General features: G+C 38.3%; 1 protein-coding gene across 1 annotated transcript; it reads right to left on the reverse strand.

The window, feature by feature from the left end:
- Window positions 1-34,420: 34,420 nt before the first annotated feature.
- On the reverse strand, window positions 34,421-46,934 carry LOC137239117 (uncharacterized). Its single transcript, XM_067764067.1, has 4 exons — window positions 46,706-46,934; window positions 43,746-44,202; window positions 36,338-36,396; window positions 34,421-36,258 (listed from the first exon to the last, which is right to left on the reverse strand). Exons 1-4 carry the CDS (start codon window positions 46,932-46,934, stop codon window positions 34,421-34,423), a joined length of 2,583 nt encoding a protein of 860 aa, XP_067620168.1.
- Window positions 46,935-72,089: the final 25,155 nt, after the last annotated feature.

Here is a 72,089-nt window from a genome sequence, read left to right on the forward strand (position 1 = left end):
CGCACTCTCCCTAGGGAAACATGCGTCACTCTAGCTCAACTTCGATCTGGGGACTGTAACAGCTTAAACTCTTACCTATCCATTCTGCACATTCCATCTGTAGACCTGGTAGCAAAGAACATAGCGTTAACAACTGCAACCAGGCTCGGTACGGGGCAGCTTGAGCGACGACCATACGGCCATATTAGTATAACGTCATCAATCACAAGATGAACAGACTACCTGATTCCCTATCTGCGATTCTAGGGAGATCTTAAGGCCACAATAGAGGTGGACGGTTGGCGCAAGGGTGCTAAAATGGCGGATGAGGCGATACATGTGTATACAGGTGGTTCCAAAGTAGTGGAAGGAGCAGGGTCTGCGTTATACTGTGCTGATCCGGAAAACAACAGATCTTACAGGCTGCCATATTACTGTAGCGTTTTTCAAGCGGAAAAATTAGCCAGTAGAAACCCTGCAAGAGAATATCTTAAGCTGCAACCGTTTTAACTTTTATATTGACATTCAAGCAGCAATCAAGTCAATAATCACGCATAGCACGGCATCTAAATGCGTGTTAGAGTGTAAGCAGTCTTTTGAGAGAATGTGGCCAGGGAGAAACATACATCTATATTGGGTCTCAGGGCATATGGGAACAGATGGTAAAGAAAAAGCGGATGAATTAGCTAAAAAGGAGACGTCGCAGTTAGACTGGGCGAGATTAAACGAAGCCGAGAGGAGGTGCACATGATCGATCAAGCGGGAAAGGCGTGGGTTCAAGCGCGGGCTGTAAAGTGTCTTAGATTATGTGTAGATCTTGCAACCTTAGACTAACCAAGTTGCTTCTATAATTAAAAAGAGATGACTATATACTCATGACGGGTATTCTGACTGGACACTGCCTTCTATGTTAGGTCCTCATGGAACGGCCAGTTCAACCTAACCTAACCTACCTTACCTATCCAGAATCAACACCGACATATGTATGCCCTGCTGGCAATATGTCTCCAACCATCTCTTCAATTGCAATGTGGATCCAAGGCCTCCATACACCTCTTGCCATTGTCGAGTTCTGTTGAAACTCCAAGTTTCCTTTGACTCCTGTTAGAGATTATTGATGACAATTTGTGATCGGTCGCGCCTATTGGATGGGTCGAAACACTGCTACAACAGCTACAAGTACACCCAGAGAAAAACCGTTTTGGAAAATTAAATACGTTCCTATTCATTTTAACTTTGCTTTATTTAAATATGAGAAGCTGGAAGTTTGAATAAAAAAGACCTTAAATTAAAGAAATATATAATTATTCTGCTAAAATAATATGAAAATACCTAGAACTAAAACGTAAATATTTAATAATGGCAGAGTTATACTTTGGTTAAATATAAGAACAGTTTAAGTCAAATATGTTGTCTAATTTGGTTCAAGTATTTTATCCTTGAAAACACAATATTGGTGATCAAAAGATATTTTAAGTGCATACATAGTTAGACTGACGAAATTATAATTTAACGCAAAACCATTGGTAAAAACAGTTAAATCTAAGTGAAAATATTTAGAATTTCATGCTCTTTTTTCTCTGGGTGTAGTTATTCGCAGAGAAACTGACATTTTAATTAGGATGTATCGGCAAGGTTTTTATTACAGTCCCTTAATTGTGATGCAGGTTTATTATTATTCCTGATGCTCAGAATAGGTTGTTCACATCCCTTAATATTTGTGTTAAAATTGTGGAGTTGTATCATGCAGCGAATTATTTGTGCTTGGAACAGAAGAGTAATGGAATTCAAGTTGGAGTTTCCTTGAAACCGGATGCCATTATCTTTAAAATATCAGGTTAAACCTTGTGATTGAAACAACCGATTACAAATTAAATTGGTATCAATGATTCCGCTACGATGAGTTGAGGTTGGCAACATGGAGCCGATATTTAAGCCATTGCTCATGCAATCTCCTCCTTTACGATCTTTTCTGTGGACATTATAACCGGAACAGATCTTGAATACAGAATTTGCAGTGAGCTTAATCTCTGGGATATCACCTATGCGGATGTTATGCCACTTCATGAAGTCGAATAACTCCTTAACCTTGCCAGTTAACCCTTTACAATTTAACTGCAGTATTCTAAAGTGCAGCGCGGCGGTTATCGTAAACGTAACTATATATTCTGTACAGCCTGGATCGTCTGTTAATTACTTAAATTATTATAGCGGTCGTCACCACATAAGCGCTTTCATGCAATTGTTTTTGTAAAACGCTTAGGCAAGCGCACCGCATAGGTGGGCGCACCATACATCCCGGCGCGCACGCATTCTATCCTCACGCCTACAACCGAAATTATTCTGCTGTGCCCATTAGGAACTTAACTGCTATAATTTCGTGTAAAATGACTTTTGAAGTAATATTTTTGGGTATATTTTTGGTTCGTCTTTACGTAAACAATGAAGCTTTGTTTGATTAATTTAATTTAACGCATGTGGAAGTATTTTAAATGCATTCAAGAAAACAATGCGATACGTTAATTTTGAAAGCTACAAAGTCCGACTGGGTTTGTGTACGTTCCAGCGCCATTTCTGCTCGCTGATTGGTTGTCGCTATTTTTTTTATAAAACAAAATGAAGAATAGATATGCGCTGACAGACATTTAATTCCTCTCACTTGGATTTAAAAATTGAATATGGAATATATATGTATATTAGTGAAAGGTTTGAAATAAGAATATAATTTAAGATTATCACTCATTTATCTAATAGAATATAAAAAATAATAGCCGTGTTTTTTAAATGGGTTTATTTAGCTTAACTCTGTGTAGGAAACAGAATTTTGTAATCGAAATTTAAGAAACTTCCCGATAAGCCACAAGCTTGAAACTTGGAATAATATTCAGAACCCGATGAAAATGCAATAATAAGAAACTAAATTCCGATAGTTGGCGCATGGATCGAAATATTTAAAAAAATCGTATTTGTGCTCCGATTAGGCGCATGGATCGAAAAATTTAAAAAAATCGTATTTGTGCTCCGATTAGGCTAATATTTGGAACACATAATAAATACATGAATAGAAAGAAACATATGAAAAAAATTGCGACCAGGTGGCGCAAGGATCGAGATATTAAAAAAAATCTTATTTTATGAATTTTCGAAGTTTTTGCAGTGTACATTTTACTAGCTTCGTCGCAATTTTCTTTATTTTTGGATTTCAGAGTAGGTGTGGTGACGATTCCATAAGAAGCTTTTGGCGATCCCTGCATTAGATCATTACTTTGATCAGTGTTTTTCAAACATTTTTTTAACGGCCTGTATATTGCATTATTTTTGTATATTTTAAAACGTTTGCTTAACTGGTTGTCTTTTCTCTTTTTACTAAATTTTAAAAATGAATATTAATATATAGTCTGTTTATCTGTTGACACATTTATAAGAAAAGTTGGGTTGAAAGACGAATGGAAAATTCGTGGCAATTTAATTTATTTCCCTCGAACAACAAACCTCTTCCTTTCGTTTCCATCCACGACAATCACTCTCCCTTAAAGAAATATTCTTAACTTGTGAGAATCAATGTGTATAGCGGTTTGTTTTGTGACATCTCCGCCGGTGTTCTCACTTTAGACAGCTTGATTTTTCTATTTAAAAAAATAATATTAAGGTTTTGTTTGTATGTATTAAAGGAAATCAACGTTTTGGCCATTTCGGAAAGATCCGGGGTTTTTGCCTCAAAGGCTCGCCGATCCTTCAAAAAATTTCAGGGGCAGCTCCTTGCGGAGGGAGGCATTCACTTACTTCAGGGAGGCTTCAAACCTAACCGTGGTCTAAGAGACTGGTACAGCTGCGTATGCCAAAATAAATTTAAGTACTTTAAATGGCCACACTTTTGTCTGTATGTCTGCTACAAAGCGTAGTTTCACCGAAGGAGATGTTCTGGTGTAACTCTTAATACCCGTTGTTGACACGATTTCTTTAAATTGTAACGTAAGCGTTACAATAATATAACCCCCCTGTACCTCTTTTTTACTTGCGCCTGAAACTATGCCTAAATAGCATAGCCAAAAGCCACCAGCTGATGGCAGGCGGCAACAGTACAACCATCATATGGTAAATGGCCATATGCAACCAACGGCTGATGGTTGTCTTTTTAAAGATATACCACTCCGACTAGTTAGCTGAGCGGAAGGCCTGCACTACCCCTCCGCCCAATGATCGATCCACAGTGTCTCGGCTGGCAAAGTGCCGCCCCCCTTGCGCACCTTCTACCTAGCGTGCAAGTAGGGAGGCGGCGGTGTCCAGCGATGGAGCCAGCACTAACCGAGTACTCGCAGTCTCTTGCAGGTCTCCCGCCATCCCGCCCATCACCGATCCCGCCGACGACCGATCCGCCCAATACTACCGATGACTACCCCTACCGGAGCAACCCGCCGCTGTACAGGTCAACCCCTTTACCGCCCTGGTGCGCGCCCCGTAGCCTACAGCCGCTGTTGTTGCATCGTCGCCCATCTGGTGCCGCCGTTGCTTCCATTCCGCTGCTACTACGACGACCGTTGGCCGTCCGCTATCCTACCGCCGTTCAGCCACCGTGATGATCCCACCGCTGCTACGACAACCGTAGACCGTCCGCTATCCTACCGCCGTTCAGCCTCCGTGCTGATCCCACCGCTGCTACGAGGCACGTTGGCCGTCCGCTATCCTACCGCCCTTAAGCTGCCGTGCTGATCCCGCCACCGCTTCCATACCGCCGTTCCAATCTGTCCGCTACTACACCGCCGTCCAGCCGCCGTGCTAATCCCGCCGAACAATCCGTCCCCTACTACACCGCTGCTGAGCCGCCTTGTTGATCCCGCCAGTACTTCCTTACCGCGGTACTAATCCGTCCGTTACCCAATCACCGTTCAACCGCCCTACCGATCCCTCCTCTTGAACCCCCAGGGGGTGTGCCACTGGCATCGGTGGGACGGGCCTCCAAAGTTTGTGGGGGTCGGTCATACATTTGGACTCGATTGGAGCACTCTAAATGGGTCAAAGTGGGATTTTTCAAAATTTGCTCCTACCCAAAAGTTCGACCCAAATTGGGGGACATCAGAATTCGTTTTAGAGGTATGGTTCCTTCGGCAAAGTTTCTTATTTTGATCCCTATATGATTTTCACAGAGCAATGGGCGATTTTTTTGCCTCCCCACAAATCGCCCCGGCCTAATATATATATATATATATATATATAGCACATCACCAGGGCCGGCGATAGGGGTCCTTGGGTTTCTGAGGGGCCGGCGATTTGAGGTACTAAGACATTTTTTTTAATTCAGGAGAGTCTTTTGTTGTTCCATGTGCAATTTTTAAGCCGGATTTCAAAAGCAACGAATATCTACATTTCGTTTCAATATTAGAGTGAAGTGTGAAAAATAAAAATCTATATATATTAAAAGAAAGGCTAAAATGTGTGTTATATGGTCGCCGGTGTTTGAAGAGATGCGTCGGTTGATTTTGTTCAAACATACCTATTTACATACGTCCTATTCGATTTGCCTGAAATTTGGTATATAAATTTGCATATATTAGTAATATTAGTATTAAGTGGAACCAGACACGGACCTGGACTGAGACTAGGAGTGGGACTGGGACAGAGACTCGAAATGGTACTGGAACAAATTACATACCACCCTCTGGGACAGACAATAAGGGATGAAGAAGAATGAGAAGAACTTGAGAGAAGAGAAAAGAAAGAAGGAGAAGGAGACTGAGAAAGAGATAGAATGAGACGACGATGGAGATAGATGAAGCGAAAAAGACGGAGGGGGGAATGAATAAATGGATTAGGAAAAAATGAAGAGGGCGGGAGGGCAGATTTAGACGGAAAAAGCGCATTAAAATGTATGCAGATAGGCAAAATTTAGGGCAGAACACCGTCTGCCGGGTCTTCTAGTATCATTAATAAATATCAAGAACAGAATTGTGGGACACCAGAGGGATCATAGATGACATTTGAAAGAGTATTTTTAATAATAACTTTTTGCATTGGACCACAGAGATACGACGAGATCCACTGGGTGAGACCAGGTTGAAAGCCAAGCCGATCCAGCTTTTAGAAAAGTAAGGAGTGGGATACTTTGTTAAATGCTTTACTAAAATCAGTATAAATAACATCGGGATGAAGATTTTCTCTAAATCCATTAGAAACTTGAGTTGTGAATTCAAGTAGATTTGTAATGGTAGATTTACCTTTACAGAATCCGTGTTGCGGTTCTGCAATCAAAGAGGAAATGGAAAATGTTAGCTCATTGGTAACGATAGCTTCAAACAACTTTGGGATGACCGACAACTTTGCTATTCCTCGATAGTTTTCTACACACGACCTTCTACCACTTTTGTGGAGGCGTATGAGAAAAGATTCCTTCCAAGCAGAAGGAAAAACTCCACGTTTTAGGGACAGATTTAGTAAACCATTTAGAGGTTGGTAAATGTGTTCAGAGCATTTTTTAAGAAACCAAGTGGGAATTAAATCAGGACCGTACTTGTAAGATTCCTTCAAAGACGTTAAATATGAAAAAACTTGATCAGGAGATATTGCTGGAATATTAATTGTGTTAAGTGAGTTAAGTTGAAATGGATATTCATTTGAAAAAGAATTAAATTCAGTGGAATAGTTGGACTTGAAAAATTGTGCGAAGAAGTTAGCAATATCTTGATCGTCGCTAGACAAGTCATCCTGGTATTTTGAAGCAGAAGGAAACCCTTTAACCCTACGTTTAGAGTTCACGAAATCATAGAACGCTTTCGGATTCCATGTTATTTTCCTTTTCATCTTACAGATGTACATATTATAGCACTTTTTTTTAATTCAAAATATTTATGACGCAAAATAGAGTACTGCAAATAATCGGAGTGAGAGCCCGACCTTTTGAATAATTTGAAGAAGCGCGATTTTCTTTTTTTTTTTTTTGAGACATGAGCTTTTTAGTGAACCATATTTGGACTGGTTCGGTAGATACACGTTTTCGCTTAGGTACATGTTTTGCCAAAATACCGTAAATGGTGGTATAAAAGTCAGAAACTATTGGGCCAAGCCACTGTAGATAAAGTTTGATTAAGTTTACTAAAATTTGCCTTCGCAAAGTCAAATCTGAAACTAGAGTCGTATTTAGTAGCAATTCTACTCGGAGAATTTCTTTCGAATTCGTATGCTATTTCAAGGGAAGGATGGTAAGGGCCTTCAGGTACAGAAAGAGGTTAACCCCGGCTTAGAGTACATTTTGATGTATCGTCAAAAAATACCAAATCAAGGGTCCTCCCGAAAATGTTAGGAATTATATTTATCCCTTTAAGGCAAAGTTCAGTTATTTCAGCTAAAAACTCGTTGTTGGACAGTTTTGAAGAAATAGGTATCATATCATAGTCAGATATGGTCCATAATATATGCGGGAGATTAAAGTCACCTAATACTGTCATCGAATCAATGGGCTTCACATTGAATTAACAATTTTTAGCAGGGAAATATGATCCATATATACCGAAGGATCAGAAGATGATGGGATATATCAGACGGCGATATAGACACAACCCATTCCGAGCTTGGTTCTAATGCATTTGAATTCTATAGAATCAATAATGGGTAAATTAACCTCAGCTGAAGGTACAGAAGAATGTACCGCAAGCAAAACTCCACCTCCAATTCTGTTTAAGCGGTCATTTCTGTATATTTGACAATCTTGGCAAAGAATCTCGGAGTTAAATATAAGAGGTTTTAGCCCAGTTTCAGTTAAAGCGATAATGTTGTAATTGCAGTTAAACGATTTCAAATACAATTCATTTAGTTTAGTGTTTAAACCTGTAACATTTTCATAAAACAAGTTTAGGGCCGATTTAACATTCAGTTTTTTGATGCAGTACTGTTATGCGGAAGTGTAGCAAGATTTGAAATATTAGTATTAGTATTACAGAAGAGTAATGGAATTCAAGTTGGAGTTTCCTTGAAACCGGATGCCATTACCTTTAAAATATCAGGTTAAACCTTGTGATTGAAACAAACGATTACAAATTAAATTGGTACCAATGATTCCGCTACGATGAGTTGAGGTTGGCAACATGGAGCCGATATTTAAGCCATTGCTCATGCAATCTCCTCCTTTACGATCTTTTCTGTGGACATTATAACCGGAACAGATCTTGAATACAGAATTTGCAGTGAGCTTAATTTCTGGGATCGCACCTATGCGGATGTTATGCCACTTCATGAAGTCGAATAACTCCTTAACCTTGCCAGTTATCCCTTTAGAATTTAACTGCAGTATTCTAAAAAGCAGCGCGGCGGTTATCGTAAACGTAAGTATATATTCTGTACAGCCTGCATCTTTTGTTAATTACTTAAATTATTACATTTAATCAGTGGTCGTCACCACATAAGCGCTTTCATGCAATTGGGTTTGTAAAACGCTTAGGCATAGGCGGGCGCACCATACATCCCGGCGCGCACGCATTCTATCCTCACGCCAACAACCGAAATTATTCTGGTGTGCCCATTAGGAACTTAACTGCTATAATTTCGTGTAAAATGACTTTTGAAGTAATATTTATGGGTATATTTTTGGGTCGTCTTTACGTAAACAATGAAGCTTTGTTTGATTAATTTAATTTAACGCATGTCGAAGTATTTTTAAATGCATTCAAGAAAACAATGCGACACGTGAATTTTGAAAGCTACAAAGTCCGACTTTTGAGGGTTTGTGTACGTTCCAGCGCCATTTCTGCTCGCTGACTGGTTGTCGCTAATTTTTTAGAAAACAAAATGAAGAATAGATATGCACTGACAAACATTTATTTCGTCTCACTTGGATTTAAAAATTGAATATGGAATATATATATTAGTGAAAGGTTTGAAGTAAGAATATAATTTAAGATTATCACTCATTTATCTAATAGAATATAATAAATAATAGCCGTGTTTTTTAAACGGGTTTATTTAGCTTAACTCTGTGTAGGGAACAGAATTTTGCAATCGAAATTTAAGAAACTTCCCGATAAGCCACAAGCTTGAAACTTGGAATAATATTCAGAACCCGATGAAAATGCAATAATAAGAAACTAAATTCCGATAGTTGGCGCATGGATCGAAATATTTAAAAAAATCGCATTTGTGCTCCGATTAGGCGCATGGATCGAAAAATTTAAAAATATCGTATTTGTGCTCCGATTAGGCTAATATTTGGAGCACATAATACATACATGAATAGAAAGAAACATATGAAAAAAATTGCGACCAGGTGGCGCAAGGATCGAGATATTAAAAAAAATCTTATTTTATGAATTTTCGAAGTTTTTGCAGTGTACATTTTACTAGCTTCGTCGCCATTTTTTTTATTTTTGGATTTCAGAGTAGGTGTGGTCACGCTTCCATAAGAAGCTTTTAGCGATCCCTGCATTAAATCATTACTTTGATCTGTATTTTTCAAACATTTTTTTAAACGGCCTGTATATTGCATTATTTATATATTTTAAAACGTTTGCTTAACTGGTTGTCTTTTCTCTTTTTACTAAATTTTAAAAATGAATATTAATATATAGTCTGTTTATCTGTTGACACATTTATAAGAAAAGTTGGGTTGAAAGACGAATGGAAAATTCGTGGCAATTTAATTTATTTCCCTCGAACAACAAACCTCTTCCTTTCGCTTTCCATTCACAACAATCACTCTCCCTTAAAGAAATATTCTTAACTTGTGAGAATCAATGTGTATAGCGGTTTGTTTTGTGACATCTCCGCCGGTGTTCTCACTTTAGACAGCTTGATTTTTCTATTTAAAAAAATAATATTAAGGTTTTGTTTGTATGTAAGTTAACACAAGCTAATGCTTCTCAATAATTCTGTCCGCGCATGGCCTGTGTCAACGAATATCCATTCTCACGCTGACGGATAAGCCACAACGATTGCGTAACATGAGCAGTGCTATGAAACAACAATTTGCGCGCATGGCCTGTATCAGCGAATATCAGTTAACACAAGCGAATGCTTCTCAATAATTCTGTCCGCGCATGGCCTGTGTCAGCGAATATCCATTCTCACGCTGACGGATAAGCCACAACGATTGCATAACATGAGCAGTGCTATGAAACAACAATTTGGCCTGTGTCAGCGAATATCCATTCTCACGCTAGCAGGTGCAGCTCAACGCTGGGAGCGATTAAGAACGCAAGCGTCTGTGTCGCTTTGGCTGCCTTCAAGACTAAGGTGCAGGGTTTTTAAGTAGGCACTTTAGAATGTAAGTTCAGTTAGTTTTTGGCATGACAATGAATAAAACGTATTATTGTAATAAACTCTAAACTGCAAATGACTTTTAATGGATTACCATGAAACAGTAAAACTTGTATTAAAGGAAATCAACGTTATGGCAATTTCGGAAATATTCGGGGTTTTTGTGTCACAGTCTCGCGGATCTTTCAAAAAATTTCAGGGGCAGCTCCTTGCGGAGGGAGGCATTCACTTCAGGGAGGCTTCGAACCTAATCGTGGTCTAAGAGACTGGTACTGCTGCGTATGCCAAAATAAATTTAAGTACTTTAAATGGCCACACTTTTGTCTGTATGTCTGCTACAAAGCGTAGTTTCACCGAAGGAGATGTTCTGGTGTAACTCTTAATACCCGTTGTTGACACGATTTCTTTAAATTGTAACGTAAGCGTTACAATAATATAACCCCCTGTACCTCTTTTTTACTTGCGCCTGAAACTATGCCTAAATAGCATAGCCAAAAGCCACCAGCTGATGGCAGGCGGCAACAGTACAACCATCATATGGTAAATAGACATATGCAACCAACAGCTGATGGCAGACCAGTGGTGTATTTTACAATTCAGTCCTCGCAGGTGAGCCAACGGGAGTGGTTGTCTTTTTAAAGACATAATTACCACTCCGGCTAGTAAGCTGAGCGGAAGGCCTGCACTACCCCTCCGCCCAATGATCGATTCACAGTGTCTCGGCTGGCAAAGTGCCGCCCCCTCGGGCACCTTCTACCTAGCGTGCAAGTAGGAAGGCGGCGGTGTCCAGCGGTGGAGCCAGCATTAACCGAGTCCTCGCAGTCTCTTGCAGGTCTCCCGCCATCCCGCCCATCACCGATCCCGCCGACGACCGATCCGCCCAATACCACCGATGACTACCCCTACCGGAGCAACCCGCCGCTGTACAGGTCAACCCCTTTACCGCCCTGGTTCGCGCCCCGTAGCCTACAGCCGCTGTTGTTGCATCGTCGCCCATCTGGTGCCGCCGTTGCTTCCATTCCGCTGCTACTACGACGACCGTTGGCCGTCCGCTATCCTACCGCCGTTCAGCCGCCGTGCTGATCCCACCGCTGCTACGAGGCACGTTGGCCGTCCGCTATACTACCGCCCTTAAGCTGCCGTGCTGATCCCGCCACCGCTTCCATACAGCCGTCCCAATCCGTCCGCTACTACACCGCCGTCCAGCCGCCGTGCTAATCCCGCCGAACAATCCGTCCGCTACTACACCGCTGCTGAGCCGCCTTGTTGATCCCGCCAGTACTTCCTTACCGCGGTACTAATCCGTCCGTTACCCTATCACCGTTCAACCGCCCTACCGATCCCTCCTCTTGAACCCCAGGGGGTTCCAGAGGGTGTGCCACTGGCATCGGTGGGTCGGGCCTCCAAAGCTAGTGGGGATCGGTCATACATTTGGACTCGATTGGAGCACTCTAAATGGGTAAAAGTGGGATTTTTCAAAATTTGCCCCTACCCAAAAGTTCGACCAAATTGGGGGACATCAGAATTCGTTTTAGAGGTATGGTTCCTTCGGCAAAGTTTCTTGTTTTGATCCCTATATGATTTTCACAGAGCAATGGGCGATTTTTTTGCCTCCCCACAAATCGCCCCGGCCTAATATATATATATATATATATAGCAAATCACCAGGGCCGACGAGAGGGGTCCTTGGGTTTCTGAGGGGCCGGCGATTTGAGGTACGAAGACATTTTTTTAATTCAAGAGAGTCTTTTGTTGTTCCATGTGCAATTTTTAGCCGGATTTCAAAAGCAACGAATATCTGCATTTCGTTTTAATATTATAGTGAAGTGCGACAAATAAAAATCTATATATATTAAAAGAAAGGCTAAAATGTGTGTTATATGGTCGCCGGTGTTTGAAGAGATGCGTCGGTCGATTTTGTTCAAACATACCTATTTACATACGTCCTATTCGATTTGCCTGAAATTTGGTATATACATTTGCGTAGTAATATTAGTATTTACGATCCTTTTTTCCGGGAAGTGGACCAGACACGGACTGGGACTGAGACAGGAGTGGGACTGGGACTGGGGCTCAAAATGGTACTAAAAAATTACATACCACCCTCTGGGACAGACAATAAGGGATGAAGAAGAATGAGAAGAACTTGAGAGAAGAGAAAAGAAAGAAGGAGACTGAGAAAGAGATAGAATGAGACGACGATGGAGATAGATGAAGGAAAAAGACGGAGGGGGGAGTGAATAAAAGGATTAGGAAAAAGTGAGGAGGGCGGGAGGGCAGAGTTAGACGGAAAAAGAGCATTAAAATGTATACAGATAGGCCAAATTTAGGGCAGAACAACGTCTGCCGGGTCTTCTAGTATCATTAATATATATCAAGAACAGAATTGGACCAAGGTGACTGCCCTGTGGGACGCCAGAGGGATCATAGATGACATTTAAAAGAGTATTTTTAATAATAACTTTTTGCATTCGACCACAGAGATACGACGAGATCCACTGGGTGAGACCATGTTGGAAGCCAAGCCGATCCAGCTTGTAGAAAAGTAAGGAGTGGGATACTTTGTCAAATGCTTTACTGAAATCAGTATAAATAACATCGGGGTGAAGATTATCTCTAAATCCATTAGAAACTTGAGTTATGAAGTAGATTTGTAATGGTAGATTTACCTTTACAGAATCCGTGTTGCGGTTCTGCAATCAAAGTGGAAATGGAAAATGTTAGCTCATTGGTAACGATAGCTTCAAACAACTTTGGGATGACCGACAACTTTGCTATTCCTCGATAGTTTTCTACACACGACCTTCTACCACTTTTATGCAGGGGTATGAGAAAAGATTCCTTCCAAGCAGAAGGAAAAACTCCACATTTTGGGGACAGATTTCATAAACCATTTAGAGATTGATAAATGTGTTCAGAGTATTTTTTAAGAAACCAAGTGGGAATTAAATCAGGACCGTACTTGTAAGATTTCTTCAAAGACGTTAAATATGAAAAAACTTGATCAGGAGATATTGCTGGAATATTAGTTGTGTTAAGTGAGTTAAGTTGAAATGGATATTCATTTGAAAAAGAATTAAATTCAGTGGAATAGTTGGACTTGAAAAATTGTGCGAAGAAGTTAGCAATATCTTGATCGTCGCTGGACAAGTCATCCTGGTATTTTGAAGCAGAAGGAAACCCTTTAACCATACGTTTAGAGTTCATGAAATCATAGAACGCTTTCGGATTCCATGTTATTTTCCTTTTCATCTTACAGATGTACATATTATAGCACTTTTTGTTCAAAATATTTATGACGCAAAATATAGTACTGCAAATAATCGGAGTGAGAGCCCGACCTTTTGAATAATTTGAAGAAGCGCGATTTTCTTTTTTTTTAAGACATCAGCTTTTTAGTGAACCATATTTGGACTGGTTCGGTAGATACACGTTTTCGCTTAGGTACATGCTCTTCCAAAATACCGTAAATGGTGGTACAAAAGTCAGAAACGGGTGGCGGCCACCGTGGTGTAATGCTAGCATGCTCCGGCTATCACACCGTATGCCCTGGGTTCACACCCCGGGCAAAGCAACATCAAAAGTTTAGAAATAAGGTTTTTCAATTTCTAAGCGGGGTCGCCCCTCGGCAGTGTTTGGCAAGTGCTCCGGGTGTATTTCTGCCATGAAAAGCTCTCAGTGAAAACTCATCTGCATTGCAGATGCCGTTCGGAGTCGGCATAAAACATGTAGGTCCCGTCCGGCCAATTTGTAGGGAAAATCAAGAGGAGCACGACGAAAATTGGAAGAGAAGCTCGGCCTTAGATCTCTTCGGAGGTTATCGCGCCTTATATTTTTTTTTTTATTTAAAAGTCAGAGACTATTGGGCCAAGCCTCTGTAGATAAAGTTTGATTAAGTTTACTAAAATTTGCCTTCGCAAAGTCAAATCTGAAACTAGAGTCGTATTTAGTAGCAATGCTACTCGGAGAATTTCTTTCGAATTCGTACGCTATTTCAAGGGAAGGATGGTAAGGTTCTTCACCTCGGCTTAGAGTACATTTTGATGTATCGTCAACAAATACCAAATCAAGGGTCCTCCCGAAAATGTTAGGAATTATATTTATCTCTTTAAGGCAAAGTTCAGTTATTTCAGCTAAAAATTCGTTGTTGGACAGTTTTGAAGAAATAGGTATCATATCATAGTCAGATATGGTCCATAATATATGCGGGAGATTAAAGTCACCCAAGACTGTCATCGAATCAATGGGCTTCAACATTGAATTAACAATTTTTAGCAGGGAAATATGGTCCATATATACCGAAGGATCAGAAGATGATGGGATATATCAGACGGCGATATAGACACAACCCAATCCGAGCTTGGTTCTAATGCATTTGAATTCTATAGAATCAATAATGGGTAAATTAACCTCAGCTGAAGGTACAGAAGAATGTACCGCAAGCAAAACTCCACCTCCAATTCTGTTTAAGCTGTCATTTCTGTATATTTGACAATCTTGGCAAAGAATCTCGGAGTTAAATATAAGAGGTTTTAGCCCAGTTTCAGTTAAAGCGATAATGTTGTAATTGCAGTTAAACGATTTCAAATACAATTCAGTTAGTTTATTGTTTAAACCTGTAACATTTTCATAAAACAAGTTTAGGGCCGGTTTAACATTCAGTTTTTTGATGCAGTACCTACTGTTATGCGGAAGTGTAGCAAGATTTGAAATATTAGTATTACGCCCATGGTACAGTAACCAGGTAAAAGCATCAGAGTTGCATTTTACATGTTTTTTCATTCGAAGGTGGTCATAAAATGTCAAACTTTGTTTAAGTTTATTTAGTTTTGATGTGTTTTTTGTTTATTTAGTTTTGATGTGAAAATTTATTAGGTAATTCTTTACTTTAGCTCACAACTACTAAAACTCGTCCAAAAATATCGGGAGAGGTGTCAAAAGACGCGCTTTGGACCCAGGACCACGAATCCGAAAATGGAAATTGAATATTTTATTTCTTTCCAGATATATTTACAAAGTTGAAAATTTTCATGTGGCTGTTGTAATTTTGATGGTGTTGTGTACCCACAAAAAAAACTGTGGGTAAAAGTGTTTTGCGCGGATATAGATTTGGTCTCCCATGGTAATTTTTTACAAGCGCGGCCGAAGACCGCCAACGCAGAAAGGTGTTCTGCGCAAAATTACCATGGATACCACCCCCGGTTTCGGAGGCACCCGCGGGTCTTTTTTCGGTTTTTCGTTAATATCTTTTGAACGAATTAAAATTTTTATTTTCCGCCTTCGGATTATTAATACTGATGTCGTTTGACACCTCTCTCGATATTTTTGGTAGCGTATTAGCAGTCGACCCCTCAACTAGACTATTACCTGCGCAAAAATACTATGGATTCCACCCCCGGTTTCGGAGCGCTCCGGTGCCATTTTTCAGTTTTTTGGGAACATTTTTTGACAGAAATAAAAATTTTAATTTTCGCTTTCGGATTCGTCGTCCTGAGTCCAAAACGCATTTTTTTGACATCTCTCCCGATATTTTTGCACGAGTTTTTGCAGTTGTGAGCTAAAGTAAAGAATTACCCCGCAAGATCAAGGAAGAGGAAAAATTGGGAAAAAGCTTGTGGCGTTAGCTTCCCTAAAATGGCTTAATGTTTTCGCTCCATTTTCAGGCCTGTGACCTTATTGTGGGAGCTCAGAGAGTAAATTTGATGCCCAACTCCACTCCATCGCTATATTTACCGTCTTTGATGTAAATATTTTTTCCCGAATGTTGTAAGATAAAAAATATAATATAATTTTATGTATGACTTAGCAGTGCTAATCAAGAGTTTGTAAAAACGGAAGTTGTCTCATCGTCCCCAACGGTTATTCCTACAGTTATCTACCAAAATATCGGACAATACTTTCGCCGCTACAACGTGAAGGAAGGACGAAGGATAAATAATAAAGTCCCTTCTACATGTTCGATTTTTTTTAAGTGACACCGTTGGAGCGAAAGGTCAATACTTCGCACGGAACAGCTGCAGCACACAAACGGATATGCATGATGTACCACGAATAAGTCGTGAAACTCAGACGCAGTAATCTCCCCTAGTTTCAGGGCCACCATTAGTTTACAAAGAGCGAAAATATACTATACAAGTATACGCAAAACGGCCCTTATCAGGGCCACCACTAGTCAACAAAGAGAAAAAAAAGCTAAACAATTATACCTACGAAAAGGGACCCTTATCAGGGCCACAAACAGTTTGCGAAGAGAAAATATTGCTAGACAATTATATTTTACATGCTATAGATTTACTTTTGGATTATTTATTTCATCCATATGATGACAAGAAAAAAACTGGAGTATAACCGATACTGGAGTTGAAAACGGAAATATTCCAAGCCGAACTTTTACCGTAGCAGGTACCGATACCAGATGCAACCTAAAGCCGAAATTGCTACAAAAGCCTCCTGGATAGAGCCAGAAGGAAACCCGGAACCGTAATTGAAGTCTGTACTTCAACCGAACTAGTATCCAAAAATTAAACCGAAAGCAAAATCGGTTCCGAACAGAGGAGCCAAAAGAAAAATTGGATCAAAACAACCATGCAATGGCGCTGAACCCGAAAGTTCTGTGGCATAGCGACTCGTTTGAAATTTTCAACACACCCGTGCTTTTTATACCTTTCATGAAAATGAAATGGTATATTAATTTCGTCACGAAACCGAAAATTGTAAGTCCTTAAAGGAAAATAGATAGACCCACCATTAAGTATACCGAAATAATCAGGTTGAAGAGCTGAGTTGTTTTAGCCATGTCCGTCTGTCCGTCTGTCCGTCTGTCTGTTTGTATGCAAACTAGTCCCTCAATTTTTGAGATATCTTGATAAAATTTGGTGAGCAGGTGTATTTGGGTGTCCGATTAGACATTTGTCGGAACCGACCGGATCGGACCACTATAGCATATATCCTCCATACGACCGATTTTTCAGAAAAAGAGGATTTTTGTAATATCTTACCCAATTTAACAGGTTGAAGCTTCAAACTTCACCATATACTTTCGTATATTGAACATATTGTTGCCTGAAAAAATTTATGAGATCGGTCGTATATATAGTATATATCCCCCACAACCGATTGTTCAGATAAGGAACTTTTCGTAATTACTGCCCTATTTTAAGAGCTAGAGGCTTCAAATTTCAGCGAATGCTTACGTATATAGCATATATTGTTGTCTGAAAAAATCCTAAAGATCGGTGGTATATATAGTATATATATGGTGGTATATATATATAGTATATATATATATATTTTCGCAAATTTTAGCCCCATTTTAATAGCTAGAAGCTTCAAATTTCACCGAATATTTACTTATATAGCATATATTGTTGTCTGAAAAAATCATAGAGATCGGTTGTATATATAGTATATATCTCATACAACCGATTGTTCAGATAAGAAACTTTTCGCAATTTCTACCCCATTTTAACAGCTATAAGCTTCAAATTTCACCGATTGCTTACGTATATAGCATATATTGTTGTCTGAAAAAATCATAGAGATCGGTTCTATATATAGTATATATCTCATACAACCGATTGTTCAGATAAGAAACTTTTCGCAATTTCTACCCCATTTTAACAGCTAGAAGCTTCAAATTTCACCAACTGTTTACGTGTATAGCATATATTGATGTCTGAAAAAATCATTGAGATCGGTGATATACATAGTATATATCTCATACAACCGATTGTTCAGATAAGAAACTTTGCGCAATTTCTGCTCCGTTTTAACAGTTAGAAGCTTCAAATTTCACAAAATGCTTTCGTATATAGCATATATTGTTGTCGGAAAAAATCATAGAGATCGGTGGTATATATATTATATACTTCATATAAACTGTCATATTGACCCCTTTTTTACGGCTAGAAGCTTCAAGATTCATCAAATTTCATCAAATAGTTACGTTTACGTCATATATTTTTGAAATACGTGATTCGTAGCCATAGTTTTTACATGCAGACCACAAAAAACGTGAAGCTTTGCATCCTCACACAGATTACCTACCTATTTTTTATTTTATATTTATCTTAAAAATCGTTTAGATATGTTCAAATTTCACCAAATGCTTACGTGTATAGCATATATTGTTGTCTGAGAAAATCATAGATACCGGTGGTATATATAGTATATATCCCATACAACCGATTGTTCAGATAAGAAACTTTGCGCAATTTCTTCCCCATTTTAACAGTTATAAGCTTCAAATTTCACCGATTGCTTACGTATATAGTATGTATTGTTGTGTCAAAAAATCATAGAGATCGGTGATATATATAATATATATATGATGGTATATATAGTATATATATATAGTATATATATATTTTTTTTACGATTTCGGCCCCATTTTAACAGCTAGAAGCTTCAAATTTCACCAACTGCTTACGTGTATAGCATATATTGATGTCTGAAAAAATCATTGAGAGCGGTGGTACACATAGTATATATCTCATACAACCGATTGTTCAGATAAGAAACTTTGCGCAATTTTTGCCCCATTTTAACAGTTAGAAGCTTCAAATTTCACAAAATGCTTACGTATATAGCATATATTGTTGTCTGAAAAAATCATAGAGATCGGTCGTATATATATTATATACTTCATATAAACTGTCATTTTGACCCCTTTTTTACGGCTAGAATCTTCAAAATTCATCAAATTTCATCAAATAGTTACGTTTTCGTCATATATTTTTGAAATACGTGATTCGTAGTCATAGTTTTTACACGCAGACCACAAAAAACCTGAAACTTTGCATCCTCACACAAAGTACCTACCCGTTTTTTATTTTATATTTATCTTAAAAATCGTTAAGGTATGTAGATCTGTTCACTATATATTGCTTATCTTATACATCCGATTATTCGGAGCTTACGAACGGGATAAGATTATTGTTCAGCCCCATTCATGAAAGGTATGAAGTCTTCGGCACAGCCGAAGACAGTCCCGTTCTTACTTGTTGTAATTAAAAAAGATTACATCTAAAGACATGGAGTACATATCCTTCAAAGAAATCTGCACCTCAAATACCGACACGACGAGTTTCCAACGTTAAACGTTATTATGTATATATGTATCTTCGATCATGGTTTAATTATACAAGGTTACCCATGTAGAACAATGTCACCCTGTACTTTTGACCTTCCAAACTCCCACATTGCTCCTAAAAACTTAAGGTGTTATTTCTTTTTAAACTCCTTTCAGAATATTGAAGTTTTACTTTTAGGAAAAAAGTACAAGTTGGGTACACTTATATACTTTTGATAGTTTATTTTGTTCTCATCCGTTAAAAAATAAGATATTTTTCTTGCATTGTCAAAATTTGTTTATATTTTTGTTTTATTTTTTGTATTTTTGTATTACATTTATTTCATTTTGTATTAGCATTTGGTTTTTTTTTTTTTCAAATCCAAATTTTGCGCCCCCTCAATAACACATTACTTCAATGAATTTGGTGAATAACCACTAGGCTATCCTGCTTGTAGTTGTTTCCTTGCTTAATTCAGTTTATCTCAACAACTGCAGTTTTACCGTGTGATTCGCGGTTCGAACCTCGGTGAAACCTTTGATAACATTACGAAAAACCCTGATGATGATTACGTGGCGGTCTTCGAAATGGTACCATCGCAATATGCCAGTAAATGTTTCTTTCTTTCCTTTCAGTTTATCTTAGAAAAACATAATAATTGAATATTCAATTATTATAAGCCGGTGTTAAGCTCATTAATTCTTAAATAATAAGTATAAATTGAACACACCATTAAACCAACAAACATAACTATTTATATTAAGTGTACAGTACAGAGCACCCAATAGACTGAACTGGTATTGATAATCTCATGTCTCCATATAACTTTACGCGTTTATGCCAATCACGTATATAGAACGGTTTGTTTTGCTTCTTCATAGTATATTTTACGGAAACGAGAAAATAAACCAAAACGTTCATAATAATCGGTTAAAGAGTTGCATAAATGACCAAGTTGGTCGGTGTAGTGTAAATTCAATTATTGTGTTTAAATACAAAACAATTGTATTTTTGAGTTATAAAAGGAGTTGACAAACGCAATTCAACACATTGCGATCGAGCAATTTCTCGGCTTTATTGCGTTGGTCCATAAAGAAGTTGGTGTTATGAATAAACATATTCATGTTCGTATCTTTATTAAGTCAATGGCAAAATACCTTACTGAAAATATTTACAATGATATTGTAAATTAACTTAAAACCAATTAACAATGAGTTCAAGGAACAGTTTTATTTGCTCGGTAATAAGACTAAATCAGTAACTCAAACAAAGGCATTGACATCGTAGAGTCAAGATCCAGACTTCTAGAGATCCGATTAAACTCTTCAAGTCCTCTAACGAGAGGTGCAAAATTAAGATAACTAGATCTCCGAACTTCAATGTAAAATATGTTATAAGAACGGAGAGTTCTATTGGAATATTGAAACAAATTTGGCCAAGAAGGGCCAGCGATAATGTCGAAGATAAACATTGAATTTTGAACAGAACGTCTGGCTTCGAGCGGCAAAATGTTTATAGCTAACTCAACTGTGCCTCCAGGCTAGTTTTGCAAATAAGATGCTTAGGCCGGATTTTTCAGTGCGAGTTTAAACTCCAGTTAAAGTTGACTAGAATTTAACCTTTCCTTTTTGTTCAATAACATAAAGTTTTGAGGTTCATCTTTTCTTAGCGGCTGAATTGGTAAGGTAAACTCTAGTCAACTTTAACTGGAATTTAAATTCGCGCGGAAAAACCCGTCATTAAATTCATAACCTTCGTCAGATTCTATATGCTATTTTAAAACAATATTAGTAACTTCAATCTATACCGTTTTATAAAATTGTATTACCTTTTTGAAAACGGAATTAAATTCTTCCCCTTTATCCTCTCCTTCCTAAAAACAACCATGCGTGCGGAGTGTCACATTTTAAAAAAAGCTACATCCGGAACCTTTTATAATTGAGCCATGTCTTCGATATTTATTAGGTTACTAAATTACTTAATTTTTACTTTACAAAATACATAAAATTTTAAAATAAATCAGTACTTATTCATGAGCATACTATTAACTCAGCATTTTATATACAATCTCATCCCAACATCTCTCGGAGACAGTAACGTTAGTATTCATATATACATGTATTGAAAATAAGGTCCACTACAAAAAACATTTAGCAATAGCATTTCCCAATATAATTTTGATACTACAAAATAACGACCTTAGGCAGATAAAGTAGGAACAATATAATTCCTAAAAAGTTGTATCTCACTTTACATTAAACTGCTTTGGAATATAAATACATACACTAAAAATGCATACAATACAAAACGGTCCCTTATTTATATATCATAAACAAAATTAATGTTGCGACCATTGGATATTTTTCAAATCAATTGGTTCTAGAACCATCCCCATAATGGAGACATTTCACGTAAACGTTCGACATGTTTGATGCAGGTATCGGTAATATAATCAACCTCTTCAATGGTGGTAAAACAACCAATACCAAATCTATAAAAATTTAACAATATATTACTTTAAAATTAACTAAACAATTCAGTACAGTAAACTCGTATACCTTATTGAACTATGTGCCAAATCCTCATCAGTTCCAATTGCACGTAGGTTCCAGTGATGCAGAAGTACATGCTGAGGCACTAGACAACGCCACATCTTTTAAGGCCATAAGTAATGATAAATTTAATAAACCACTATACCCTTGCTCTGGATCACAATTACATATACCATGTGATAATCTTGAAGTGATGCGATCATATAAACGTTTCGACAGAAAATCTATAAATTTCTTATCATGTTCAATTTCTTTGAGTGCAAGATAACATGCAGCACCAAATCCAATAACAATAATCCGAAGGCGGAAAAGAAAAATTTTAGCTCGTTCAAAAGATATTTCCAAAAAATCGAAAAATGACCCCGGAGTTCTTCCAGACCGGGGTGGGATCCATAGTATTTTTGCGCTGGCGGACTTCGGCCGAGCTTATAAAAAATTAATCTGGGTGAGTCCAACACCGGTTTGGAGACCAAAACTATATCTGCGCAAAACACTTATGTCCACAATTTTTTTTGTGGGTACCAAATATCATCAACATTACAACGCGCACATGAAAATTTTCAATTGTAAATTTTCAACTTCTTTTGCAAATATCTCTTGTCCAACACAAAATAATTTACCTCCGCGTTCTGATTATTGTTGTCGAGGTCAATACGCGTCTTTTAACAGCTCTCTCGATATTTATGGACACATATTATCAGTGTCATGCTATCGTATAGAATTGATGCGCTGGAAACGTTGAAGAAGTGATTCAGCTGCTATATGTAAATAAATAATAACAATAAATTAAATATATATCATTTAAAAATCAGCTAATTACCTTTATTTTCCATTAAAAATGCCTTTTTCCTCCAGCTTCATCAGCAAACCAACTTTTTTCTTTTTTGTTTGGCTTTGTTGAGGAAAATTACATATGACATTTTTCTTCTTCCATCACTTTTGACAGAGAAACTGAAAGAACGATTGGAAGTTTATGTACAATCGGCAACAACAAAATACACGGGAGGGTTGCATTTTCGCTAATGCTTCTACCTGGTAATTGTACCATGATTACGCCTACGCTCGAATACCCGCACAAAAGCAACAGGCGGCCAAAAAGAATTATTTAATATAGTATCAAAATGTTCTGCGGAAACATCAATACTAAATGACGAAATATCTTTAGGATAGTTAAAATTGAATTTTCGAACTGTCACGTTTTCAAATTTAATTTTAGCGATGATGTATGACGTTAGGCCGTCTTCTGTAGTGTCTATCAAATCTTGACAGAAAAACAGATTTTTTAATGGGGACAACAATAAGATTATTAGTCGGCGGTTCGAATTCCGTAGAAGGGTTTGTTGGGCCTTGATTTGTAGAATATTTTTTAGTTTTTGTTAAAGAAACCTTGGATGAAGATGGCTGAGCTGGTAGGGACTTGGGGATGCCAGATTTATTAATCCGATAGTTGTGGGTTAACTAACTGCGGGTGCAGGAACTTCAACAACGGCATTGAGTATCGGAGCACTAGAGGAAGCACTAGTAGGATAACAATTTCTATGTGGAGTGTTAACGTTATTTAAGTCTTTCGGATATTTGAAAGACCTAAATAAGTTTTCATACTGAATGAATTTCTTGGGCAGTGCGTCAATTTCTCTGCGTATTTCAGAGATCCCATCCCGAGCCTGTTTGAAAGCTTTGTAAAGATCAATATCAGTTGGTCTACGTTTCAAATAGGTCCAACGAACTCCCTTATCACTATCGTTGAGTGTTAATGAGTATTTTAAAAGGGAGTGGACCTTAGTTCTATAGGTGGACGCCTTTTCGGAATATTGTTATAAAAGTGGACCAGGGTTGACTGTAGAATGCGTTTGTACAATATGGGTATCAAACGAAAGGTGTTAATAAGTGTTTTAAAAGGGAGTGGGCCTGAGTTCTATAGGTGGATGCCTTTTCGGAATATCGTTATAAAAGTGGACCAGGGGTGATTCTAGAATGCGTTTGTACAATATGGGTATCAAATGAAAGGTGTTAATGAGTATTTTAAAAGGGCGTGGGCCTTAGTTCTATAGGTGGACGCCTTTTCGAAATATCGCGATAAAGGTGGAGCAGGGGCGACTCTAGAATTTGTTTGTACGATATGGGTATCAAATGAAAGGTGTTAATGAGTATTTTAAAAAGGAGTGGGCCTTAGTTCTATGTGTGGACGCCTTTTCGAGATATCGCCAAAAACGTGGACCAGGGGTGACTCTAGAATTTGTTTGTACGATATGGGTATCAAATGAAAGGCGTTAATGAGTATCTTAAAAAGGCGTGGACCTTAGTTCTATAGGTGGACGCCTTTTCGAAATATCGCCATAAAGGTGGACCAGGGGTGACTCTAGAATTTGTTTGTACGATATGTGTTTAGGCCACCAGCCTAAATATTTCGGGCCACCCTAACACGCACATTAGTTATTTATTTATTATTATTACCGGTAACGGCTAACACCAGCCGAAAGCTAATTTTGAAGGGGAAAAACTCAACGAAAGTTAGCTATCGGCAGGTGCCGCGGACTTGTTCGCGGTTTTGATCTTTTTTCTATTTTGGAACGTCAACGAGCCAGCAGCTATCTCACAGGTGAGTTATCACATTACGTATCTTTTCATAGTTTGTGCATATAATTTACGCTATAATCGCACTTTGCTATTGTGATTCTTTTTAATAATTGTGATTTTAACATTAGAATTTGCAATTGTCTGGCAATCAGCCACCAATATTTCTATTTTGAATTGTAATTTATCCAACAATTTGCGGTCGTCATATTATTAGCATTTGCCGTGCACGAATGTGTAATTAACAACTTTAAGAACATTGAATTTTCGAATTGGTTTGTGAAGCAATTCCCTTTTTGATAATAAATAAAACTGAGAATTTATATTGTTTATAACGTGAATACATTTGTCATTACTCGCTCTAATTCTTTTCTTTGCTTTCTTTTTATTTGCGACGCACACGCCCGACTTCCCCGGGTCCACACTGCCCCGCAAAACATTGGTCCTTACGCGCCGAGAGAAGCAAAATCAGCACCTTTTTTTTTTAAATTCTTATTGGAAATTCACATTTTGGATAAATATACAAGTTTGAAGAGGTACTATAAACATAAAACCAGCGAAAACACAAAACAAGCGAGCACACATACAGCCACAAATCATCACATCAGACAGCTAAAACGAATAAAAGCATCTTCGATATCACATACATTAAAACCATACATCCATCTACATCACATACAGTCCATTATTATCGCATACAGTCCATTTATCACATCAATCAACTAAAAACACAAGGTACGTGGTTGCTTGGTTGCACAAAATTTTTTTTTTATTTACGTGGGTTTACGTACGGAAGGTGCATTCCGTGATAGACAAAAAGGCAAAGCAAGGGAAATTGTTTGATTTCGTGGTTTTAAACACACCAATCGCCTTTTGACGGTCGGGTAATTCCCCCCACCAGTGGTAAGGGTTACTCGACACCGCTCAAGGCAGACAGTCAGTGAATTTTTTTTAGTTTTTTTTCACATTCATCACTGCACTGTATTGTACCCCTCGTCGTCACAGACGTTGACAAAACTTCCTAGTCAGGAACCATATTTTCACTTGGTTGATAGCCTTAGCTTGTCTATCACAGAATTCACTTTAGTAATCAGTTTGCGAGCTGAAATATTACCAAAAGCCAAAAAGTAACACTACGTTGGGTGGCTAGTGGCTCATCACAATTGGTCACAAACACAATTTTATACTGATCGTTTTTATATTATATAGCTGTATGTTTTCAGCGTTTTTATAATAAATAATTAAAAGTGCAGTTGTCCACATTAAGTTGGATAAACACATTTATTTTCTTATTTATATTGGGAAAGATACCCTGGTTGGCTACTCGGCGATATATCATCAACGTTCACATAACACCTTTTTGTATACACATTAAATCCTCGTCAAGATTTCTATTTGTGTTTCACTTTCACTTGTGTACACATTAAATCCTCGTCGGGATTTCTATCTGTGGTTCAAACATTACACATTATATCAACATTGGGATTACCATCTGCGTTTAATTTTTTTAAACACGCCAAATTTTTTAGAGAATATTTCTATCTGTGTCCAACACACCCGTTTTAGACACATTAAATATTTGCAGACGAATTCTCTTCTCTGCATTGCACATCAATGTAGACACATTAAATCCTCGTTAGGATTTCTATCTGTGTTTGCTGTCACTTTGTACACACTAGAACCTTTCAGGAGTTCTATCTGTGCTGCATATCACTATATTTATATCACTTTATACACACTAAATCCTCGTCAGGATTTCTATCTGTCTTTATTTCCATATCACTGGATACACATTAAATCCCCGTCAGGATTTCTATCTGTGGCTTGCACAATCCTCGTGAGGATTTCTATAAGTGGTTCATATCACTGGCCACATTACATACACGGCAAAATTTACATTTGATTAAATTTTTGCTTATCACTATTCACATAAGATTGCTATCTGTGTTAACACATTCAATCAGACCAAAATTCGTGTGTTCTTAAAGCTTTTACTTATACAGCGCAATCACAGCAAAAACGAAAACACTCTTATAATTTTTTGTTGTGGTTGCATTTACAGCAAAGCCACTAAGTCGTTTACCTCCGAGCTCGACACCTTCAAAGAGACAAAATGTTCAAATTAATAAAATCAATGGAGACTTATATTAGATTGGCTGATTCCATAGTGGAGTTTGAACAAGACTTCAACTCTGCCCCGGCCGAATTCCGGAACAAGCACACCCTTGCAGTACTGCAAGAGGAGCTAAGGGCACTATGGAAGAAGACCAAGTCCACATATGAAAGTCTTCTCAGCAATCCTGAGCTGTCCAAAGAGGACCTCAGCTCGTTAAGAAGAAAGAACAAAAGTTGGTTCGCATGCTACCTACAATGCATGTCCGCTGTGGCGGCTGAAGCCGAAGCTATCACCCCACAGCCGGCGAAAGATGAAGCAAAGGAGGAAGGCTCCTCGCGCCGTGGACATAAAATGCGGCTGCCGCCTTGTGACACCGATGTATTTAAAGGCGACTACCCCTCCTGGCCAGCTTTTCGAGATATGTTCACGGCGATATACATCCACAATACCGATCTGAAAGATGTCGAGAAATTATACTATTTGAAACAAAAAACGCAAAGGGAGGCAAAAGAAATAGTGGGCAGGTGCTCGTTAACAAACGAGGGTTTTGCAACCGCCTGGAAAAACTTAAGCGACAGGTACGAAAATAAACGTATCCTAGTAAACACCCAACTTAAACTTTTATTTAATCTGACGGCAGTCGAACAGGAGTGTGGAACCTCAATCAAAAAATTGCAAAGGGAGATAAACAATTGCATTTCTGCGCTACAATGTCACAATATTGACATCACAAATTGGGATGCAATTATAACTTACTTATGCTCCACAAAACTCCCTGAATCTACACTGGCTCTTTGGGAACAGACCGTACAACGTAAAACAGATATTCCGAAATGGGAGGATATGGACAAATTCCTGTCCAATCGTTTCCAGACATTAGAGACGGTTTCCGATCTTAGGGGTAATAAAACGACAAAAACACCCAAAAGTCAGAATTCGAATTCTAGGGAAAATTCTACGAAACTCGGGGTTTACCAAGCCAGCGTACCAAAGTCGGCATGTAAGATGTGCAACAGTACGGAGCACAAATTACGAAATTGCCAAAAATTCCGTAGGTTGTCCACGTCAGGAAAAATCGAATTTGTCAAAAGCAATAGTTACTGTCTGAATTGTCTGTCGGGTGGACACACCGTGACACGATGCACTAGCCAATTTAATTTCAGCACGTGCCACGCAAGGCACAATACCTTGCTCCATCTTCCGACAGCACAACCAAAAACAACTCCTCAAAGGTGGCCTCAAAACGCCACTGACAATACACCTTCAACCTCACAACAGGCTAGGGCAAGGATGGAGTCTGAAAAAAGGCAAGATAATGCTAATAACGTCTCTTCGTGTCATGCTAACACAACAAAAGGGGTGTTATTAGGAACAGCGCGGGTTAATATAATCTACAACGGAGTGAAATTTTCCGCCAGATCGCTGATAGACTCTGGGTCCGAATGCTCTTTCATAACAGAAAGACTAAAAAAGCGAATAAACCTTCCATCCAATCGTTTGCATGTGCAGGTGTCAGGAATAAATAATACACCATCTGCACAGGTAAAGGAATCATGTGCGATTACGCTAGGTTCGCTTACAGACCCCTTAGTAAGCATCAATACAGTGGCCCTAGTCCTGCCTCAATTAACAGGGGACCTTCCGACTTGCCAAGTGAGCGCAACGACTCGGAAAGCGTTCCCTGATCTGATTCTGGCGGATAAGAGGTTCTTCATTAATGAACCAGTCGACCTCATACTTGGAGGCGACATTTACCCCCAGATAATACTGAACGGTATACGGAAGAACGTTCTAAATACGATTCTCGCCCAAGAAACCGTCTTCGGTTGGATTTTAACGGGTCGTGCAGATGCACCTCACCCAACCAATACACGAGCATCCTTTTTCAATGAAATTAGCCTAGACAAGCAGCTAGCCGCTTTCTGGGAACTTGAAAACGTACCTACAAAAAAGGCCCTGACCGAAGATAATGCCTATTGCGAGGCACTATATAAAAACACAAAGGAAAGGAATTCAGATGGAAGATATACCGTCGCCCTTCCATTCAAACAAAGCTTCCCAAAAACCGTCTGTTTGGGTCCATCTCTCAAGAGCGTCTGCTCTCAGTTCTATCGGAACGAGACACGCCTAGCCAAGACACCGGCCCTAAAGACGGAATACAATAGGGTACTGACAGAATACGTCACGTTAGGGCACATGTCTAAGGTGCACACTGTAGTACCACCACAATCAACTGATTGCTACTTCTTACCGCATCATGCGGTGATCAAAGATGAAAGCACAACGACTAAAGTAAGGGTCGTATTCAATGCGTCGTGCCCGACATCCAATGGCACAAGCCTGAACGATGTGCTACAGACCGGCCCAGTACTTCAATCTGACTTAACAATACTACTCCTCCGATGGAGATTCTACAAGTACGTCTTCAACAGCGACATTGAGAAGATGTACAGGCAAATTTGGGTAAAGGAAAATCAAACCCAATACCAAAGAATAGTTTTTCGACTCAAAGCAGAGGACCCTGTCAGCGTGTTTGAGCTCAACACGGTAACCTTTGGGGTAAACTGTGCCCCCTATTTAGCGATCAGAACCCTACATCAACTTGCTGATGACGTCGAAGCATCTTTGCCAACCGCAGCGCACATCTTGCGAAACAGTATGTACGTCGATGACGTCCTTGCAGGGGGGCATAGCATCGAGGCAGCAATCGCGGCTCGCGATGAAATCACAGCTGCATTAAAGTCAGCAGGATTCCCTCTGCGAAAGTGGACCTCTAATTGCAGTAGGATACTACAGGGCATACCCAAACCTCACAGGCTTACGGAAGACTTTCTGGAGTTCGAGGACGCGAGCATGGTAAAAACCCTAGGAATCCGCTGGAACGCGCATTCCGACTATTTTTATTTCACAGCGAAACCAATCGAAAACCAGGATATCTTAACAAAGAGGGCGATCCTATCGGCCATCGCCAAACTCTTCGACCCGTTAGGCTGGCTTGCTCCAGTTATCATCGTAGCCAAGATATTAATGCAGAACATTTGGCTGGAGGGGACGGATTGGGATGAACCGGTATCCACAATCACTCTAGATCGGTGGCAAACCTTTATTTAACCAGATTCGTATACCTCGGTGGGCGCACTTCACCCCAACCAACGATATAGAAATTCACGGCTTCTGTGACGCGTCCGAAAAAGCCTACGCAGCTACGGTTTACGTGCGAGCTAAGATCAACGATAGGACATGTGTTAGTCTACTCATGGCAAAAACGAAGGTGGCACCAGTAAAAACAATTTCACTACCACGATTGGAGTTATGCGGTGCCGTCTTGCTTGCAGAAACTTTGGAAACTGTGATGGAGAACCTGAACTTAAGCAAATTTAACATTCACCTATGGACAGATTCGACCATCGTCCTAGCATGGATTCGAAAACCCCCGTGTTCCTGGTCAACATTTGTAGCTCACAGGGTGACAATAATCGTGGAGAAGGTAGGAACGAAAGCATGGCATCATGTCGAGTCCGCATCAAATCCAGCGGACTTATCCAGCAGAGGACTTCCAGCCACGGACCTAGTCGACAACTCTTTGTGGTGGCAGGGACCTTCTTGGCTGAAAGAAGGCAAAGCGGAATGGCCATCTCAAGGCGAACAGGAGTACCACACAAACATCGAAGAAAAACGAGTACAAGTGCATGCAGCAACGAACCTCAACAATAGCGAGGATATTCTTGATCGGTTTTCCGACCTATCAAGAGCGTTGCGGGTAATCTCCTACATTATAAGATTCGCCAATAGAATCCATCCAAAAACTAAAACGTCCTTTAAAGCAGAGTCGCACCAGATTTCGCCTGACAAAATCAAGGCTACGACTAGCCGCCTCATCAGGATATCACAAACCAACCACTATGCCGAAGAAATAAGCTCTCTGAGAACTAGGAAACCCATCGCGACCAAAAGCGAGATTCTCTCTCTAGACTCCTTTATCGACGAAGATAATGTCCTTCGGGTGGGGGGTCGCCTCAACGCATCCAGGGACATTCCCGTCGACGAGCGTCACCCGATAATCCTCCCTTACGCCTGCCGACTCACCCGTCTCCTGGTCCAGTTTGTCCACACCATTTCCGTACATGGCGGAAACCAACTGATGCTGCGGCTCCTACGCACGCAATACTGGATACCTCGGGTCAAAAACATGATCCGATCCATCATACACAACTGCAAGGTCTGTACGCTATTCCGCAAACGCTATTCCGCTATTCCGCAAACGCTCCGACGCAACTCATGGGAACCCTCCCTGCGGAAACCACCTTTAGCAGGGCATTTACCAACACCGGGGTGGATTTCGCCGGACCGTTTGACATCAAGTCTTACAGCGGACGAGTATGCCGCATGTCTAAGGGATACGTCTGCCTATTCGTCTGCTTTGCGACGAACGATCCACTTGGAGGCGACTAGCGACCTCAGCACCGCCGCGTTTCTCGCAGCATTTAGCCGGTTTGTCGCCAGACGAGGATGCCTGAAAAACCTGCATTCCGACAACGGAACGAACTTTGTCGGCGCGTCAAGGGCTCTCCGCTCAGAGGTTAAGGCCTTCCTCGTTAATGCGCGCAACCAAACCCTCTCTAAATATGCCCACCAAACCCTGACATGGCATTTCATACCAGCAGCTGCTCCTCATATGGGCGGGCTGTGGGAAGCGGGGGTCAAGAGTTTCAAAACTCATTTCAAGAAGATCGCATCGGATCATAAATTTACTCTCGAGGAGTTTAGCACCCTCCTGTGTAGGATTGAATCTTGTCTCAACTTCCGACCCCTAAGCCCATCTTCAAATGACCCGTCCAACCTGGAGCCACTTACCCCCGGGCACTTCCTAGTCGGGGGCCACCTACTAGCGCCACCCGAGATCGACGTCAGCGAGAATCGCGCATCACTCGTCAATCGATGGGAAAAACTTAAGGCGCTGCATCAAACCTTCTGCAAACGGTGGAAAACGGAGTATCCCACTGAATTGCAGAAGCGCGTTAAGTGGAAGCATCCACAATCAAACCTTAAACAGGGAGACCTAGTCGTTATTAAGGAGGATAATCTGCCCCCTAACGAATGGAGACTAGGTCGGATAGCCAACCTTCATTATGGCCCCGATAACCGAGTTCAAGTCGTCGAACTGGATACGGCAAGGGGACAAACCACCAGACCAATCACGAAATTGGTCCTACTACCACCCTCCAGTGAGGGTGTGGAAGATCTGTAACTTCCACTCGTTCAACAACCCATAACCCAGCTCTCGTTCACCCCGAACGAGGCCAACAAACCCCATAACCCAGCTTTCTTTCACCCCGAACGAGGCCAACAAACCCCATAACCCAGCTCTCGTTCACCCCGAACGAGGCCAACAAACCCCATAACCCAGCTCTCGTTCACCACGAACGAGGCCAATAGAGGACTAAAGCAGATACACTATCTGCCACCGCATACCCCAAAAAAAAAAAAATTTTTTTTATTCATATACACATCCGAAACCTAAGTTGAAATTCAGCGCTTCACATCAACTGGACCAGCAAAGCGACTCGCGTAAAAATGTCATTAAAAACGATGGAGATGCCATAACGAAATGTAGTCATTGAGTACGTTAACTCATTTAATCCGTATGTACGGAACATACGTCTCCATTTAAGAATTTGTGGAATCGTTTTATATTTGGAATATTATGTGCATGCATACTTCTTTGGAATATTCGAACCTCGCGAGGTAGCATCAGGCGAACGTGTGCCGAATATTCTAAATTAAAGTTTCTCCGCAACACCTCATTGAATACTTAAACGGGAAAGAGCTTTCCGAAGTATCAGAATAAAAAGGTAAATACCCCCGTGTAGCAGGACCGCACGAAATCTTAACCCTTCTGTCAAGATTAAGGCCGGAATATAACGATTAGAGTATCACCCCATCTCGGCTGGGAGTTCGAAATCATCCTATATCAAAATTACGTTCAAGAACGCCTTAGCTCAGAAACATTTTCATTAACTCGCTCTTATGTCAAAATGCATTTAACTTTTGCTCAAGATAGGGAGTTTTTGAATTCTTAAAAAAATTCTAACGGAATAACCGAACCAACATAACTCTCTATCAAGTCACGAGATATTTAGTAGCGAATTACTGATTTCCCCAAAACCTGTTTGCGTTTCCAAAGTTATCATCACTACTAATATACTACTCCTGGTACCGTCACTATATTTTTCCTTGGAGGGGATTAAATGATTCCCCGTACCTCTCACATGCCATTCCCCGTCTGCCTTACTTCATAAAAGCAACCCGTTCAAATTTTAGATTTTGGGAGTGTCGAAGGTCCGTTCGAATAAACCTCTAGTAATTGAATCATGTCGAACATCGGTGCAAATTTGGACTCAATTATTTATATATTTGTCGCGCATTCGATTTACAAAAAAATCTTATAATAAGTTACCTGACACTTGATAATAGCTTTACAATATTCTTCCGATTCATATGGCCCAGCGCCGTAATATTTTCCTGTCTCAAAATTTAACAAGGAATTGACGTCGTTCATCATCAGCCAACTTCGGGCGACGTTGATATTGCGTACACATTTCAGTTGCAAGTATAGTAGCCATCAAATGAAATAAACCTTTAAATTGGTCAAGTTATAAGTAAATACACTATTATTTACAGTATAACAATTTGGAGGCAACTTCCCGAGTCCTTCGAAAATTTACTTGAAGACTTTCCTGTTACTAGATAGGTGAATCAACTACAAACGTACTCTCCTTGCAACCCAAAGTTGTTATAAAGCTATTTTGAATAACACTTACCAATGTAGAGAAACATCGTTATTTGAAGTTTCTACCCCCTTTCAAGTAGCTTCGGTTGCTGCCACGATGCATGCTGATTTATAATGACGAGTTCGCGTACTGTGTCTGTTGGTGGTCGAATATCCATCAATTGTTCACACCATAATTTTGGTAATGTTTCATCGGTACCCGGTATAAAAACAATCCCAATCCATTGAATCTGTAGCCAATTCCAGATAGTAAACTAAACGCACAAACTCTAACCCCGGTGCTGATATCATGACGATATAAATGTTGCCGTAATACTGCGGCAATACGTAAAAATGGTAGGCAAAGTGTTTGTAATTGAGCTTCCATAGACTTTAGGTCAACCTCAACTTCAGAAGTTAAAACACAGCTACTAGCAATTCCACTCTCACTACTCGTCGAAGGATATACAGCAGGATTACTAAAGGCATTTGAACCAAGACATGCCGTCATTGCTGCAGCTGCTGTTGACGTACTTGGTATACTTTCACATCTCAAATGTGACATACGATTCGTATTAGTCAAAACCAAAGCCGTAGCACCGCCCAAATAAGAATAGCTCCATCATAGAATTAGGATTGAGCGAATTCTCATCATCGGCACATACTAGCAATTTAGCTTTCATTGAAATTTGTGGCACCTGTTTGAGATTTGCGTATTTTCTTGCAATTGTTGTAATGTGAACTTAGTCTGATCATTAAATTGTAAAAGTACAGCCATTTGGAAAGTACTTGCTTGCAATATATAACGATTACGGAAACAGTTTGTTACCAAATCACCTTTCCACAAATTATACAGCCAGTTAAGCTTACCACCTGAGTGACGATTTGCATAGAACTCATTAAGTTGCTGTACAGATCGTTCCAATTCGCATCCTTATGTGGTGCTTTGATTAAATGGCCACGAGCCCGATGACAACACTTCAATGCTAAAAACCATTTCTTGTGGGATTCTTGCATGAGCCAAATGTTGTTTGAAGCTCAAATTTTAAATCTTGAGCGAGACCTCTATCTTGCAACATACGTTGCAGCTTGATTGTATATTCATAACCACAAGCTTGTTTTAATTTTGAAATCCCAACAATTCCATTGCAGTATCTGACAGCGTACCAAATATGTCAAGATACGTGAGTGTGGATAAATTACTCAAATCCATATAGGCCGAGGCGGGAATTAGATAGCAACGTGATAAAGATAAATATTCAAGCATTTTAAATCTACAAATAATATTAATGACATTGCCAGTTAATGCAGTACAATCAGAGAAATCTATTTCCAGTAATTGTGTACAATGTTTAGCTAAGCTTGTCACATGTGAATCATAAAGAGTTTTGCGACATCCAGCATTGTTCAAACGGATAAGATTTGGCGTTACATTTGTCACTACCGAGGTAACGGCATCCACCGATAAATTTGTCCATGATATATTTAAGCTATTTAAATTTTTTAATGATTCCATTATTTTTCGTACGCTCCATGCCTCCAATCCTATGCACATAGCTAAATTTAAAGCTTCTAGATTTGTATTTGTTGCTATTTCATTGCAAATTTCATCGTTGATCGGAACATGCTCTAAGCTTAGCTTTTTCAATTGCCGACAGCGTGATAAAAGCATTTTTAGGGAGGGTTTTGTAACTGATACCATACTTAAATCTAAATACTGTAACTTCGATTCAAATTTTGGTTCGACTTGCAGGAAATCAGTAGTTTTGAAAACAGGATTAGTTAACTCTGCTTGCGCCAAACGTAGAATTTGCGCACCACGTGTTAATATATTTTCTAATGCACCAGCGCGTAAATGTCTACCTCCTAAATCTAAACACGTCCACAGTGACTCATCCTTAGCACATCTGTTCAAACGTCTAGAAACATGACTGCAACGTATGAGCGCCTTCTTTAGCAACCATTTAAATATTTGTAAAATTATTTCATCTGATAAATTACTAAAATGATCCATTCCATCGGAAACATTATCACTCAATTGGTGTTGACGAAACAAAAAAAAAAGGTTATCATATAAATCTATATGTGGCTCAGACGTTTGTTGTGATTGCTGTTGATGCTGTCTTAAACTTTGCATTTGGTCTCGCTGTTTCTGTTGGATTAATGTTGACTGATTGGGCGCGTGCAGCATATAACCCGTATTTGTCGTACCACCAACACCATTTCCATTGTTAACATGAGCATTATTATTGGTTGTGGTGGCAGTAGCATTAGTCCCTGTATTAATTATTTGTTGTGAATTTTGCGAAGCATTTCGTGTTGATCGATTATTGTTATTACCAGTAGCTGTTGCTAGATGACTTCGAATACTTCTGCCAGCTGAAGGTGAATTGGAATTTGAATTGGCGTTGTGTACTTGTGGGGCGGTTGTTACGCTTAACGACCCACTGCTGGCTATGCCCGCACCTATGCCTAGTATAGCTTCTTTTCTATCATTTTGTGTCAATACATTATCACCATGTTTAAATTGAACCTGTTGTTGCGATAGAGATCCTTTACTTTCAACGTTTTGGTAATCGCATACGATTGTTTTAATATTATTACTTTGTTGACTTGTATTGCAATTAGCGGCATCATGGTGATCTATATTGGGACTACCTATTAAGGTGTTATTTGACATATCACTGTTAAGCGTACTATCTAAAGTGTTGTCCATTGGTCGATAGGATGTGATACGATTGTGACACACTTTTGGTGCATCTAAATTCGGTGTTGTGCCGTTTGAGTTTTCATCCGCACTAGCACTTAACACTAATGCAATGGAAGAAGCCGCTGAAGAAGAGCTCTCCTCTGAGTCAAGCGTTCCAATACCCATTTCCTCTAAATTTTCGGTAGTAAAGATACTGGGTGATGAGCTTGATTCAAATTTTGCAAGCTTCCAATTTGTGAGTGGTGTTGCTTTGAGACGTTTTCAGAAAATTCATGTAAAAAGCAACAGCACAAGCAAAATATAAAATTACGCCGCCTTTTGTTTGACTTCCCATTCGCAACGTGTTTGTATTTGTATCCAACATTTCATTAAGTGTAGCTGTGTACCTGAAATGAAATAAAAGAATAAAAAATTATTAAATTTATTAAATTATAAAAAAGGGAACGATACTGGCATACTTATACTTACCCATCACAAGTTTTTCTTCATAGTGAAAATTCATTCAAAATGTATCTATACTCATTTCCATGAATGAATGTCATTTTGAATGAACGAAACAAGGTTGCCACTCGACGACATTTGCCTTTTTTGGTTCTTCCGCAGTAAGCACATTGCACGCGATCCAAAGGGTATCACAACTCGGATCCACGAGATCCAACACTCCCGAGTGTCAGTCCGTGAACAAAATCAGAATACATATATATAATCGCGAAAATATAGACCTAGATAAGAAGGCGCGCTCTGGTTTGTTTATCATGGGCTTCCTTTTATCAAAAACAAAAAAAACATCAAGAAAAATAAAAATAATCAAAATAGTTATTTTCCTTAAATCAGTTTGCCATCACTATTTTCATTTGGAAAATTTAAGCCTTCTTCTCAACTCCAACTTAGTTTGGATTGTTTCGTGAACTATAAAGCAATAACTTCGAATTATATAATACCGTAAAGTTTCCGAGCCTTTCAATGTTGTTTAGTAGCGTAAACTTAACGGTGGAAAAGCGAATTGGAGATTACGATACAATTTTCAAGATTAATAAAATAATTAAAGGCAAGTTCAGGAACCTTTATGAAATAGTCATTCCACCAAAAAATGAACTTTATGAGAAAAACCACACAAAAAAAATGAAACCTTTCAGAAGTCAGGTCGCGTCAGAACTCAGACGCGAACTGTCCCTAAATAATTGCATGACATGACCATTATGTCTCATTACGCTGCCAAATTGGCAGCACCGCACGACTGCCTCATTCCAGTGAGTGGAAGAGTTATCAGCTGACAACTCTACAAGTTACCACACTCGATAGTGTAGGCTATCCCTGCCAGGGTTGTGTTGAAATCAACAAACACACCACAATTTGTGATTCTCACACAACATGGTCCAAATCAACACAACGAGTGTTCCCAGACGGCGAATAAGGCCTCTTTACATCTGTCGCACATTTTATCTGCACGACGTCATTTGACTAGTCATTTTACAGTCATTCATAGGTTATATTCATAGTCTCATTTGCATGGGCGTGGGTAGGTTTTGTGACCAAATTTTTATAGGGCAATTACAAAGAGCCGTGACAACACACCAGTTTACCGTGATATACCGTATATTGTCGCGTATTGCCTGCCTTAGGCAAACACCAAAAAATATAGTTTGCCCTAAGTCTATATTTAATAATTCTTAATCTTACTATTGGTGGCTTTCAATATCAGCAATTTCATTCTGATGAAACTATCTTCAAAACGAAAGGTCATTTTAGGCGTATGTCAATCAAAGTTTACTAAACCTAACAGTGGGTTCAACCACTACACGTCACTACCTCGGCAGAATAACCTAACCAGATTATTCATCCCAAATGAACCCTTATCCCGAGTACGCCAACCAATAGGTCAGCCAGAATCGACCCCGGGTCTCCGGCAATTAGCCACCCAACCAACCTATGCAGCGATATTACTAAACGCTACCATTTCCAGACATGCCTGGATTTGCATTCAAACGCTCCAAAACCGAGGCACGCCCAAATGCGTTCACCATCGCTTGCCGTCTGTGCACCAAACCGCACGGAGTGCGATTGTGCCCAATTTACCGTGGTATGTCGACTGAGGAGCGACTACGTGCAATACTCATCCACCGCTATTGTCCCAACTGCCTATCCCCGTTCCACCGCCTGGAAATCTGCCCCAGCCAAGACCGATGCCGACATTGCAGTGAACCACATCACACGACGCTACATATTGGCGAGGATCAGCCGTCGCCACCTCAAAGCAAGCACAACGACGACGATGCGAGCTCGGACGGGGTCCTCTCCATCCATGTCACGGAGCAAACTAAATCATGGGCCCAGCAAGTCGAGGAAGAAGAGAGGCTGGCCAATGCAGCAGAGGTAGCCCAATCGGGCAGCTTAGAAACGCCGCGATTCCGGCCCCCATTACGTCATGAGAGACCCGAGAACCGCTCGCCTATGCACGGCGCTTTCGCGCGCTTACAAATTGGGGATTGCGCGGAGACACGTCCTTTCCGCCCATCGCACCGCCCTACTGGTAACCAGCGTGATGACGCGGAACCGCGTCCGTCCCGCTCGTCACGACAGTTCACTGGGAGGGCGGCCCCTAATAAGAAGCGCAACAACCATCGAGCTCTCGTGAGGCAACAACAAACCCCCACTGGCTTCAGGAGTGGTAGACTCCGGGACAATTTAGCGGCACCGACTATAACTCGAGCATTGATCGCCATCGCGCCGACAGCCATAGTCCGAATTGAGGCAGGAGGCCGTTTACACCTGGTCCGCGCCCAGTTAGATGCCTGCGCTCCCACCAGCATTATCGATGCCAATCTGTGCAAGGATCTACACCTGGAGCGTAACAATACCGCACGTCTTTCGAGGTGCACCGTCGTTCTTCGAGGGAAGTATGGGGTAGCGGGAAAGATCACGACCCAAGCCACCGTAATATCGAACTATGCCAGGTTAAACCCCACGGCAAATTTGGACCCGTCGGTAGCGGCCCCATTCCAGTTCATGAAGCTGGCCGATCCAACATTTTACCGATCGTCCCCAGTGTTGCTCACTTTGGGCGCCGACGTCTACGCCAGTATTATGGTCGGAGGCACACCCACGTCAACTGTCGGCGGGCTCCTCACCCAAGCCACAATTTTCGGCCTCGTCGTGTCTGGAGCCCACCCACTATAAAAAACTTTAATTATACCACAAGGTGCATTTTAAACCAAGCAACCCCACGTACTTGAATACTAACGCTTTTCTTTTTCATCCACAGTTCCGCGAGGCTGCATTACTGCGAGCACGGATGTCCGCCGGAGATCGTACTTACGATCTACTATACATACATATCATATTTTTTAAATTTATTTAGTTTATCCCGCCTTGGGAAGGTTGCTGGCGTACTCACCGAGTTTCAAGTTGCTCGCCGCAAGGGGGCCGGCATGTTTAGGCCACCAGCCTAAATATTTCGGGCCACCCTAACACGCACATTAGTTATTTATTTATTATTATTACCGGTAACGGCTAACACCAGCCGAAAGCTAACTTTGAAGGGGAAAAACTCAACGAAAGTTAGCTATCGGCAGGTGCCGCGGACTTGTTCGCGGTTTTGATCCTTTTTTCTTTTTTGGAACGTCAACGAGCCAGCAGCTATCTCAATGGTGAGTTATCACGTTACGTATCTTTTCATAGTTTGTGCATATAATTTACGCTATAATCGCACTTTGCTATTGTGATTCTTTTTAATAATTGCGATTTTAACATTAGAATTTGCACTTGGCAACTGTCTGGCAATCAGCCACCAATATTTCTATTTTGAATTGTAATTTATCCAACAATTTGCGGTCGTCATATTATTAACATTTGCCGTGCACGAATGTGTAATTAACAAATTTAAGAACATTGAATTTTCGAATTGGTTTGTGAAGCAATTCCCTTTTTGATAATAAATAAAGCTGAGAATTTATATTGTTTATAACGTGAATACATTTGTCATTACTCGCTCTAATTCTTTCCTTTTCCTTCTTTTTATTTGCGACGCACACGCCCGACTTCCCCGGGTCCACACTGCCCTGCAAAACAATATGGGTATCAAATGAAAGGTGTTAATGAGTATTTTAAAAGGGCGTAGACCTTAGTTCTATAGGTGGACGCTTTTTCGAAATATCGCCGTAAAGGTGGGCCAGGGGTGACTCTAGAATTTTTTCGTACGATATGGGTATCAAATGAAAGGTGTTAATGAGTATTTTAAAAAGGAGTGGGCCTTAGTTCTATGGGTGGATGCCTTTTCGAGATATCGCCATAAACGTGGACCAGGGGTAACTCTAGAATGCGTTTGTACGATATGGGTATCAAATGAAAGGTGTTAATGAGTATTTTAAAAGGGCGTGGGCCTTAGTTCTATAGGTGGACACCTTTTCGAAATATCGCCATAAAGGTGGACCAGGGGCGACTCTAGAATTTGTTTGTACGATATGGGTATCAAATGAAAGGTGTTAATGAGTATTTTAAAAAGGAGTGGGCCTTAGTTCTATATGTGGACGCCTTTTCGAGATATCGACATAAACGTGGACCAGGGGTAACTCTAGAATGTGTTTGTACGATATGGGTATCAAATTAAAGGTATTAATGAGGGTTTTAAAAGGGAGTGGCCCTTAGTTGTATATGTGAAGGTGTTTTCGAGATATCTACCAAAATGTGGACCAGTGTGATCCAGAACATCATCTGTCGGGTACCGCTAATTTATTTATATAAGTTTTACTGTTTCATGGTAATCCATTAAAAGTCATTTGCAGTTTAGAGTTTATTACAATAATACGTTTTATTCATTTAATGCCAAAAACTAACTGAACTTACATTCTAAAGTGCCTACTTAAAAACCCTGCACCTTAGTCTTGAAGGCAGCCAAAGCGACACAGACGCTTGCGTTCTTAATCGCTGCCAGCGTTGAGCTGCACCTGCTAGCGTGAGAACGGATATTCGCTGACACAGGCCAAATTGCTGTTTCATAGCACTGCTCATGTTATGCAATCGTTGTGGCTTATCCGTCAGCGTGAGAATGGATATTCGCTGACACAGGCCATGCGCGGACAGAATTATTGAGAAGCATTCGCTTGTGTTAACTGATATTCGCTGATACAGGCCATGCGCGCAAATTGTTGTTTCATAGCACTGCTCATGTTACGCAATCGTTGTGGCTTATCCGTCAGCGTGAGAATGGATATTCGCTGACACAGGCCATGCGCGGACATAATTATTGAGAAGCATTAGCTTGTGTTAACTCCTCCCCTTCTAAGTGAAGGCCGTCCACGGACTTCTTAAAGTTATCAATGACATGCTGAAGGTCTTGGCATTGGCGTCTTTTCCTTCTCCTCTGCCATATTTTAACTAGAGTGTAACAAACGATAACCAATATAATGATAGCGAAGCGTGATATTGTTAGCCCCGTCATAGTTCTTGATTCAATTTTTGCGATAAATCGCAGATTTTCCATACTTATCCTGTGAAGGCATGGAAGACTCAATACTTCTTGATGGTTAGTGATATTAAGGAGAACGGTCGCCGCTGGCCCTGGTAATTTCTTTAACATGCCATTTCGGTTTACAAAGTTAGATCCGTTAACGTAAACCTCATCGTCGAAGGAAAGTAAATAAGTTCCCTTTATTGTTTTTTCGGAGTCTTCGCCAGTTTTGATCAAAGCGGTGTTATCGTTTATAATGATAATGCCATCGTCAACCACAGTAATAGGTTCAAGGTTGCTAGGGCAAGTACTGCAGTGAGCAACATTATTCGAATACAGCTGTTGTGCGCATGTGGGATGCTGCAATCTTTTGCAAAAAGTTGTTGTGAGTGTTGTGTTGCAGTTCCCAATCGCTAAATTTTGATTCCCACAGTCAGCAACGTTGTTGTTGTTCCCAAGGTGCAGGATAGTTCCATTGTGTTGAACAGGGAAAATAATAATTTTCTTGCAAACTAATGTAGGTTGAGGATACTTTATTCTGAAATGCAGAAGGCTCCCATCTAAAAGGGCTTTGATATATGATACCTCCATTAGGTCAGTAATTGTTGTATTTGTAGAGCGTGCCTCAAAAATATTTTTTACATCTTCCGAGTTTAGCATCAGGGGATTTATAATTCCTATCTTTGCAAGGGTTATGGTTGAAATTAAAGTCTCGATTTCGGTTATAAGGATTCTATTTCGCGCAAGCAGCGTTTCGTACAAATGATGAGTATCGATCTGTACAGCCTTTGCGTTTTTAATAATTTTGTTAACTGTTTCCGTTAGCTGGTTTAATTTTTCCTGTATCCTTGTGTTTATTTCTATCTGATGTCCCTCTGATTCTATTAGCTCTTGCTGCCGAAATTTTAAGTTTTCAAAGTCTTCGAAGTCGGGTGTTCCTGCAATCACCTTTAGAGCAGTACCTAAAATGTTAATACTCCTAGCCTGTCTATGGTGAATGTCCAGTGTTGTTAAAGAAACTTTTATGTGTGAAATGTCTGAGTCGAGTAGCATTCTCATATGAGATAAGGGAAATGCGTTGTTAGTCCTTTCGTTTCTTCTGCTATTTCTTTATATACCGTAAGATTGGTGCTATGCTTAAGATAGCCGAAGTGTGTCCAAACTATTACGTCGCCATCCTGGATCGGTATATAATCGGAAGTCGAGTAGTCCGTCAATTTTGCTATTGCCGTTTGGATGGAGAGCATCACAATGGGGATCCTGAAAGATGGGGAAAATAACCTTCTTTTAATTTACTTTATAATATTGAAAGATATTCCACGGTTTTCATCTGAGGTTGTCCTTATGGACCACCCTCCCTTTTATGAGAACCGTGGTTCCTAGATCTGCCTCAACCCTTTCTTCGACATATAAAGGGGACAGTTTATTTCCCAGTCGTCTATTCGTCTTTACTAATACGCGTTCCCCTACGTCGAACACCCTATTCTGTCTGGAAGGGTTATTTCTTTCCAATTGTGCTTGTTGTGCTTTCGTTATTTTCATGGTTATCTCATTTCTCATGTCGGTTGGTGTAGCGTGAACTATATCAATCGGTTTTTCATTGGTCACCGAATGAATCGTTCGGTTGTATTCAATTGTTGCCAGTAATAAAGGTCTGTCGTCTCGCAGATTTTTCTGTCCAATTTCAGACATCTGGCTATCTCCAAAAGTGTACTATGGAGACATTCAACCTGCCCATTCGAGGTGCTATGAAGAGGTGGCGCGTTGACGATGTCAACATTGAAGCTATTTTTTAGTAACGAGGTTATCGTTTCAGAATTTAAAGAGGCCTCGTTATCACAATAAACAGTCTTTGTCCCTGGGAATATATTCATTAGTTGAATAAATGGGTATTTTATATCTGAGATTGTTCGAGATGGTATAGGCTGTACCACAGCAAATTTCGAAAACTTGTCGAGACAGGTCAAAAAGTATTTTTTATCTGTTGAGAATATGTCAATGTGCAAAATTTCTCCGGTATAGGATGGGACCGGTGTTACACCATACTCCTGCTTTCGTGGGTGCCTATCGTATTTGGCCTTACTGCAGATCTTACAATTCGCGACCACTTCGTTTGCCAGTTTGGTCATTTTTGGGAAGTAATAATCACGAAGGATTTGCTTGACATTCTCCTGGGCAGCTCTGTGAGCTCGATTATGTTCGGCAAGAACAATCTCCCTCTGTTCGTCTTTATTTACAATGTCGGTCACCATATTTTTACAGTGCCAGAACTTTGTTGCCGGAAAGCACCTTATAAGTTCATGTTGTATGCTGACCAGTATTGGCAAAGCGCAATGTATGGCGTTTACCACATTTGGGTTCACAGCTGTTTTAATTTCTTCAATGAGATTATCTTTATTTATGAATTGAATAACATGACGAGTTTTCTCGCCGAAATATATAAAATTCCGTTTTAGGTTCAAGTTGGCTTCCTCCAAAACAATTTGGTTTCGGAAACAATTTAGCGGTTTTTCGGATGCTTCCACCGTATAAGATAGCGATATTTCGCTATGAACTGTAGCTAAATCTGATTGACCTTCCTCTTCTAGAGTGTGGATGTTCTGTCGTGACAGAGCATCGGCAACATGGTTTTCTCTACCGGGTTTGTAAAAGATTTGAGCGTTGTGCTCGTCGATAAACGCTTTCCATCGTTTAATTTTCGAATTTGGGTTTCCGTCTGAAACCGCAAATGTCAGTGGCTGATGATCTGTAAAAATATTTAAATTCTTTACGCCATAGAGATAATTTCTAAGACTTTTTAAGGCCCAGACTATCGCGAGTAGCTCGATCTTTCAGAGTTCGTGAAATAAAGATAATTGGATTACCGTCCTGTGAGAGCACTGCCCCCAAACCCAAAGACGAGGCATCCGTCGTTAGATCAAATGGCCTCCTGAAATCTGGGTAGAGTAACATGACGTCCTCTGATGTAAGGACCTCTTTTAATTTATTAAAAGCTTGTGATTGTTTTTCGTCTAATTCCACTTTTATTTTTTTTTTTGAAAAGAGTGGAGGGTTTCTCATATTTGTGAATAGCATCTATCTTGCTAGGGCTTGTTTTAATGCCTCCCCTAGATACTACGAAGCCCAAGTATTCAACGTCCTCTTTAAAAAATTGCGATTTTTCGCGAGAAACCCTCATATTAGCCTCATGTAACCTTTTTAAGACCCACTCAATATGTTCGACATGCTCCTCTTCGGTTTCTGAAAATATAATAACGTCATCGACGTAAACGTAGCAGTATTTCCCTATTTGTTCCCTTAGTACGTCGTCGATCGCCCTTTGAAAAATGCTGGGTGCATTCTTCAGACCGAAGGGAAGCCTGCAGAACTCATATTTTCCATTACTTACTGAGAAAGCGGTCTTTTCCCTATCGGATTCCGCCAACGTTATTTGATGAAATCCTGATTTTAGGTCAAGCGTTGTAAAATACCTGGCCTTTCCTAGATTTGATAGTATAACCGTTGGGTTCGGGATGGAATATTTGTCGTCGATAGTTTTTTTGTTCAGTTTTCTGAAGTCTATGACAAGTCGTTTTTTTACATTTCCTTGTGCGTCCGTTCCTTTTTTATCAACAACCCAGATTGGGTTGTTATATGGTGACCGAGACGGTCTGATGATACCGTCCTTCAGTAAATCGCGAATTTCAGTATTCACGAATTCTGATACGCCCATAGGATAGGGGTATAGCTTGGAATAAACCGGATCGTCACTCTCGGTGCGAATAGTGGCGACTATATTTGTGTTAAATGGGAGTGCCTCGTTGGGGTCAGAGAAAATTTTCAATAAATTTTTTACCATTCTTTGAAATTTCACCCTCACAATTTCAGGAACCTCTATGTCCTCTACTCGTGTGAAATTTACATTAGCACACTTTAAAAATTTTATACCCTCTGAACCAACATTGGTTATTATTTTTTTTGACTTTAAATCTATAGTCGTGTCTGCCTGCGTAAGCAAATCCAGACCTATTATTCCGTCAAACGTTGAAAGAGAAGGAAGAATAAAGAAGGTACTATTTATGTTAAAAAGGTTTATCGCGCATTTTTCTTTAATGTTAGTAAAACCATGAATTGATTTTACCAAGAAAGACTTTTCGACCGGTGTAATGTGCCTAAGGAATTTTAAGGGTTTAATATAATTTTTAGATGCACCCGTATCTATTAGTAATTTTATTTTCTTCCCTGCAACTATTCTTTCAATGAACGGTAGCAGGGAGTTCTGTCTAAAAAATGTATCTGGTCGGGATCGTTAAGGTCGCCCTCGATTGCTTATGTTTCCGCGTTTGCCACATCACTATAGGTGGAATCTTCCAGATTAGAAGTGGAATTTCCGCTTGAAAGGCAGTTTATTCGTTGTTGCTTTGGTCCTGTAAATTTTCCAGAGCCATTGTTTGGCCTTTTCACTGCCTGCGGATATTTTTGATTTGGATTACTTTGGTATCGATAAGAGCCAGTGTTTTCCGGCCTTGCAGTAGGTTGACGGAAGCGTTGTGACGTGTCGACATCCATCGGTTCTACCTTATCCAGTTTCTGGGGACTCTTGTTGTTGAAGTCCCGAGTTCTGTTAAAGTAAGGGTTTTTTGAGTGATACATATCGTTTGTTTGGTACCTTCCCCCTGTAACTTTCTCCCAAGAGTGTGGTTTTGAGTCTAGCCTTTGTGTCTTATCTTCTAGGCTCCTGGCATAGGTGCTTGCGAATCGGTATCTCTCATGGTCCGATTCAACCTCCTGTGCCAGTGCTAAGGCCGAAGGCAGATCTTTAGGCCGGGCTGAGAATAGTACATCGCTAAGCTGTTTCTGGGTCCCTGATATAAATACGCGCAATGCGTCTAATCTGTATTTCTCATTAAGTGAAGCAGCTATTGACTTTTCGTAAGTCATTATGGTTTTGTTGGTCAGAAGCGTCAATTTCTTCTCTACTTCGTCATAGTATTGGAGAAGAGATAAATTTTCCTGGCGGAGGGTTGACATTTCTTGCTCGATCAAGTAAATTGGTCGTTTGTCGGAATAACTAAAGTCAAGGCGGTTAATTATCGCTTTGAAGTTCAAAACGGTGTTAAATGAGGCCAAAACCATGTCGGCTGGACCCTTTACTTTATTTCTAATGATGGCGACAGCTTGGAAATGTTTGCTGCTGCCTTCATATTCCTGAAAAAATTTGTAGGCGGTGTGTGCTGCCTGTCTCCATGATACGTAGTTTTCTTGTTTACCATCGAAATCTGGTAGAGATTTAACGATGTCAAGGGGTTCATCACATTTGATACCTGGGACAATTTGTGCTTCAGAATATGTTTCTATTGGGGGTGCACTAATGCTAACGTCGTTTAGACGCTGGTTTATGGTCGCCAGTCTCTGTTCGAAACTTTCTCTTTGCACTGAAAGTGCATGAGCCACTGCAGTGTCGACAAGAGCTTTCAATTGATCTGCTTCTATAGCCATTTTTCGTTCCTCAGTCGTTACCCTATTATCCGTCCACCAATTTTCCTGACCACTGTTACGCTGTCTTCTGTTTACCACTATGTTCTAAAATAGCCGATCTAATTCTTGGTCACTCATAGGCTTACAGCACAACTGAAACAGGTTACCTGATTTTATTCCAATAAATTTGGTCCACAACACATCTAATTCTACTCAACCCGTGCAAAGATTTACAGATAATTTGATGCTTTAAAAGAAAATTTCGTCATTTGTTTGTTTTTTTTTTTTGGAGGGTCGTATTTAAAAAAAAATTTTAATAAACACAAGTTTTTTGTTTATAAACATTGATAACACTTAATTGACACTGATTTCTTTGTTTGGCAACACTCTACTTACATCTGTTTTACAACTATTGATAATACTCTCTTCATCTTATGCTTGGTTTTGTTTTCTGCTCCACTTAATTTAAAATAAAAATGCTAAAAATGTTTGTTGTCACTGCTGCTTGTTGTTATCCGTTTTTTCTCCCGTTGTTGAGCGCCAGTTTTACTGTTTCATGGTAATCCATTAAAAGTTATTTGCAGTTTAGAGTTTATTACAATAATACGTTTTATTCATTGTCATTCCAAAAACTAACTGAACTTACATTCTAAAGTGCCTACTTAAAAACCCTGAACCTTAGTATTGAAGGCAGCCAAAGCGACACAGACGCTTGCGTTCTTAATCGCTGCCAGCGTTGAGCTGCACCTGCTAGCGTGAGAATGGATATTCGCTGACACAGGCCAAATTGCTGTTTCATAGCACTGCTCATGTTATGCAATCGTTGTGGCTTAACCGTCAGCGTGAGAATGGATATTCGCTGACACAGGCCATGCGCGGACAGAATTATTGAGAAGCATTCGCTTGTGTTAACTGATATTCGCTGATACAGGCCATGCGCGCAAATTGTCGTTTCATAGCACTGCTCATGTTACGCAATCGTTGTGGCTTATCCGTCAGCGTGGGAATGGATATTCGCTGACACAGGCCATGCGCGGACAGAATTATTGAGAAACATTAGCTTGTGTTAACTTATATGTAATACCACGTACAGTATTCCTTCCAAGATTCCAAGGGCTTTTGATTTCGCCCTGCAAGACTTTTTCATTTTATTCTACTTAATATGGTAGGTGTCACACCCATTTTACCAAGTTTTTTCTAAAGTTATATTTTGCGTCAATAAACCAATACAATTACCATCTTTCGTTCCTTTTTTCGTATTTGGTATATAATTATGGCATTTTTTTTCATTTTTCCTAATTTTCGATATCGAAAAAGTGGGCGTGGTCATAGTCGGATTTCGGCCATTTTTTACACCAATACAAAGTGAGTTCAGATAAGTACATGAACTGAGTTTAGTAAAGATATATCGATTTTTGCTCAAGTATCGTGTTAAAGGCCGAGCGGAAGGACAGACGGTCGACTTTGTATAAAAACTGGGCGTGGCTTCAACCGATTTCGCCCTTTTTCACAGAAAACAGTTATCGTCCTAGGAGCTAAGCCTCTACCAAATTCCACAATGATTGGTTAATTTTTGTTCGACTTATGGCATTAAAAGCATCCTAGACAAATTAAATGAAAAAGGGCGCAGCCACGCCCATTTTTAAATTTTCTTTTTGTATTTTGTTGCACCATATCATTACTGGAGTTGAATTTTGGCATAATTTACTTATATGCTGTAAAGATATTAGCTTTTCTTTTAAAATTTGAATTAGAAAAATTTTTTTTAAAAAGTGGGCGTGGTCGTTCTCCGATTTTGCTAATTTTTATTAAGCAGACATAAAGTAATAAGAGTAACGTTCCTGCCAAACTTCATCATGATATCTTCAACGAATGCCAAATTACAGCTTGCAAAACTTCTAAATTACCTTCATTTAAAAGTTGGCGGCGCCACGCCCATTGTCCAAAATTTTACTAGTTTTCTATTCTGCGTCATAACCTCAACTCACCTACCAAGTTTCATCGCTTAATGCGTATTTGGTAATGAATTATCGCACTTTTTCGATTTTTCGAAATTTTCGAAATCGAAAAAGTGGGCGTGGTTATTGTAATATATCGTTCATTTTAAACAGCGATCTGAGATGAGTGCCCAGGACAAATTTCATACCAAATTTCATCAAGATACCTCAAAATTTACTCAAGTTATCGTGTTAACGGACAGACGGACGGACGGACGGACGGACATGGCTCAATCGAATTTTTTTTCGATACTGATGATTTTGATATATGGAAGTCTATATCTATCTCGATTCCTTTATAGCTGTACAACCAACCGTTATGCAATCAAAGTTAATATACTCTGTGAGCTCTGCTCAACTGAGTATAACAACGAAGTAACTGAACGCCAGGTTCTTGCTTTTCGATCACGTGGTAACAGTACATTCAGAAATCCACGTGGTAGTTATCGAGGTTTTTACCCAAACCGCGGCTATACTGGTTATAGAAACAATAATACATTTGCATACAACAGCAACTATAACGGCAATAATAATCAAAGATATAGGAATTATAATGGAAATAGATACCAGAATAACAACAGTAATAATATACGCCCAAATTCCAATTCAAATACAAACAGCAGTAACAATAGAGGTAACAATTCTAGATCATCCAACGGTAGAGGTAGAAACGCAAACGTTCGCGCTTTAATCCCCTCAGGAGCGAACACTGAGGAGGACGAATTAAGCGAGTAAGCGAACTTCCCTCACCAATAGCCATCTATTGTTTAAATTTTAATTACTCTGATTTCATTGAATTACAACTTAACGAGTCACAAAAATTTAGCTTTTTCCTAGTAGACACTCAAGCGGACATTTCTTTAATAAAGATATCATGTTTAGACAGAAATATTTCCTTAAATACGAACGAAATTATTGACATTACCGGTGTTACTTCCAATTCTGTTTCCACTTTAGGTAAAATTACAGCAAATTTAAATTTTTCTAACTTTTCTATTAAACAATGAATGAAGACTTTGATATACCATCCGATGGCATACTGGGTAAAGATTTTCTAAAAATTAACAAATGCATAATTAATTATGAAAGAAATTGTATTTCCTTTTGGGTAGGCAATGAAAAAGTCGCGATACCAATCCTGCACGGAACAGAAAGCGACAGTTGTATCATTCCACCAAGATGTGAAATATTCAGACTTTTTTATTTAAGAAATTCACCCGAAACACATTTCTTGTACTCACAGGAAATTGAAAAAGGTGTTTTCACAGCTAAGTGCATTGTCAATTCCAGTAATCCGATAATTAAAGTCATAAACACCACGGATGATGTCAAATATGTAAAAAGTAACAGCATCCGAACAGAAAAACTTTCAAACTATAAAGTTTATACAATTAACAAGACAGAAACAGAAGACAAACGTACGAAAAAACTAATTTCGGTTTTAAAAAATCAAATACCTCAACATGCTCCAAGCAAATTACTTGACCTTTGCATAGATTGTGCCGACATTTTCGCTCCTGACACGGATAAAATGACTTTAAACAACTTTTACGAGCAAAAATTAAGACTGACAGACAACGAGCCGGTATATGTTAAAAACTATCGATTGCCATACTCTCAACGCGAAGAAATAAATCGCCAAGTAAATAAATTGTTAGACAACGATTTGATTGAACCCAGTTATTCGAATTACAATAGTCCTTTGATTGTAGTCCCAAAGAAAGATATTAATGGTCAAAAAAGCTTATCGTATGTGCGTAGATTTTCGCGCAATAAACAAAAAACTCATTGCTGATAAATTTCCACTAGCTAGAGTTGACGATATTTTAGACAATCTTGGTAGAGCAAAGTATTTTGCCACATTAGATCTTTTTTCAGGATTTCATCAAATCCCCTTGCATCCTGACTGACGTGATATTACTTCTTTCAGCACCTCGGTCAGCGCATTTAGATGGAAAGTGCTTCCATTCGGTTTAAACATAGCACCAAATTCATACCCTTTTTCGGGTATACCACCCAATGTAGCATTTTTGTACGACGCCGATATTATCGTCATAGGTTGTAGTGAAGCACACCATATTAAAAATCTTTCAAAAGTTTTCGATACTTGTAGGTCTTTCAATCTCAAACTAAACCCAAATAAATGCATCTTTTTACGACCAGAAGTTACATTTTTAGGTCACGAATGTTCAGCCAAAGGTTTGTTGCCAGACGACTCTAAAATAAACGCAATTAAAAAGTATACAAAACCGACTGACAAAGACGGGGTACGACGATTTGTCGCGTTTGCAAACTATTACAGACGGTTTGTACCTAACTTTGCGTCTCTGGCAGCGCCTCTGAACCGATTAAGCAGAAAAAGAGTTAAATTTGTATGGGATGTTGAGTGCGAAAGAACATTTTTATCTTTGAAAGCAGCGTTACTTTCACCAAAATTACTTCAATATCCAGATTTTACTAAACAATTCATTATTACAGTTGATGCTTCCACAACTGGATGTGGCGCTATTTTGAGTCAAGAACAACAAGGTAGTGATTTACCAATTTGTTTCGCTTCTAAAGCATTTAATAAAGCCGAACAGAAAAAACCCATTATAGAATTAGAGCTTTTAGCTATTTACTTTGCAATCAAGCAATTTCGACCATACGTTTATGGCACCCATTTCATTGTAAAATCAGACCATAGACCTCTAGTATACTTATTCAACATGAAAGACCCATCTTCAAAACTTTCAAAAATAAGACTGGAACTATCTGAATATAACTTTACTATTGTATATATAAAAGGTAAATCAAACGTTTGTGCTGATGCACTATCGCGTATAACATTCGATGAGATTAAAGAAACTAACAAACAAATTTTGGCAGTACAGACAAGAGCCATGACAAAAAAGGCAAACGACAAAAATTTACATAGGAAAGCAGAAAAAAACGACGAAAAACAAATTACTTTACATGTCTGCGACAAATTTTCATTTAATTTTTCGAAAAAAGTCCCACGAATAAGATCCGCAATTACGTACGATAAAAATAATAAAACAACAAATTTAAGAATTTTTGCGCATATTAAACATAAGAAACTCGAGTTACTTAGTTTTGAGCTTGTTAACGAAATAATGACTTTAGAGAAATTACTTTCGAGGCTTGAATCAGAAGCCGGCAAACGCAAAATTAAGAAAATTGAATGGCCTAAAAACGATATTATGTTCGAACATTATACTATTAAAAATTTCAAAAATATTGGAAATAAAATTTTAAAATCATTAGAAATTATTTTAACAGATCCAGTGGAGACAGTAACAGATGAAGATACAAAATGAAAACTTATGAAAATTTACCATAATGATCCCATTTCTGGTGGACATTGCGGAATGAAAAGACTTTACGCAAAATTGCGAACAAAATTTTATTGGAAGAACATGACTCGCGATATATCGAAATATATCAAAAATTTTAAAGATTGTGTCTTAAACAAGGTTAAACCTAAAACAAACGAAAAACTTGTTTTAACACCAACTTGTAACCTTGTAAACCATTTGATATACTAGTAATTGACACAATAGGTCACCTACCTGAGTCCAAATATGGTAACAAGTTCGCACTTACTATGATTTGCGACATGACTAAATACCTGGTAACAGTCGCTGTGCCAGACAAATCGGCAAAAAACAATCGCTTCAGCAATTTTTGAAGGATTCATTTTAACTTACGGCACAATGAATGCCATAAAATCAGATTTAGGTACTGAATTTAAAAATGAATTATTCGAAGAATTAACAAAGCTTCTAAATATTCAACATAATTTTTCAACTACATACCATCATGAAACTGTTGGCACGATTGATCGTAATCATAGAGTTTTTAATGAATACTTACGTGCATATCTAAAAGACACTTTTTCTAATTGGGATGTTTATTTAAAATACTTTACTTTCCTACACAATACTACGAGTAGCACAGTTTTCGACAACCAATTTTCGCCTTACGAGTTAGTCTTTGCGGCCACCGTGGTGTGATGGTAGCGTGCTCCGCCTATCACACCGTATGCCCTGGGTTCAACTCCCGGGCAAAGCAACATCAAAATTTTAGAAATAAGATTTTTCAATTAGAAGAAAATTTTTCTAAGCGGGGTCGCCCCTCGGCAGTGTCTGGCAAGCGCTCCGATTGTATTTCTGCCATGAAAAGCTCTCAGTGAAAACTCATCTGCCTTGCAGATGCCGTTCGGAGTCGGCATAAAACATGTAGGTCCCGTCCGGCCAATTTGTAGGGAAAAATCAAGAGGAGCACGACGCAAATTGGAAGAGAAGCTCGGCCTTAGATCTCTTCGGAGGTTATCGCGCCTTACATTTATTTTTTTTTTATTTTAGTTAGTCTTTGGGAAAAAGGCAACTTTGCCTAATGAATTAACAAAAGAAAAAATGACCCAATTTATAACGTCGAAAACTATGCCAAAGAAGTTAAGTTTAGGATGCAGAAAACGCACAAAATGGCACAAACTCTAATTAAAAAAAATAAATTACAAAGTAAAAATCTGTACGATAAAACGGCACGACCTCTAATTGTAAAAATCGGAGATAAAGTACTTTTACAAAAAGAACCACATCATAAGCACGAAAATATTTACCAAGGTCCTTTTATTATAACTAAAATTAACGAACCTAACGTAACTATTTTCGATGAAGTTAAAAACAAAGAAAAAGTGGTACATAAAAACCGCCTAAGTAAAGTAAATTAACACTACTTCAATACTTTCACTTTAAATTTCATTGAAAAACAAATCCAAAATTTCCTATTAGCATCTAAGCAGCCACGAAGGCTTAAAAACTGTTAAAACAAAAAGCAAAAAGAGAAAATTACACAAATTTTGTATACTCTAAGAAAAAAAACCTATTTCATAAAAACTGTCCATAAGGCAAAAACAAATATATATTTTACATGTAATAGAAATTTAAAACTTTAAATTGAATGTGTAAAACACAAATATTTACAAAAAAAAAAAAAATCATCCAGCATATTTTGACGTAAATTAAAATATTATTAATATTTATACCTTTTGTTTAAGTTACAATGAACTATAAAATGTAACCAAAATTTAACTATTCGATGTATAAAATCTTTTTTCAATTATTAATAAAAATGGTTCCGAACCAACGAATTAAAAAGGGGAGGTACACCCTAATATATATATATATTCGTTTGTTCGCAACAATTTTTATAAGTTTTTGGCCAACGAAGAATGTGACAAAATTGATCACTTTGTCAATTCTTCTTTTCCCCAAAAAGGATGATGTAACAAAGCCCTAATAAATAATAAAATGTCACCCTGTGTTCAAGTTGCTGCAACACCCGCTGTCTACCCACGGGTGTGGAACAACTTGAACACAGAGCAATTCGGCTCTGGATATTCAATATAATTTTGTGCAACTAACTGCTCGGAGGCAAATTTTAATAAATATACAATTTTCTTGTTTCGGGTTAATTAAAAAATTGAATAAATAAAGTTTTTATCAGAAACCCACTCGTAGAGTTTTTAAATTTAAGAAAATCGGCATCAAGACAGCGATACCATGGGATTTAATCCCAAGTCACTACGGGTGAGCTATTGTTGGCTAAGTAAGCGAAGCCTTACTTTATAATACTTAAAGATAGAAAATAATTAGGTAGGTCCTAGGTACTAGACATCACACTCCTCATCAATCTAAGGCTTTGATGAGACAATTAAATAAAAGCTTTGGACGCGTCAAATTTCTATTGATAGTCAGAAGTAAGGCCAACTGAACCTTAATCAGGTTATGCTACGCCTCACATTTTCAGAAATTTCACGCGCCCAACGCTTTTATTTAATTGTCTGATCAACGCCCTAGATTGATGAGGATTGTGATGACTAGTACCTAGGACCTACCTAATTATTTTTTATCTTTTAGTATTATTACTACTTAATGTAAGTATTGTTTTCAATAAAACCGTTTAACGTCAACATTTTTTTTTAATTATTTTATTTTCTATCTTTTAGCATTCTTACTACTTAATGTAAGTATTATTTTCAATAAAACAGTTTAAGTTAAAATTTTTTTTAAATTATTTTATTTTCTATCTTTTAGTATTATTATTACTTAATTTATTACTTTAAATAAAACCGTTTAACTTAAAATTTTTTTTTATTTATTTTATTATACTGAAACTTCACTAGCAAAATTTGAATTTATGTGCTCCAGAGTATTCTGACGTCACTTCTACCGGGAAATGAATTTTTGTAATGAAATTTCACTAACAAAATTTGAACTTATGTGCTCCAAAGTATTTTGATGTCACTTCTACCGGACTGTATATAATATTTGTTCAAAGAGCCAAATCGGACAGACAAGTACGAGTTTTTTGAATATCTCAATTTTTGCGACACCTAGCGTGAATTTTTTTTACTAAAGCGGTTTCTATTTCTGTATGTCAAATATGATTTCAAAATATGAGCCAAATCGGACCACAAATACGATTTTGTGAATATATCGAACCTTTCGCCACCTAGCGGCGATTTTTTCATAGGTCGCTTTCTATTCATGTATATATTATGTGATCCAAATATGAACCAAATCGGACCACAAATACGATTTTTGTGAATATGTCGATCCTTGCGCCAGCTAGCGGCGATTTTTTTCATAGGTCGCTTTCTATTCATGTATGTATTATGTGCTCCAAATATGAGCCAATCGGACCACAAATACGATTTTTGTGAATATCTCGATCCATGCGCCACCTAGCGGCGTTTCATAGGTCGCTTTCTATTCTTGTATGTGTTACGTGTTCCAAATATGAGCGGAATCGGACCACAAATACGATTTTTGTGAATATCTCGATCCTTGCTCCACCTAGCGGCGATTTTTTTTCTTATTATCGCATTGTCATCGGGTTCTGAACTATATTCCAAGTTTCAAGCTTGTAGCATATCGGGAAGTTACTTCAATTTTAATTACAAAATTCGTGCTGGCCGGCCGGCCGTGCAGCCTGTCAAGTCAACCTAAATAAAACCGTTTAAAAAGACAAGAGCACAGATACAAATCAACTATACAGCTTGACGTTTGCGGTATCTATTGAGAAATTAAATCACGGAAGGTACAAAGTACAAAAAGTAGAGGAACAAGAAGGTCCTATCTTAACGAGAACGGTAGCAGAGAATATGCAGCAATAGAGCTCGTTATTAGAGGCGAATAAAAGGTTCGTAGAGCCGATTGTGGGATCTGGAATGTTGGCATCACCATCCAATCCACCAGTTCGCCAAAGAATGGCAACACGGTCGACAAATGTCAAAGAGAAGGAATAGAGTATAAGGGGTAACCGAAGAAGTTAGTCGTATTGCGTCGTCGTGAGTGCGCGCCTATCAAAGCCAACCAATTCAATAGTAAAATGTAGTAATATCAAACATTTAAGCACTTTTAATGAATTATAATTAAAAATCGTTTATAATTAACTAAGTGTCGTGTTTTTTATTCCCACAGAAATGTGTGTCGAAGGCTTTGCTTTTCAAATGAATCTTCTTAGAGGGCAAGCTATGTTATACGCCGTCATAAGCGTATTTGTTAGGAAATCATTGCAATCCTCCAGTTACTTCACATTGGCAACCTCTGTGGGTTGTTCCTGTTTTGTTTATACATGTTTCTGGCATTTCGTCTAGTTCGTTGATCCAGGGTTTCTAAAGGTTCCTCCCTTCTCTACCCTCTTTAGAGGGATGCTGACGTTGATATACGATGGTCGGAGAAGGATGGTCTTGCTAATCGCACCTTAATATATCACGTTCAGAGCTCAATATTGGATCAACGTATTGCTGGATATTGGATTAACGTATGTAGGAGCACTTTCCCTGTTGTGTGGCATCAACATACTAGAGATATACGCCACCGATAAACGCCGCCGCCGCCGCCGAAAGTCAAAACTATCGGCGCGGCGGCGGCGGCGGCGTTCGGCGCGTTACTATATTTTCTACTCATTTAAGGCTGTCTAGGCCACTTGTTGTTCATGTCGAAAATTGGTTCGATATGGTCGAAAGGGGTATCAACGGATGCGCATCACTGCCAGTTATAAGAATCCAATTGCGAAATTTAACTCTTTCCATCATTCAAAATTTATTTAAAAAAAACCGTTTAAAAACTGTCGCTTTCAATGCCAGCTTAACACGGATTTTGCATCACCCAATTAACCAAGTTATTCAAACAAAGCACTAAAAGACACACTATATACATATAAAAATGTAAATGCTCACTTTGCATATTTTTTTCAAAAAATTAATAAGGAACAATGAATTCAAATAAAAGGACCCAAGTCGAGCATGATTTCAAATTGTCCTTAAGTTGTTAAAAAGCAAGTTACCCGAAAAAATCCAATTTTTTTCAAAAATTCTATATTCCTATTGGCCAAAATAATAAGCGAAATCAGTGAAGCAAAATCCTTTAGTAGGTTCCAGGGGTTTATACACTCCTTTGAAATGATTCCCACCTCATACATAAGTTGAAGATATAAGCACGTATGAGAAGGGTTTGAAAAATCACTTGGCCTTATACTCAAACATCTGTTGTTTATTTGCGAAACTTTAAAATATCGTCTGAAATGTTAGTTTTGATTTTCACACTTTATCCTTCAACACCCAAGCCTCCCGGTTTGGCATATCCTAAAGTTGGCGGCCCCATCCCATGGAGTTATCACATTGATTATAGCCTATCAACAAAGTTTAAATATCACCTACACGCTACGGCTCCTGTTACATATGTGAATACGTAGGTACACATATTTACCAGGTGAGGCTTTTTCCTTCGCAAAAACACTCAAATTGGTGAAGCAAAAGCTTTCCCAAGACAGCCGAATAAATTACCGGATGTGCTACTACCCTAACATATTGGACAGTCGAACTAGGCTGAAAACTGAAGCTACGCGGTTATTTATAATGAATTATCAAAGGCACGAAAACAACAGTTTGGACCGATCTTTCAACTTAAAATCGGGAGACTTTCATTCTTAAATATCGTTTTGGTTTAACGTAGACTACTGAAATCAATGTTTCGAGCACAAACGTCTGCAAATTTTGGTCTACATTTAAAAAAAATTATAAAATTGAACTATGTATAAGTTACGCAATAATATCCACTTGGACTGCTTATGATTTCGAGGGCGGCATGCTTGGCCGAATAGCTACTCCCTATTATTTTAAATTTCTTCTCTGGTAGTGCTCGGCCGCATTAATAAATAAATGTAAGGCGCGATTACCTCCGAAGAGATTTTTGGCCAATTTGCGTCGTGCCCCCTTTAAGTTTTCTTACAAATTGGCGGGACGGGACCTACTTGTTTTATGCCGACTCCGAACGGCATCTGCTTGCCCGGCTCGTGAACCCAGGACCTTCGGTGTGATACGCGGAGCAAGGTACCATCACACCACCTCGGCAGCATAGCGCGACAAAAAAAATCAGTTAGAAAGTCTTCGATGTTACACCTATAGCTTCTAGGAAAGTGTCGTCTACGCCGCGATCACCAATAGGCGATGGTGTTAATCGTTAAAACTGTGCCACGAGAGCCAGGAGTATTAAACGGCCATTAATAGCAACCGTAAGTCGCATTTGTGCGTGACCAGCAAAGGCCCTCAACTAATTTAAAGAAATCGTGTCTTCAACGAGTATTTGGAGTTAGACCAGAACATTTCCTTCGGTGAAACTACGCTTAGTACTAGACATATACACAAATTTGACCATTTTAAATACTTCAATTTTTTCCGGCAAACGCAGCAGTTAGGTTCGAATTCTCCCTGGATTAAGTGAATGCAGGAAAGTCCCTCCGCAAGGAGCTGAATGATCCGCGAGACTTTGAGGCAAACCCCCGGATCTTTCCGAAATTGCCAAAACGTCAATTTCCTTAAATACATACAAATAAAACATTTCCTAAATATTATTTTTTAAATAGAAAAATTAAGCTGTTTAAAGTAAGTACACCGGCGTAAGCCGGCGCGCCGCTTACGCCGCCGCCGCCGATATAGTTATCGGCGTAAACCTCTACAACTCCTCGCGAATCTTGGCTTCTCGATATTCCATTTATTCGATGTACTGGCTGTTTTATATAGAGCTTACGATTTCTTTTCGAGCACTAGCAAAAATGTCCACAATACCACTATTTAAAATCACAGAAACTTATAGAATATTGCTAATGCAGCAACTTCGCAAGCTCGCGAGATTTACGGGTATTTCGAGATACGATAGAAATCGTAAGCTCTTATATGCACATAACATAATATCACACGCGCCAAAAGTACAATGAACTCCACTTGCTTGTAATATATCCAGCCCAATTGGGTATAGATATATTTCTGTGTTTTATTAGGAAATGGATTTACTGAGTTCAGGATAAAATTAAGGAAATATTTACTTCATTTTAGGAGAAAAAGTTTTCTTACTTCAAGAAAATCTTCCTTAATAATTGATATTTTACCAGGCAAAAAATTGTTTAACTTGAATATATATTTTCTTGTTATTGCAGCTTACGCAAGAAAATATGTACTTAACTTAAGAAATAATTTCTTAACTATTTTAGTGGTTATCAAGACGGAAATAAGTAAATATTTTCTTGTTAATTGAAAAACTTAAAAATTACATATTTTCTTAATAACAAGAAATTACTTTCCAAGTTAAAAAACCAACCTAGTTTTACTTGTTTCTGCTTTGGTTTAAGTTGAAAATTCTCTTGTACTGTTCAATAGTTGTTGGTAAGCCACAATGCTTTTAAACTGTAGGGGTTTGAGGAGCCTCTTCAGCAGAACTTGGAAGAGCTCGAGTTCTGATAATATGTCTTTCTCAATTAAAAATGTACTAGTATCGCCCGTGGTCGAAATTCGACCATCTTGTATTTTTTTCAACTCACTCTATGCATCCAGTGTTGGGGTAGTGCAATAATGCGTTAATAGTTGAGCAGTGAGTGGAAATATAGCAAACTGATCTATCTTACTTAAAGTTCTCATTAAAATTTTGAATTTGACCTAAGACGTTATAATCTTTGATTGTATTTTCTTAAATTTTCTACAAACTTTTCAAATGTAATTATAAGTTTTGGTGTAGAGCTCCTTAAAAAAAATATAACAAATATATCAAATCAAATGAAATTTACATAGAATTGTGGTGAAATTACTTGAAATTGAATTAAAATTTGCTTTTTATACATCACCCGGGAGATACGCCGTTGGCGCGCTAGCGAAGTTAGTTTTGGGTGCTCGGTTCCCCAGTAGGCTTAGATAACCAATATAAACTACATATACATATATCGCCCATTTACTTCAATAGCGTCATAATTCAAAAAACACGAATTTTTAGTTTCGAATTGTATGTACGTGAAACATTTGTGCTTTCGAATTTAGCAGGGAATCATAAAGGTTTAGGTCTTTGAAATTCGCATTAGAACACTTAGATAATTGTTCCCAAAGATGGCGCGCTTGTGCACGAAAATTAATTTCGATATTTGTATGAATTGTTCGAATTTACAAAAAACTTTTTCTATTCATTATAAACAAATAGAGTAATATTTGTTAACAAAAATAGGCCTATGCACTGCGGCTGATCAATACGAATCGATTCATATAACTTTTATATGATTTTACGTATGCTAATTATGCGAAACAGCCTATCAATTGATTGAATGGATATTTTGTTAGCGTATTAATATATAGATAGTGGGTAAAATACTGCCTATGCAATACGGCCGCCATGATGCCGTTTGCCGTTTTCACCTAAAATCAAGGGACGTTTTTTTTCGTTTAATATACAACGTGAAATTTTTCGATTCAGTCAAGTTGCATTTAAATAATAATAAACTAAGTTGAAATAAACGAATATATAATAAAGTAAAATAAGAAATAAAACAAATTAGCATAAAAGACAATATAAAAAATTTTATGTTATATTTTTGTAAACTTTTTGTTTTTTGTTCAGTATAAGACGTACTTTATTTAAAATGAGGATTAAATCTGCAAATGCAAAAACATTTTCGGGCAAATTTGCCATTAATTGTTATAAATGATATTAGTTTGTTTCAACAAAAGTTAACTCATTCTTTGTGATTTCATGTTTTCTTGAAAACAACTAAAATAAAAAACAAATAATCTGTTAAATAAAGACTTATGTATGTACGTGTAAGTAAAATTTGCCACAAAAAATGGCCGTTCAAAAATTAATTCTATTTAAGGTTTTTTGGTACGCTACAAAATATTTTGGAACAGTTTTTTAGGATTTTGGTAGAGGCTATTATAGGTAAGTGGCAACATTGGGCACCAATAACTTTTATATGATTTTACGCATGCTAAGTATGCCACCGTGGTGTGATGGTAGCGTGCTCCGCCTACCACACCGTATGTCCTGGGTTCACAACCCGGGCAAAGCAACATCAAAATTTTATAAAAAAAGGTTTTTCAATTAGAAGAAAATTTTTCCAAGCGGGGTCGCCCCTCGGCAGTGTTTGGCAAGCGCTCCGGGTGTATTTCTGCCATGAAAAGCTCTCAGTGAAAAATCATCTGCCTTGCAGATGCCGTTCGGAGTCGGCATAAAACACGTAGGCCCCGTCCGGCCATTTTGTAGGGAAAATCAAGAGGATCACGACGCAAATTGGAAGAGAAGCTCGGCCTTAGATCTCTTCGGAGGTTATCACGCCTTACATTTATTTATTTTTATTTAAGTATGCGAAACAGCCTGTCAATTGATTGTATGGAAATTTTGTTAGCGTATTAATATATAGATAGTGGGTAAAATACTGCCTATGCAATACGGGCGCCATGGTGCCGGTTGCCGTTTTCACCTAAAACCAAGGGACGTTTTTTTTCGTTTAATATATAACGTGAAATTTTCCGATTCAGTTAAGTTGCATTTAAATAATAATAAACTAAATTGAAATAAACGAATATATAATAAAGTAAAATAAGAAATAAAATAAATTAGCATAAAAGACAATATAAAAAATTTAATGTTATATTTTTGCAAATTTTTTGTTTTTTGTTCAGTATAAGACGTACTTTATTTAAAATGAGGTTTAATCTCCAAATGCAAAAACATTTTCGGGCAAATTTGCCATTAATTGTTATAAATGAATTTAATTAGTTTCAACAAAAGTTAACTCACTATTTGTGATTTCATGTTTTCTTGAAAACAACTAAAATAAAAAACAAATAATCTGTTAAATAAAGACTTATGTATTTACGTGTAAGTAAAATTTGCCACAAAAAATGGGCCGTTCAATAATTAATTCTATGCACTGCGGCTGATCAATACGAATCGATTCATATAACTTTTATATGATTTTACGTATGCTAAGTATGCGAAACAGCCTGTCAATTGATTGTATGGAAATTTTGTTAGCGTATTAATATATAGATAGTGGGTAAAATACTGCCTATGCAATACGGCCGCCATGATGCCGGATGCCGTTTTTACCTAAAATCAAGGGACGTTTTTTTTTCGTTTAATATACAACGTGAAATTTTCCGATCCAGTCAAGTTGCATTTAAATAATAAAAACGTAAAATAAGAAATAAAATAAATTAGCATAAAAGACAATATAAAAAATTCTATGTTATATTTTTGTAAATTTTTTGTTTTTTGTTCAGTATAAGACGTACTTTATTTAAAATGAGGATTAAATCTGCAAATGCAAAAACATTTTCGGGCAAATTTGCCATTAATTGTTACAAATGAATTTAGTTAGTTTCTGTTAGAATAATCTGACTATTTGCGCGAGTGTCCGGTATAATAAAGAAAACACCTGTTTACTGTTGAAACATTTAATGAGGACTAAAAGACTTTCGTTACATTTGAATGTAATAATAAATGGTTGCTTATGTATAGTTAAGAGTATATGCATATTTTTCTCATGCGTGACATACATCTTATTCGGTCCAAATATGTTCTCTGTAGGAAATACTATCTAATCTTGCAACTACATTCTATAATTTCAACACTCTTTCTCAAGATTATTTGTATTTTAATTTCATTTTTGACATTACTTATTATTTCAGACTAAGCATTCCTACAAACTTATCTTGCTTTTGTTTCTGCAAATTTTTAGTAAAAATATCAGATATATTCTCATTAATGGAAATATATTGTAAATTAATTTCTTTCCTTTCAATATACTTCTCCAATATAATGAAACTTTATATCTATGTGCTTAGTTCTCTTATGAAAAACAGGATTTATTGAAATTTGTAAAGCCCTCATGTTATCGCCTCTTAAAATAACTGAATCTCCGTCATGACATCCGATTTCTTGAAGTAACCTGCGAAGATACACTGCTTCTTTTGCTGCTGTACTTAAAGCGGTATATTCTGCCTCAGTACTACTCAATGCGGTGACGTCTTGCTTTTCGGATTGCCACGAAAAAGCGCTGCCAGCTAAGAAAAAGGAATAACCGGTATATGATTTTCTATCCACGTTGTTGCTTGCCCAGTCAGCATCAGCGAAACCTTCTACAAGTTTTTTGGTTTTACTGTAATGCAATTTTAAGTCGACAGTTTTGGCAAATAACGCAGAACATGTTTTGCACCAGTTTCATGTTCAGAATGTGGATCTTGGTTTCTTTGCGACAAAACGCTTACAGCGTGCATTATATCTGGACGCGATGAAATAGCCAAATACATCAGTGATCCGATCAATGACTGATAACCTTTGACATCTGCTTTAGAACAATTTTCGTTTGCACAACTTACCTGAAAGCCAGCATCAAGTGGTATGCTTACTGGTCGACAAGCGCTTACTCCATAAACGCGTAACAATTCAGTGATGTACCTTTTTGACATACAGATATTTCACCCGTTTTACCTTTACGCTCTATTCCGAAACCAAGGAAGAATTTTAACATGCCGCCATCATCAATATCGAATTTCACAGATAATATTCGTTTTACATACTCGATCTCTTTCTCGGTCGGACATGCTAAAATTAGGTCATCTACATATACTGCTATGTAGCTATAAACGCCGTTTGACTGCTTGACATACAAACATGGTTCAGATTTACACGGATTGAAACCCAAAACTTTTAATGCTGCATTTAATGTATTATTCCAATGGCGACTTGATTGCTTTAAGCCATAAATGGCTTTATTTAATTTTAACACCTTACTTGGATTTTTACCATCGACGAAACCTTCAGGTTGTCTTATGTATACGTCTTCAGTGAGCTCGCTATTGAGATAAGCGTTTGATACGTCGGGCTGATGCAGATGCAACTCTTTCTCAACCGCAACTGCCAGTAACATGCGAATCGTTTCATATCAAATAACTGGAGAAAAAGTTTCCCAAAAATTAAAACCTATTTGTTAACTGCAGCCTTTCGCAACAAGTCTCGATTTAAACTTTTCAATGTTGCCATCTGCACCGCGTTTAATTCGGTAAACCCACCTTGACCCAATCGCCTTTGATCTTTAGGAAGTTCTACTGGTGTCCATGTATTATTTGCCATTAGTGCCGCGTATTCTTGTTTCATAGATTCCTCCCTCTCAAAGGAGTGTTCGCTTGCTAATGCTTCTTTGTAAGTAAGCGGCGTATCGATATCTTCACCATACTGCAAGTATTGTAACATTTGGTATTCCTTTTTAGGGCGACCAACTGGCCCCGAACGAATTAACTTTGGTCTACCACGCCCTCGACGCGGTTGAATATCGGTGCTATCTGAGTCACTTTTTGACTCAGCTTCATTTTGGGTATTGCCATTTGTTACTTCGACGACGTCTGTCTCGTCAACTTCTTCTTCTTCTGTGCAGCTTTCAAATTCTTCATTAATATCTTCTGTCGTATTACAATTATCAAATTTCATAATAATTGTGGCTATGTCACTAGGTTCGTTGCTATTGTCGTCACGTATTTTGCCATTTATCTCGTCTTCTACAAATCTTACATCACGCCGCTCAATTACTTGCTTGGTTTGCCTGTCGTACAGCCGATACACTTTAGCAACATCAGAGTATCCAACAAATACATACTCATTGCCTTTTGCACTAAACTTTCCACGATGCGTTTTGTCTAATGCAAATACACGCGCACCAATAACTCGTAGATGCTTTACCGACGGCTTTCTACTATACCACAGTTCATATGGCGTACATGATTTAAGCAATTTTGTAGGCGCTCGATTGCGAAGATATACGGCTGTGTGAACCGCCTCGCCCCATAGTTCTTCTTCTATACCGGCATGTACCAACATACTCCTAGCCATTTCGACAATTGTACGATTTACCCGTTCGGTAACGCCGTTTTGTTGTGGGGTATATGGCACAGTTAGTTGTCTTTTTATACCACACTGACTTAAATATTCGTCAAACTTGTTACTGATATACTCAGTACCATTATCGCTTCTAAGATTTTTTATTTTCAAGTTTTTTTGGCATTCAACCATATATTTAAATATTTTAAATTTTTCGAAAACTTCACTTTTTTCTTTAATGCAATATACAAAAATCATATGCGAATAATCATCAATAAAACTTAGAAAATATCTTGCACCACCAGCTGACTTTACATTGATTGGACCGCAAACGTCTGTATGTATCAGCTCTAATTTTTTATTTGTTTCAATTTCCGATTTCTTTGGAAATTTCAATGCACTTATTTTAGTTTTGTTGCACGTATCGCAGTTTGTTTTTATTATGGAACCTTTTACATTCATACCACGAACTAGATCATTTTCAGATATATTTTTCAGGCTCTCATAATTTATGTGGCCATATCGATTGTGCCACATTACATTATCAAGTAAAAATAGCGAATTTTGCGTTTGCAAGTTGAAAATAAACAAATTATTTACTAGCTTAGTTTTTATCAAAATCAAACCACTTGCATTTTTTTACTTCTGCAGTATGCCTTTTGAATACCACTGTATGATTGTATTGCATAGCTTTACTCACAGAATAAAAATTCATTGTGAGGGGTTTCGCAATTCTATATCTATTTCGTCAGTCTTTAGCACTATGGTACCTATACCGTGAGAATATATGTAGTTGTCTGCTGCCAGCATTACTTTTTCTTTTCGGTCAACGATTGAAATAAACATATTTTTGTCACAGCACATATGTGCAGTCGCTCCACTATCAGCGCACCAACTATAGCTATTGCTTCTATCACCTACTGCTGCAGTATATACTGCATATGAAAGTTCATTATTTTTTGTATTTTGTTTGGAGCTTTGACCGTTTGCTTGTTTTGTCTTTCTTTTGCACTGAGCCACTGTATGCCCTCGTGCCCCGCAATTATAGCATTTGCCTTAGAAATTTGTATTTGATTTTGCATTTTATTTGGTAATCGTATTTGCTTTTTTACACGTGCATAAAGTGCTTGCGCCGAATTTTCGCGCACGTCTTGCACCTTCTTCGAGAAGTCTCACCTTCAAAGCACTAAACTTCGGTAACTCATCGCGAGTTTCAATGGCCACTACAGAATTTTCGTATGCAGTCGGCAAACTAGATAAAAGAATTATTGCTTTGAGCTCATCATTTAACTCAATGTTCACCTCTGCCAGCTTGTCCACTATTTCGACAAGCGAAGTAATAAAGCTGGACATACTTTGATTTGCAGACATACCATAATTCAACAATTTTTTATACAAAGACACTTTTTGCAATGGACCACTAGGCATGTGAATGTCGCGAAGCTTTTTCCATGCTTCTGCCGGGGTTTTGCATGCTTTTATATTAGACAATTGTGTTGGTTTTACACACAAAATTATGTTTGATAACGCTTTTTGATCGTCTTGATCCCATTTTTGAGCATTTTCTTCATTACGTATTAAGATTTCATTAACGATGCTCCACTGATCTGTGTTAACGAGTATGCTACGTATTTGCATATACCACACGTCATAATTATTGTCCCCAAGTTTCTCAATTTGGTAATGCGAATTCATTTTTATCATTTTAAACGACCGATTTTCTTTTATTAAACTTTACGCGCAACCTAGGCCCATAACCCTTGTTAGAATAATCTGACTATTTGCGCGAGTATAATAAAGAAAACACCTGTTTACTGTTTAAACATTTAATGAGGACTAAAAGACTTTCGTTACATTTGTATGTAATAATAAATGGTTGCTTATGTATAGTTACGAGTATATGCGTATTTGTCCCATGCGTGACATACATCTTATTCGGTCCAAATATGTTCTCTGTAGGAAATACTATCTAATCTTGCAACTACATTCTATAATTTCAACACTCTTTCTCAAGGTTATTTGTATTTTAATTTCATATTTGACATTACTTATTATTTCAGACTAAGCATTCCTACAAACTTATCATGTTTTTGTTTCTGCAAATTTTTAGTAAAAATATCAGATATATTATCATTAGTGGAAATATATTGTAAATTAATTTCTTTCCTTTCAACTACTTCTCGAATATAATGAAACTTTATATCTATGTGCTTAGTTCTCTTATGAAAAACAGGATTTTTTGAAATTTGTAAAGCACTCATGTTATCGGCTCTTAAAATAACTGGATCTTCGTCATGACATCCGATTTCTTGAAGTAACCTGCGAAGATACACTGCTTCTTTTGGTGCTGTACTTAAAGCGATATATTCTGCCACAGTACTACTCAATGCGGTGACGTCTTGCTTTTTGGATTGCCACGAAAAAGCGCTGCCGGCTAAGAAAAAGGAATAACCGGTATATGATTTTCTATTTACGTTGTTGCTTGCCCAGTCAGCATCAGCGAAACCTTCTACAAGTTTTTTGGTTTTACTGTAATGCAATTTTAAGTCGACAGTTTTTAACAAATAACGCAGAACATGTTTTGCACCAGTTTCATGTTCAGAATGTGGATCTTGGTTTCTTTGCGGCAAAACGCTTACAGCGTGCATTATATCTGGACGCGATGAAATAGCCAAATACATCAGTGATCCGATCAATGACTGATAACCTTTGACATCTGCTTTAGAACAATTTTCGTTTGCACAACTTACCTGAAAGCCAGCATCAAGTGGTATGTTTACTGGTCAACAAGCGCTTACTCCATAAACGCGTAACAACTCATTGATGTACCTTTTTGACATACAGATATTTTACCCGTTTTACCTTTACGCTCTATTTCGAAACCAAGGAAGAATTTTAACATGCCGCCATCATCAATATCGAATTTCAAAGATAATTTTCGTTTTACATACTCGATCTCTTTCTCGGTCGGACATGCTAAAATTGGGTCATCTACAAATACTGCTATGTAGCTATAAACGCCGTTTGACTGCTTGACATACAAACATGGTTCAGATTTACACGGATTGAACCCCAAAACTTTTAATGCTGCATTTAATGTATTATTCCAATGGCGACCTGATTGCTTTAAGCCATAAATGGCTTTATTTAATTTTAACACCTTACTTGGATTTTTACCATCGACGAAACCTTCAGGTTGTCTTATGTATACGTCTTCAGTGAGCTCGCTATTGAGATAAGCGTTTGATACGTCGAGCTGATGCAGATGCAACTCTTTCTCAACCGCAACTGCCAATAACATGCGAATCGTTTCGTATCGAATAACTGGAGAAAAAGTTTCTCAAAAATTAAAACATATTTGTTGACTGCAGCCTTTCGCAACAAGTCTCGATTTAAACTTTTCAATGTTGCCACCTGCACCGCGTTTAATTCGGTAAACGCACTTTGACCCAATCGCCTTTTGATCTTAAGGAAGTTCGACTGGTGTCCATGTATTATTTGCAATTAGTGCCGCGTATTCTTGTTTCATAGATTCCTCCCACTCAAAGGAGTTTTCGGTTGCTAATGCTTCTTTGTAAGTAAGCGGCGTATCGATATCTTCACCATACTGCAAGTATTGTAACATTTGGTATTCCTTTTTAGGGCGACCAACTGCCCCCAACGAATTAACTTTGGTCTACCACGACCTCGACGCGGTTGAATATCGGTGCTATCTGAGTCAATTTTTGACTCAGCTTCATTTTGGGTATTGCCATTTGTTACTTCGACGACGTCTGTCTCGTCAACTTCTTCTTCTTCTGTGCAGCTTTCAAATTCTTCATTAATATCTTCTGTCGTATTACAATTATCAAATTTCATAATAATTGTGGCTATGTCACTAGGTTCGTTGCTATTGTCGTCACGTATTTTGCCATTTATCTCGTCTTCTACAAATCTTACATCACGCCGCTCAATTACTTGCTTGGTTTGCCTGTCGCACAGCCGATACACTTTAGCAACATCAGAGTATCCAACAAATACATACTCATTGCCTTTTGCACTAAACTTTCCACGATGCGTTTTGTCTAATGCAAATACACGCGCACCAAAAACTCGTAGATGCTTTACCGACGGCTTTCTATTATACCACAGTTCATATGGCGTACATGATTTAAGCAATTTTGTAGGCGCTCGATTGCGAAGGTATACGGCTGTGTGAACCGCCTCGCCCCATAGTTCTTCTTCTATACCGACATGTACCAACATACTCCTAGCCATTTCGACAATTGTGCGAATTACCCGTTCGGCAACGCCGTTTTGTTGTGGGGTATATGGCACAGTTAGTTGTCTTTTTATACCACACTGACTTAAATATTCGTCAAACTTGTTTTTGATATACTCAGTACCATTGTCCCTTCTAAGATTTTTTATTTTCAAGTTTGTTTGGCATTCAACCATATATTTAAATATTTTAAATTTTTCGAAAACTTCACATTTTTCTTTAATGCAATATACAAAAATCATACGCGAATAATCGTCAATAAAACTTAGAAAATATCTTGCATCACCAGCTGACTTTACATTCATTGGACCGCAAACGTCTGTATGTATCAGCTCTAATTTTTTATTTGTGTCAATTTCCGATTTCTTTGGAAATTTCAATGCACTTATTTTAGTTTTGTTGCACGTATCGCAGTTTGTTTTTATTATGGAACATTTTACATTCATACCACGAACTAGATCATTTTCAGATATATTTTTCAGGCTCTCATAATTTATTTCATTTCAATTCATTTCATTCATTTCATTTATTAGGCATTTTCCTTATATCTATGTAGTTACATATTAAAATAACATCGTAAAAGCAACAATTTAATCTTATATATATGGGATATATGTACAAGTAGATATAGGAAAAGTTAAGACATTTTTATGCCAATTCAGCATAGTGACAAATGTCAATTATAGCAAATATAAAAAATACAGTGGGGTGAACTGTTAAATAAAGTGATTAAATTATAAATGGTTGTTTAATTTAATTATAGTATATAAAAAGATTCAGCTAAAATTCCAACAAACCCATGGGTAAATGAAAGGAAAAGCAATTAAAATTATGAAGTATTTGTTATTATAAACGGTTTATGTAGCTGGCTGAAGCAAAACTTCGATTTCATTGTGTGCGAGGCCTAAGAGAAAGGACACTTTCTGTAAATTGCCGAAGATTCCGTAAAGTACGTATTTCGGTGGGAAGTATATTGAAGAGTTTTCGTGAAACAATTGGGAAAAACTTGCTTGAATGTGTGGTTCTGGTCGAAGGTACAACGACTCTAGTTTGTGAGTTTGTCCTCAGGTTATATGTTTCCGACCTCATACTTTGCAGATAGCCACATCTAATAAAAAAAATTTTTAAAACTTTGAAATAATACAGGTCCTTGACTGGGAGAATCCCTAGACTTCTAAAAAGTTCTCTCGATGGATGCAGCCGGTTAACATTAGATATTTTTTGAACAGCATACTTTTGCAATACTAGTAACGGCTGGGTTTTGTTAAGGGTGGCGCCACCCCAGCAGCTGATTCCGTATTTTAATTTAGAATGAAAGACCGCATAATAAACTATTTTGAGAAGATTGTTGGAACCGGAAGTTCTGAGATGATAAAGACAACGCAAAGAGAATTGAAGATATTTTTTTAGACGGGATATATGGTTACCCCAGCTCATATTCGTATCAACCGTTACACCCAGATACTGAAATTCATCAACATAGTCTATCGTGAAGCAGTACTTACTACAGGCCACAAGCGAGGCGAAGGTACCGGACTGAAAAACTTGGCACATATTGTCATGTAAAGCAAATCGCTCGCAAATCGCAGAATGAAAAACAATACTTACATCCGGTGTTTTTTTTATATTTAGACTAAAACTCATGAGCTTGGTCTTATTGCTAGCGACGAGCTTATGTTTTGCAAACCAAGTTCTCAGTAGATGTACATCATGGTTTATACTACTTATCAAATCAAAGGTGTTAGGAGAACTATAGGCCATCGCAAGATCATCTGCGAATGCAGTGACTTCCCCCAAGAAGGGCATATCAAAAATTGAATTAACATAAATTAAAAATAAGATGGGACCGAGCACGGAGCCTTGCGGAACCCCTCTCGTGATTGGATTAGTCTTCCCCAGCTTTCCGCAAACTCTGACGCATTGTACCCTTTCAGAAAGGTATGATTGAAACCACTTATGTACAAATCCTCGAAAACCGGCATCATACAATTTATTTATTAAAATAGCATGATCTACCGTGTCAAAAGCTTTGGTTATGTCTACGAAAAGACCAGCGCAATTTTTTTTATTGTCCAACTCTTGATAAATAAAAGAGCAGAATTCTAGTAGAGCGGTTTGCTCTAAAACCAAACTGCCTTGGACCAAAAAAAGCTTCTGCTTTCTAGAAACTGCATAATTTGATTTTTAAGAGCTTTTTCAAAGACCTTAGATATAGAGGATAGAAGTGAAATAGGCCTATAGTTATTTTTATCTTCCCTGTTACCCTTTTTAAACACGGGTATAATAATTGCACATTTCAAGGCATCGGGGAAAATTCCTGTAAAAACACTAGTATTAAATAGATGCTTTAGTACGTCCAGCATATTAAGGGCTATTTTTTTAAGAAGTTTATTTGAAATACCGTCGTATCCACTAGAGCCAGAGTTGCTTAGACTTTTTATTATTGCAAGGAGCTCAGTGCCTGTGAAGGGTTCAAACATAAAACTGCACCTAGAAATAGATGCGTCACCACTGGACATGATGCAGTTGCAGGAAGAAGTATTGCATTGACCAACAGACACAAAAAAATCATTAAAAATATCAGCAACAACAGAGGGGTCGTCAATCATATTGCCACAATTATTCAGAGCAATAACCCGTTCACTACCAGAGCTATTTCGGTTGATAATGACATTTACAACTTCTCATTCTTTTTTAGTGTTCCCATGGCAGC

The sequence above is a fragment of the Eurosta solidaginis genome, chromosome 1 (assembly GCF_040869045.1).
Source record: "Eurosta solidaginis isolate ZX-2024a chromosome 1, ASM4086904v1, whole genome shotgun sequence".
NCBI lineage: Eukaryota > Metazoa > Arthropoda > Insecta > Diptera > Tephritidae > Eurosta > Eurosta solidaginis.

Coding starts and splice junctions, on each gene's coding strand:
- LOC137239117 (XM_067764067.1), bottom strand. CDS start 46,934: ATGGCTATAGAAGCAGATCAATTGAAAGCTCTTGTCGACACTGCAGTG. Junction 44,203..46,705: donor ATCTCTACCAGATTTCGATG/GTAAACAAGAAA, acceptor ATATTTTTACAG/ATCATCAGCCACTGACATTT. Junction 36,397..43,745: donor ATACAACATGAACTTATAAG/GTGCTTTCCGGC, acceptor ATTTCATTTCAG/GTACACAGCTACACTTAATG.